Source organism: Schistocerca piceifrons, chromosome 1 (assembly GCF_021461385.2).
Source record: "Schistocerca piceifrons isolate TAMUIC-IGC-003096 chromosome 1, iqSchPice1.1, whole genome shotgun sequence".
Taxonomy (NCBI): Eukaryota; Metazoa; Arthropoda; class Insecta; order Orthoptera; family Acrididae; genus Schistocerca; species Schistocerca piceifrons.
Window position 1 is genome coordinate 357,146,992 of NC_060138.1, and position 72,089 is coordinate 357,219,080.

Genomic DNA, 72,089 nt, shown 5'->3' on the forward strand with positions numbered 1-72,089 from the left:
AATCCTCTAAACTTTGCATCAAATGTACAATATCGATTGATTATCGTGATGAACAACAACTTAGGTTTTGCGTACCCCAGAACTTACACATGTTCAGTGTGTGACAAATTTAGAGGCAACTGTTCAGATGGACACCGAGAAATATGCACCACAGATACAAATGTCGAATAAGCAGAAACTACGTAACAGGAAAGTAGACAAGTCTTACGAGATTAAACGTCCAAAAAATTGCGATTAACAAAAGCAATCTGTGTGAATTATCAGAAGAATCTTACACTTCCTAATATTTCAACTCATGAAGCATATTAAGGCAGACAGCTATCATTTTATTCCTTCAGTATTCGTGTGCTTTCTTATTTTGGTTGGTTGGTTGGTTTAAAAGAGGGAGGAAATGGACCAAACTACGAGGTCATTGGTCCTTTGTTCATAATAAAACAATGCCAAGAGTGTGAGAATAAAATAGATGAGATATACAATACAAAATGGAAAGACTACATGAACAAAGGAAAGGCAACGAACACTAAAAGGAACAAAAGAGGGCAAGAGAACAACAGAAAGATTAAAGAAACAGTTAAAAGAGAGTAAAACAAGGAAGCAGATTACAGTGGCTAGCCAACCACGAAAATAAAAAGGAAACACCAGCCACCCTGCAATACATCAAAACCTTCACCCTAAAAGCACTAGGGTGGAGGACACAGAGGGACAAAGGCCAGGCGCTAAAACTCAGATCGAATGATAAAACGCACCCTCACGGATGAAACGTAAAACCAAATCAGCCGATGAGGCGTTGTCTGCTAAAATAAATGATAACGAGTCTGGCAACCAAAGGTGAAGTCGCAGGGCACCCAAAGGAGGACATAGCAGAAGAATACGGGCCACTGTCAACCGCATCAACACTGAGGTGGGTCTTCACGGCGCAGGAGGTAGCCATGGGTCGCCCATGCATGGTCAACGTGGAGCTTGCAGAGAACCACAGAGTCCCTGTGAGATGCCCTCATCAAGGACTTCCACACAGTTGTGGTCCTGTTAAGGGCTCACAGTTTGTTATGGTACTGAGATTTTGCCATTCCATCTCCCAAAGCTGAAAAACCTTACAGTGTAATAACGAATGCAGGTCAATTTGGTGTGGGGATGCCCATCTCCAAAAGTGGTTTCCATGTAGTCTGTTTGGCCAGCCTGCCAGCAGGTTCATTTCCTGGGATTCCGACATGACCAGGGGTCCAGACGAACACCAATGAACGACTGGACCGTTCCAGGGCATCGATAGACGCTACCAAAGGATGACAAAGGTAGCATTGGTCGATAGTTTTCAGGCTGCTCAAGGAGTCAGTACATAAAAGAAAAGACTCCCCAGGGCGTTAAAGGAGATACTGAAGTGCACAAGAAATGGCCACCAGCTCTGCAGTGAATACACTGCAGCCGTTTGGTAAGGAATGCTGTTCAATACGCCGCCGTGAATGTAGGCAAAGCCAACGCGACCATCAGCCATTGAGCCGTCGGTGTAAACCACGTCAGAGCCCCAGACCACATCAAGAATCGAGAGGAAGTGACAGTGGAAAGCTGCAGTGTTAATGGAATCCATAGGGCCACGTGAAGGTCCAGACGGAGCTGTGGCCAAGGCGTACACCATGGACGCGTACGTGAATGGACCCCAAGGGAAGGACTCCAGTTCGGAGAGAAGGGACCACACGCGAACTGCAGTCGTTATCCCAGACCTGGGCCGCCAATGTGGGAGATGGACTGCCGCGGGTGGGAACAGGAGACAGTACTTCAGATGCTCAGGGGAACTACGAATGTGTGGTGTGTAACTGGCGAGCAGTTGTGCACATCTGATCTGCAATGGAGGGACACCAGTCTCCACCAGTATGCTGGTCACTGGACTCGTCCTAAAAGCTCCTGTCGCTTGTTGAACCCCACAGTGGTGCACAGGCTTGAGTAAATGCAATGCTGAATGCGCTGCCGAACCGTAAACCACACTCTCATAGTCAATTCGGGATTGGGCAAGGGCTCTGTAGAGCTGCAGCAGCGTAGAGCGATCTGGCCCCCAATTGGTGTTGCTCAAGCAACGGAGGGCATTGAGGTGCTGCCAGCACTTCTGCTTAAACTGACGAAGATGAGAGACCCAAGTCAATCGAGCATCGAAAATGAGTCCTAGGAGACGATATGTCGCCACTACAGTGAGTGGATCGTCATTAAGGTAAAGTGCATTACACACGACTTTGCAGCCGAAAAGCTTAAAGTTGTGGGCTAGAGCCATGACTCCGCCTTGTGGATTGCTCCCTGTAGGCGCCGCTCAGCAACACCAATACTGGAGCAGCAGTACGAAATGCAGAAGTCGTCTGCATTAGAGAAGGTGAAACGGAGGGCCCAACAGTTGCTGCTAGACCATTAATGGCCTCTAAAAATGGAGAGACACTTAATACAGAGCCCTGCGGGACTGTATTGTCCTGGATATGGATGGAACTATGGGAGGCACCAACTTGGACACGGAAAGTATGGTGCGGCAGGAACTTTTGGATAAAAATCGGGAGCAGGCCACTCATACAATGTGGCAAGGATATGATGTCGCCAGATAGTGTCATACGCTTTATGTAAGTGAAAAAAGACGGCAACAAGGTGTTGCTGTCTGGAAAAAGTTGTTTGGATGGCAGACTCGATGGACACAAAATCATCAGTGGTAGAGCGACCCTGGCGGAAGCAGCCCTGACATGGAGCCAGCAGGCCACGTGAATCCAGGACCCAACCCAACTGCCGACATACGATACATTCCAGCAGCTTACAAAGAACGTTGGTGAGGCTGATGGGCCGATAGCTATCCACATCAAGCAGATTTTTACCAGGTTTGAGCACCGGGTTGATGGTGCTCTCCTGCCATTGGGATGGAAAGACGCCATCGCACCAGATCCGGTTGAAGATGATGAGGAGATGTCGCTTGTAGTCAGATGAGAGATGTTTAATCATCTGGATGTGGATCCGATCAGGTCCAGGAGCTGTGTCGGAGCAATGTGCAAGGGCACTGAGGAGTTCCCACTCTGTAAATGGGGCGTTATAGGATTCACTGTGACGTACAGTGAATGAGAGGACATTCCCTTCCAGCCGTCGTTTGAGTGTGCGAAATGCTGGGAGGAGGGGGGGGGGGGGGGGGTAATACTCTGACACAGAGCCTTGAGCAAGGAGTTCAGCAAAGTGCTCGGCAATCGCGTTTGCAGTGGTAGATAACACACCATTTATGGTAACACTGGGGACACTTGTTGGGACTGGTACACGAAAATACGTTTGATCTTTGCCCAGACTTGGGAAGGTGACATATGGCACCGAATGGTTGAGACGTATCTCTCCCAACACCCCCTCTTCCATCATTCGATAAGGTAACGAACACGGGCACGTAACTGGTTAAAGGCTATGAGGTGCTCCAGGGAAGGGTGCTGCTTATGCCACTGTAGAGCTCGCTGACACTCCTTAATTGCTTCAGCGACTTCCAGTGACCACCAAGGGAGTGTCTTACACCTTGGGCACCCTAAAGAGCAGGGGATCGCGTTTTCTGCCGCAGAAACAATTGTTGTAGTCACCTGCTCAACCATCACATCGATGTTACCATGTGGGGGAGATTCAGCGGTGACAGCAGAGGTGAGTCTCCCAGCCCACCTTGTTTAAAGCCCATCTGGGTAGGTGTCTGTGGGCCTGACATATTAATCCCATGCTGCGACAGAGCAGAGTACAGCGAAGGTAGGTTGCAGGAATCCAAAATCATCAACAAAACACTTTAAGATTAATATAACACTTTATTTCTACAAAAAAGAGAACTATTATTTAACTTGTTGTGTCTCCTATGTGCAAGTAAGCTGACAATCTATTACTACTAACAGAATGCAGGCAAAGTATTGTCTTTCTAATACTCAGTACTGATGTTTTTTAAGTCTGCAACCAAACTGGGCTGACCAACAAGGGGTCACCGGTTAAATCAGCATTGATAGGAGGTGACAAACTCTGAGTTTCTGGAGGTGTGGTACTGCCTGCTTTTTCAATTGGCATATGAGACAGTACCTTCTCGATACTGTTTTCCGTGGGCCTGACGCTGGGGCAGTGAAGGAAGATGGGGAAGTGGTCACTACCACACAGATCGTCATGTGCTCTCCAGTGGATAGATAGGAGAGGTTCTTGTCTTCAAATTGATAAATCAGTGACCAAATAACTACCATGGGCCACAGTGAAATGTGTGGCAGACCCAGTATTTAAGAGGCAGAGGTCGAACTGACACAGTAAAGTTTAAACATCTCTGCCTTGGCCAGTAAGCATGGTACCACCCCACAAAAGGGTTATGGGCATTAAAATCTCCCAGAAGTAGGAAAGGTTTAAGGAGCTGGTCTATCAGCCCAGCTAATACATTCAGGGGTACTGCAGCATAATACATTCAGGAGTACTGCACCATCTGGAGGGAGATATACATTGCAGACAGTTATTTCCTGTGTCGTTCTTATTCTGATAGTCACAGCTTCAAGAGGGGTTTGAAGGGGCACATGTTCACTACAGACCGAGTTTAAGACATGAACACAAACCCCACCTAACACTCGATTATAGTCACTACGGTTCCTATAATATCCCTTATAGCCACGGAGGGCAGGGGTCCGCATTGCCGAGAACCAGGTTTCCTGGAGGGCAATGCAGATAGCAGGTGTGAAGCTTAACAGTTGCCATAGTTCAGCCAGGCAGTGGAAAAAACCACCGCAGTCCCACTGGAGAATGATATCATGACACTGGGAAGGCATGGAGCATTCAATGAGGCAGTTTACCCATCAGAGTCACCTGCTGCCACCAACTTTTTTCCTGAGCAGTTTATATCCATTTTGTCTGAGGGTCTGGCGAGATCTAAATCCTCAGCAGACACAAAAATCTCCATCCCATCCTCAGACACAAAGCATGTAGGTAGCGGTGGTGTGGGTGCCACCGCAATTTCCTTGGTCTTAGGGCTTTTCTTTTTGCATTTCTCTCGCTGCTCCTTGGGTTTCCCTGCCTGGGAGTACTTCACTGGCACAGTCTCTGGGACTGAGGATGAGCGTGAAGCCCTATGACCAGCTGCTTTTGGGCTCTATACCCACTGGTGGGTGTCATTTTTCACACTAGCAGAAACCTGGGAAGGGAGTGACCCAAGGGACCCCTTCCTAGCAAGAGAAGCTGAAGAAGGCTTACACTTCTCCGGCTTAGAAGAGGGGACAGACGTTCCCAATGGTTGGGGGGGTTGCTGCTCCCGAGGTGGGTGGTGCAGGAGCAACAGAGAGGGAAAAGCCCCCCAGCATCACGGGGGCAGGTGTAGTCTTCTGGCTTTGAGAGGTGACTTGGATTGGTGGAGCTGATGGTGCCAGAACTGTTGCAGCGGCGGCGTAAGATGATGTCATACGCACAGGATGCAGGCATTCAAACTTTCTCTTAGCCTCAGTGTAGGTCAGTCGGTCCAGGGTCTTGTACTCCATGATTTTCCTTTCTTTCTGCAGAATCTTGCAGTCAGGCGAGCAAGGCAAATGGTGCTCTCCGCAGTTGACACAGATGGGAGGCAGAACACGTTCTTCCCACGGTGTGGCCAGGGAGGGGAACAATTTGGGGTCATACTTCAGTTGCATTGAATTGAACTCATGATCATTTAGAGACTGCTGGTGGACCACGCTTCATCACGAGTCATCCACCCTGACGCCACCCACTCTGACCTCGGCCCTTCTCCACGGGTGTCACCCAGCCACAGCAAAGGTCACCTGGCAGGATGGCCATTGCCAGGAGTCCCGGTGCCCCAGGGGGATGGGCACCTACTCTTTGGCATGCATGAGGAGCTAACGGCACAGGCATCAGCGCAACGATCCCTATGTGGTCAGGGGACTACAACAAACAGGGTACATGGCGGCTCCACCACAACGGACTGGCTGCCGTGCTGGATATCAGGTGCAAAGAAGTGCATGGTCATCGTCGACGCAGAAAGCGACACTGCATAGTGCATGGCGGAAAACGCATCCAGGAAGGCGTCCATGCCCAAGAGATGGAGAATGGGCAGTACCGCAATGTGTCGACGATAAAGTGGGCTAAAGATCTCAAAGCAAGATGGACACGACGCACCATGTAAGGCGCACTTCCCCAACTGGCTTGCTCATCGGGAAAATTTTTGAAGAATGGAGATCAAACTCTACAGGGAACCATCACATAAAGGCCAAAATGTGTGAAACTCCTTTTAGGCGCCTCTTACAACAGGCAGGGGGGGGGGGGGGGGGTTCTTAATTTATTAATAGCACGAAACAACAATGGACAATCTGAACGATTAGTTCACCCACAAACAATGTAAGGTGGTATTTTTTATGTAACAACCTTCATGACTTGAAATAACAAAAACACCTGAAGGTAAGGGTTTCGGGCACCTAAGATGGCGAACATCAGCTACAAGTTTTTGACGTCATGACAGCTCCCTTATTCTTACAGCTAACACTAGTCTCAGAACACTCCCTGCAAACGTGACATCATTTCGACTTCAAGTGCAGTATTGACAATGGCAGGAACTGCTATCGCCGTTCGTAAGCGTTCAATGTGGACCTCTCTAACATGGGTAACACATGCCTTTACCGGCAGAAATATACCAACCGGAATTGTCACTGGTTTACACAAGGATGTGTGAAATGAAATATTACTGACAGAGAAGAATATAATGTTACTGTCCATCATTTCACTCGCAGGATTTTAAGTTGACCTCTTATGTTCCTGCCTAACCACATACTCTGAAGTCGGCCACATTTTCAGAAATAAACAATCAAATACACATTTCATCTTTCGTTTTCTGATCAGACACAGATGTTAAAATTACATTGAATATTGCAGAAATACTGGTATTACATTCAAAGTAAAAGCCAATAAGGTGTTGACAACAGTAATATAAAATAATACTATTTTGTGAGAGGTAAACTTACATTCTTCAACTCTATACACCACAACCTTATTTGTCCATTACACTAATGCCTAATCATGCGATAATTGTCTTTAAGTCTCTGTTATCATAGTACCTCTTCGAGGCTTGTATCATTGATGAGGTATTAACTGACATTTAATGATAAGGGTGACATGTTTACAATACATTTGCAATGAGTCATTGCCTTGAAACGGCATACTGCAAGTTATAATACAAAACAGTTGGATATGCCAAAATAAATATGGTGCCTCCCAAATCGGTTGGTGATAACGCAGTGAGCCTCGTGATACCGTAGTGCATGTGACATCAAGAGGACACCATGATTGCAGAAAGTACTGCGAGACAAGTGTTATCCTGTTTGCCTCTTTGAAGGTATTCTTGGCTGTTGATATTTGTCACTATTGACAACAGATATCAACAGCCATAAATCTCCATACTCATAACATCCACCAGCTTTCTTTAAAATTTTTGTGCTTCAACAATTTTATTTAGTCCTAGCCGTACATGTTCTAGTTGTTGTCAATGGGTGCCGCAAGTGGTATTCCACTAGTTCTTTACTGTGATATCGATTGGCGAAGTAACGTCTTGTTCACCTTACTATTTCAGTACACTCACCAACCTCTTCCAGTCCAACTTCGTTCCTCGAAGTGCTGCACTTACTGCTGGAAGTTAAGAGAACGAATCCAACATGCAAGTCTCAAAATAAATGAGAGGCTTCTCATTAAGTCTGGTATATTGTGTCAACTGAATGTATCCTTTTTTTCACAACCTCAACACCTTTTGTTTCTCCCACCCGCTTCAGCCGGTCCTCCTCAACACAGCATGCCACCTTCCTACTCATTGACCTACTACTATCTGATGGCTCCAACCACACCTCTGCCCATCAACCAGCAACAGTACCTGCACTTTGATAGCTTTCATACCAAGAACTACCTCCCATACAGCCTGGCTACCCAGGGATAGCATATCTGCAGTGACAAGAACCCACTTGCCCAGTATGCTGAGGATCTCGCCAAGGCCTTTTCAGATAGGCACTATCCCCCTGACCTAGTCCACAAACAGACTTCCTGTGCCATTTCCTCTCACCCCAAATCCTCCCACCACCCCCAAAAACCAGCCACAAAGAAGTGGCCCTGTCACCCATCAACAACCCGCACTTGACCTGAACCTGATCGTTTGCTAAGGATTTGATTACCTATCATCATGCCCTGAAATGAGGGTAATCCTACCCAAAATCCTTACCATCCCTCCTAAAATGGTGGTCAACAGCCCACCCAACCATCACAACATCCTAGTCTGTACCTATGGCACTCCCAATCCCTTGTCACAAGGATCCTACCCCTGCAGAAGACCCATGTGCAAGACATGCCCAATCCAGTAACCCTGCACTTCCTATTCCAGTGCTGTCACATGTTTATCCTACCCCATCAGGGGCCAGTCCACCTGCAAAAGCAGCCATGTTATTTACAAGCTCTGCAGCAATCATTGCACAATGTTTTATATTAGTGCAACTACCAACAAGTTGTCCACGAGGATGAGTGGCCACAGCTAAACTGTGGCCACGAGCAAAGTAGACCACCCTGTGGCACAACATGCAGCTGAACATAACACACTTGATTCAATGGCTGCTTCACTACCTGAGCCATCTGGATACTTCTCTCCACCACCAGTTTTCTGAACTGTACAGATGGGAGTTCTCCTTACAACACATTCTCTGCTCCCATAAATATCCTAGCCTCAACCTAAGGTAAGATACTGTCCCAACACCCTCCACCCACCAGTTTCCAACCACTGTCACATCAGCTGCTCCCCATTCCCATCTCTTACAGTCTGTTTGCCACTCTCTCCCAATGCACCCACCCATATTTCCCCAGTCCATTCTTTTTTCACCCTGTTTTCCCCATCCCCATGCCCCACAACCTCCTGCTTTCACTGTAGTCCCTGCAGACTCTGCCAGACAGCACCCCTCCACCCATACACTGCTATACCTTCCCTTCCCCTTCTTTGCCCCCTCTACATTGCTGCTATCATCCCATGTGATGGTTGCATTATGGCCAGAGCTACCAGAGATTGCACTCTTGTATGCATGAGGTGTGCTTTCTTGTGTGTGAGAATGTTGTGTGTTGTTCTTTTTACAATGAAGGCTATGGCCAAAAGCATTGGTGTGTAATTGTGCCTGTCTGCAACTTAGCGTGTTATCTTTACTGTAAGTAACTATCTTTTCCTACATTGCTTAATTGTAGCAAGTTCTCTCTCGTCCCTGTGATGTCATAAGCATTGTCACATCCAGTCTTCCTCTACGGCATGCACCGTTATTTCCAAGGCAGGACACAACAACATGGAATTAACTGCCCAACCAACAGGTACTGCAAACATGCAACACATCACTTCACCAGAGTAATATGTCACAAGATACACTTCACTGTAAACAACATTACATAAACTACGTATTTGAGTGACATTCCTGTCAATGGGTTGTAATCGCCCAGTCTTAACAAGTGTATGCATACATTTTCAGAAGTTTGGTAACATTTTTATTGTTTTCCTACAGCCTTCCATTGCTGTGTGTGTTTCAGTATTACATACATAGTTAATACTGCTAAATAAGCCATTCTCTATACATTCAGAAATTAAACAACAGGCAAAAGGAGGCACGATAATCGCACCTCATAAGATACTGAGAAATTCATACCCTATCTATCTTACTTGAACCAGAGAGTTTCTGTTATTCTGTCTGCTGCAGTGAAGTTCATTCTAATAAAGAATTATCCTCGTATTACACAGAGGTGAAACTACAAGTAGTAAAAGTTTTGGATGCTGGAATCTACTACAACTGGTGAAAATCAGTGTGATGAGGAAACTGAATAGGGATTTCTCATTGCACCATGAAACTCCATTTCACAATTATCCAAATGATTCTGAGATGGAAATTGAAAAATGTGATGGGCTCACCAGATCCTATACTGTGCACTGCTAAAAATCTTGAGGTGTTCTATGGATAGACCAAATAATTCTGCTTTTAATTTTTTTAAATACATTATGAAGATTGTTATGCACAATAAAGTGGTGCTACAAAATGGCCAAATACCTGCGTACTTCACTGCCTTCCCATCTCTGGATGGATGTAAGATCAGTCTGTGGATTTTGTATTCAGTAAAAGTATACCTAGAGATGAAGTGAAATATTTATATGTGAAATATTCTTCTGCCTGAAACGAATTTTGTATCATAAGTAGAGCAGAGGAAATTACACACTTGACAGGCTTCTATTGACTGATTTCTACATACAGTGCAGTACCCAGTGTCTGTTGCGCCACTAATATGCACAGGTTACTTTTTATAATACTTCATATATTTCAATGTAGATAGTGTGCCCTTTTCACCACACACATCAGCATGAGATGTGACATAGCTCTATGAATGTACTGGGTATTATTAGTCAAAGAGCAGTATTTACATTTGTGTGTTTTCTGTGTTATTTTACTCAAACTTGGAAAAGGATTACTCTGAAAGGTAACAAGTTTTCTTTCTTTGTGTACCTATTGACAACTCAACACCTCTGCTTTTCAATGAGTGGTCTCCTTTAATCTAACAATATATAGATTCATGATATGAATTAATAGAGGGAAACATTCCACGTGGGAAAAATATATCTAAAAACAAAGATGATGTGACTTACCAAACGAAAGCGCTGGTACGTCGATAGACACACAAACATACACACAAAATTCTGTGTGTATGTTTGTGTTTGTTTGTGTGTCTATTGACGTGCCAGCGCTTTCGTTTGGTAAGTCAATATATAGATTCAGTTATATATTCACAGCCAGAAAGAAACTGCCTACTTTTATACAAAAACTGAAATTTACGATCCTTCCCGATTTCATCAGATGGGTCAGACAATATTGCCTATTCTGCAAAGGCCATGTTTGTTGATAAGACACTGGCATAGTGGATCATTCTAACCTATTCACACCTAAACTGTCTTAAGTTCAAACATGGCCATTTGGCTGCACAATACGCATACATTGTAAGTTTTTTAATCAGAACTGTCTGATATACAGATTTATAAAAGCCATTTGTCAGTGGACAAGATAAATGACACATCACTAAATAACAAGCGTGACAAATTTTTTTTGTGGTTTTCTGTAATACACACAATGGTATAGTCGCCAACCACTGTTACTTTCTTGGGTGAAATGGTGATAGGAACAACCCGAATATCAATAATTAGGACAAAATGTAGGATTTCTCATGATGAAGACAAAAACTCATCTTAAAACTTTCTCATCGTTCTGAAAGATGAAAACTGTGTCTTGAAGAGACCCATTAACATTCAGTTCTTAAGTTCCCATATGCACACTGTAACACTCATTACCTACCAATGTAAAGCAGTGATTAGTTGGAAAATTTCACTGCTACACTGGAGTGAGTCTGGAATTCTGAGGACCCCAATGCATCACACATAGTTGACTCATCTCAGTAGCAACTGAAGTTGACTGTCTCCAAAGAGCCATAGTTGAAAAATTTAATGCCATTATTGGAAGCAGAAACAAAATAATAATAATAATAATAATAATAATAATAATAATAATAATAATAATAATAATAATAATAATAATAATAATAATAATAAGTAGTAGTAGTAGTAGTAGTAGTAGATGTTACTATAATGGAAGGTGGTATAAGAGTGCCACACATTTAGTGCTGATAAAATTATGCCTATATTTCAAACTGACTTGATGCTGTAGGTAAAAACTTTTGAACTCTCATATTTTACTACTGCAGACGGCGTCATATTTAGGTGAATTTTGATATTTCATTCCCTTATTACAGTTACAAACAGTAGTTCTGCTGATAGTGTCATATCTTAAAAGTATCTTTGTACATAGGGAACAATGTAGTTGTCTGCAAGGCAGAGCAAATTAACAGTGTAATGTAATAAAGCTTTGACTTAAATTTAATTATTATTTCCTTGTAATATTTCTCTTATTCTCATTTTCACTTTCTTTTGTTACGAAATACTGATTAATTTCAAGTTAATTTTTTATGTAAAATTTTAGGAAAATATAAATCACATGAGTATTTCTCAGCATAATGTACATTTTATTCAACAGTGTTGACACCTCTTTTGAGAACAATTAGTTTCATGTAATGAGTAAAATTTGTAAAATTACTGAAAATAGCAACATTAATTTTTTATGGATCATGCAAGAAATGAAACTGTTTCACACTTTTAATGTTGGTGTGTTAATATCAAGAGGAACACAGAAGCCTGCACTGCAACAAAGAACATCAGAACATGTAACCGAATAACAGCTTGAAAAAACTAAACGAACAACATAAATGAAGACACAGAAGACCAGAACAACAATGAATCCATCTCAAAAATACAAACTCCCTCTCCAACAAAAATAATATCAAATGGTGTACCTTGAAAAACCTTACACTTAAAAGGTTGGTTTCAACTTCACATGGATTTACTAGGCATGGTCCGGTCCTACTGGAAATGGTATGCTGTTGCCTTCCTCCAACCTTCAAACCGAGTTCCCCATCTAGTTACAAGGGAATCTAGAGTTTTGTGTGGACTTGAAACAACAATGCAACTTTATGTTTTTCACACTAACCCATACTGTCGGATGTGAAATAATTGTTACGTGACAGATAAAAATCTTAGTACTGACTAGGGGTTGAAGGCAAGACCTTTGGATCTGTTGTCTGGCACTTCATCAGTAAGCCAGACTTAAATGTGGAAAATTAATGGGAATGTTGTGCAGTATGGGACACTTCAGACATAATTCAGACAGATCAACTTTATTTTTTACATTTATACACCACAAGGTGTCTCACAGAAGGTGGATGACAATACACTGTGCAACTAAATAGTCTGCCTTCATGTTCAATTCACAAATGGTGCGCATGGAGCAAGACTATTGCTAATCCTTTGTATAAGATCAAATTTCTTCATTCTGCCAGCTGGTCATTTCATGAGATATGTATGGGAAAACATAGTGCGTAGCTTGATTTCCTGAAATGCAAATGGTTTTAACAGTAAATGCATAATGCCTCTTCTTCTTTAGTAATTTCTTCAGCCAAGGCACAATTCAAATATAGTAACCTGACATAATCTGCCACCCTACTTTTACATAAGCTGACTTACTTCTGATCTCTGACATCAAATGCATGTGCTCATTTTTTTACTAATCAGTCTCATTACTAAATGTCTCTTCAGCAAATCAATTACTGTACATGACTTATGCTCATACTACTGAGCATAAACCTCCAGGATGGAGAAAATCGAAATATCTTAAATAAATATTTTTTAATAATTTACAGCATGTTACAAACATTTTAAGAAAATGTGCATTGTAACAAATATTGTAAATTTCAGTTCTTTTGTACAAAACAGCTTTTAAGACAGCACAGATAATGAGGTTCACAAGTTCTGAAGAATGTTTTGTCAAATACAGTTACAGTCGAGTAAGTAACAACTTGTGACAATGCAATCATACAATTCATCCGCACAACACAGTGAAACGAAACAAACAATTAAAAGAAGTCACACAGTCCAATGTAATTCAACTCACATGGATGACGTGTCACATCAAATTCACAAACAACTCAAGTTCATGTGCTGCCAGAGTTCTTCACTTGCTGTAGTGAGAAACAGCAGACATGAGGATTGCAAAGCCACTATGGTTAATTTACACCAAATCACCAATGACGACAATTATTCAATAAGTTTCTTGGCTTTGAAAAATCTTCGTAGGTACAAAACCTGCCATGTCGCCAAACCCAAAAGACAGCACATACTGAAAATGCTGAAGTACAGGACTCGGCTATTTGTTGATTCTGCAAAAGAAAAGACGTGCTTCTCAATAATACTACCAACACATAAAAAGCAAAATATTCAGACATTCACAACAGCAGAGCAAAGTAACAAAAATCTACATCCAGTTACAATGTGTATGGCATACAGTAAACATGACAGCTGTTGGCTGTATTCCATTTATTGATCATATCAGGAAAATTTATTATTTTTTTTTCTTTCATACCCAATGTGCTTTCATTATGCAAATTGCAAGAATTTACAATGTAATTCTATTTGTAGGGAATTCTGTGGGTTCTGATGAAATAAATTAACTTATTGTTTTTTATTAAAACTGCTTTCTACGGGACTATCAAAACGATTTCTTACTCATATTCTTCAAATGAAGTCACACTTCACAACAGGTTAAATAAATATTTTCGGTTTATACAGCTGCCATATTAACAGACTGTGGCACAGTATTTGTAAGGAACTGAATTCTATACTGAGATGGGGGAAGGGAAGGAAGGGTAAGAGGAAGACAGAGTGAGTGAGTGTTGGGGTAGAGGGGGGAGGGGGAGAGGGGGAGGGGGAAGGGGGAAGGGGGAAGGGGGAAGGGGGAAGGGGGAAGGGGGAAGGGGGAAGGGGGAAGGGGGAAGGGGGAAGGGGGAAGGGGGAAGGGGGAAGGGGGAAGGGGGAAGGGGGAAGGGGGAAGGGGGAAGGGGGAAGGGGGAAGGGGGAAGGGGGAAGGGGGAAGGGGGAAGGGGGAAGGGGGAAGGGGGAAGGGGGAGAGGGTGAGGGTGAGGGTGAGGGTGAGGGTGAGGGTGAGGGTGAGGGTGAGGGTGAGGGTGAGGGTGAGGGAGAATTCAGCCCTCACGATTATGTTGTCAGAGCTTTTATTGGCCATAGTCTTGACAGTCTACTGCATGAACACTGAATGCTCAAATAATAGTCAGTGGAATCTCATTTATCAAGACTAGGTGGGGCCATAGATCATTCGGGTTACCAAAAATCCGAAAATTCTGACTAAATCACGACAACATTGTTTAGGTGCCATAAACACACCCACTGTCATGCAAACACACTAATTACATATAATTTTAACACACATTTCAAGCATATATTGAAGAAAAAACAGTTTTATACATTGAAATAATCAGCAACTTTCTTTTGAGCTACATTCATAGGTTTATGTTCAATAAGTTCAGTTGAATTTGTTTCCTATTAAATGTACAAATTGTATAGTGGACTTACAAAAGGATGGTCATAGATTAAACACTAAAGTTACAGTACCAAATTCGGCAGCAATGCTTTTAATGAATACTACTCCATCCTTCCTATGCAGAGTATCTTTTCATCCACAGGCACTACCAACTTTTCTCTCTTTGATGTTGTTTTACACTTGCAATGAACAAAGGCAATACAGTACCATACTGTACCAGGATCTGTGTATGGCAATAGGTTGAATTTAAACCTAATGATTGTCATCATTAGAGACCGGGTTACATGCATCATAAAAACTTTAAAATATGCATGAAATATGCTTAAAAATGCATGAAAAGTGTCGAAATATGCAAGACTAGAAAAACATGGCAGTTATCGCGTGCATTATATCTCAAAGTCGAACCTGTACATATCAATTATGATGAAGAGCGCTGGACATGCAAAAGATCGGTACATTTAGAATGCTGATATCATTTTCTGAATACTTTCTAGTAGAGTTTAGGAAAGGGACTTTCTGGGGTTATTTTTTAAAAATTTGCAAATCAGGGATGCACACTTCAAGAATTGTTCCTTCTTTGCTATTGTTGATAACAAGCAGATGCGATGCATGTGAGTTGCAGCTAAACAATTGATATGTAAAACATCAACTTTGAGATACATCGCATGCAGAAGGGGCATGTTCAAAAACTAATATTTTATTTAAAAAGCAACATACAATCATGACTTTTTTTGAACAGCATTAACTATTAATTTATACAATTGGACCAAAGCATTATTTACAATTTATTTTACATTTTTCTACTACTGTAAACATAAACGACCAAGTACTGTCCCAAATGTTCGGTAGTAAGATTGTGTCTTTGATCACTCAAAACATTTTTATAAGCAGGAAAGGACCATACTACATCAACTGAGGTAACTGGGCGGTATTTGAATTTGGGTGCTATGTTGTCATTCATTGTTTCTGGTAAAAGTTCACCCGTCCCATTAATACAACTATCAATTTGGCACAAGGCTTCAAAGCCTGGGTTATTGTTTAAAATGTTTTCAAACTTTTCTTTAAGTTTTCTTGGGACTATTTCTGGCAATGAGGAGTTCACTAGAATAGTTTTATTCATTAACTGAATAGATTCGTTCAATGCCAAACCCTGAGTTTCAAGCTTTTTAATACTTGCAGGTACATGGGAAAATGAGTGCTAACCACAGCAATGTCATTAAAAGCTTTCTTGCACTGGCAAACTGACAAGGTCTCTGCACTATCGAAGTCATTTACTACCGCTCTGATAGCCTTGAAATGTTCATTGTAAAACACAGCTTCGACCCAGGTACCCCAATGAGTTATCACTGGTTCGGGAGGTAACATTTGGTAGTTTTTCTTTGTAGGTTTTGATGTGGACAGGAGCCTTCAGAAACACTTTCTTTGTTGATGAAATCAGTTTATTTACATTCACAAATGTGGAACATACTTCTTCAGCTAGGTGATGTACTCCATGAGCAAAGTACATCACATCAATCAAATTGGGATAAAATACTCAAAGCGATTTTCCTGCTGTGATCATATACAGAGGTGCAACTGAAAAACACGAACACCCTATTAACTGCAGATGATTCTGGAAATATTTTTCTAATGCCCTCATTCACAAATCTGGCGATCACAGAATGATTTACTTTTTAAAGTTCTTTGCAGGCCGCTGAATATGAAGAAGGCTCTTCTTTTAATGCACCAACAAATACATTTGCAATGTAACAGCCACAAGTGTCTGAAGTTTCATCAACTGAAATCCATATAATGCTGTCCTTCAGTTCACTGCGTATTTCTTTCAGAACATTTACATAATTGTCGGTACGCTATTGAAATATCGTGCGAGAACGACGTGAACATACAGCTGGATTCCTGAATATCCAAGATGTGATCTTGGATACCAGCTTTATCTGCCACAAGGTGTTCTAGCAAAAGGGGAACCTATTTAGTGCTAACCAAGAAAAATAAAGTCATTTTATTTACTTGCAAATAATGTGTGTCCCACAATAGTGGGTGATTTAAGTTATCCCCTACTAAAAGACATCTCTTAAATTTGTTTTAATAACCTCTGCAGCTCCAAATTACCTTTAAACATAATTATTCCCAAATAAGTAATAATTCACTGTAGAATGAAACACACAAATACAAGGTGTACAACTTTGCTTCCGGCATTTGCCGATAGGTGGCAACAACGGTAAGTAGCGGCTGAAAGAAACAGATCGCAGATGTCACGCAGTTAGCTTGGATTTTTTGATTCAGAAAAAAGGAACTTTGGTCCCGTGTGAGCTGAAACCAAGAGACATTGAATGGCGCGTGTGTGTGTTTGTGAACAGTTGCTTCAGAGGCAAAAACAGAAGGGATCTCTGTATTGTGACCGGGGACGAAAAATGGGTTCATTACCATAACCCTAAACGCAAAATATCATGGGGCTATCCCAGCCATGCTTCCACGTCGACGGCCAAACTGAATATTCACAGCTCCAAAATCATGCTCTGCATTTGGCGGGACCAGCTCGCCGTCGTGTACTATGAGGTGTTAAAACCAAGTGAAACAACTACAGGTGCTCGTTATTGAACGCAATTAATGCATTTGAGCAGAGCATTAAAATACAAACGTGGCAATACAGCGAGAGGCATGATAAAGTTATTTTGCAGCATTACAATGCTCAACCTCATGTTGCAAAAGAGGTCAAAATGTACTTAGAAACGTTAAAATGGGAAGTCCTACCCCACCCGCGGTATTCTCCAGGCATTGCTCCCTCTGACTATAACCTGTTTAGATCAATGGCGCATGGCCTGGCTGACCAACACTTCCGATCTCATGAGGATGTCACAAATTGGATGGATTCGTGAATCGCTTCAAAAGACGAACAATTTTTTCGACAGTGGATTCATACACTGCCCAAAAGATGGGAGAAAGTAGTGGCCAGTGATGGAAAATACTTTGAATGATATATGTGTAACCAATTTGTTTCATTAAAGCCTCAAATGTTGGGGAAAAAATGGTGGAAGCAAAGTTGTACACCTTGTAAAAAGAAAAAGAATTTGAGAGTGACCTTCAGCCAGGACTGAAAAATACTTTCCAAATCAAAAATGCTTTAAATTATATTGATCCATACCATTTGTATCTCTCATTTCTTCTTCCCGCTTCCTCATAAGAGAGAAGTCTTTAACAATAGCATCAGATAAATCTTCAAGGCGCTTTAATTCTACCTCTAGAGGTTTGAGTTTAGCTGCTTCTCCAATCTGAAATGAAAGTTAATTGTTTGCTAAAATACTTGCAAAAGTATAGAGATCATGTAAATAACATGCCATACATGTTCTCTAGGAAGTTAAATAGTCCTCATACATAATGTATGAACTTGTGACACCCAAGAAAGGAATGTATATTCATTTCAATGGCACAGGCTCAAGACCAACAAAATGATTTACATACATTACATATAAATGGGTTACCAAATAAGCAGCAACCAGTTGCAAAATCATGTTTTCTTTATTTACTTTTGCAAATCAATTTCAACTGATTAACATCCATCATTGGTGCTACAAATACAAGAATAAAAATAAAAATAATTAATAACAGTGACCAAATGAATAAATGTACATAAAGCAACGTAAAACCAATTAAACGTATATGGACGCATTAAACCATTTAAAATCCACATACAAATTTACCTTTCAACGAATATGTGCCCTGAGTAGTAACACTGTCTTAAGCAGAAGTCAAACATAAAGTGATACATCGAGAATCGACTATGACAACGAGAAATCATAAGGGGGCGCTGCAAAGCAAACCTACCCTCTATGCGAAAAGATACAGCTAAAATAAAATAAAAATGAGAAGAACAAATGACATACAAAGTGAGGTAAAATATAATTATAAAATTCTGAAATATTTACAAAAAATTGATATACTGACAAAGATTTTGTCAACAACATAGTACAGTTATATATGCCAAAAAGCGATTGCACAAATTAGTAAAAAAGGAACAAACATAGGTGCGAAGCACACCATAGAAAAAATTTTAAAATACTTTTTAAAAAAAATTAAAATTATTTATCATATTAACGAAGAGCAAAAGTTAATCATAATGCCAAAAAGTAAAACGGTGTTGGCATCCATCTAACATACAGTTAATGATGTTCAAGAAGATCGGATATTTATTTTTTATTTATTTATTTTTTTGCATTGTGGCTCCATCTGCCGAAAAAAGAAAAAAAAAATCTGATCTTCCTGAATACCATTAACTGTACGCTAGATGGATGCCAACACTGTTTTACGCTTTGTCATTATGATTAACTTTTGCTCTTCCATAATATGATAAATAATTTTAAAAATTTTTAAAAAGTATTTTAAAAATTTTTAAAAAGTATTATAAAATTTTTTCTGTAGTGTACTTCTCACCTATGTTTGTTCCTTTTTACTAATTTGTACAATCGCTTTTTGGTGTATATAACTGTACTATGTGGTTGACAAAATCTTTGTCAATATATCCATTTTTTGTAAATATTTCAGTATTTTATCATCATATTTTACCTCACTTTGTATGTCATTTCTTCTTCTCATTTTTATTTTATTTTAGCGCCCCCTTATGATTTCTCGTTGTCACAGTCAATTCTCGATGTATCACTTTATATTTGACCTCTGCTTAAGACAGTGTTACTACTCAGGGCACATATTCGTTGAAAGGTAAATTTGTATGTGCATTTTAAATGGTTTAACGCATCCATATACATTTAATTAGTTTTACGTTGCTTTATGTACAGTTATTCATTTGGTCACTGTTATTAATTATTTTTATTTTTATTCTAGTATTTGTAGCACATGATGGCTGTTAACCAGTTGAAATCGATTTGCAAAAGTAAATAAAGAAAACATAATTTTGCGACTGGTTGCTGCTTATTTGGTAATTTTATGGTTTACGGTCACTGCACAACTTGGGAACCACGTGGAGCCCACCATTCATATAAATGGGTCATTCTTAGTGCTAGAAATGATTATCCTATGGAAAATACAGTGATATATTAATTTATTATTACTACTATTAATTTATAAGTACTGTTTACCACACTTTTGTTTATATTTCTGACATTTCATACACACTATCCTTTACATTTTTTTAACACCCTCCCATCAAATTTCATCCTTGAGTTAGTATATTTTTGTAGACATTATACACTTTTCCCCCATGTCTGATTACTTTAATCACAGTTTACACTTTTGGAAGTAATCTGATCTGTATAGCTTTCACCTCTGAAAGCTTAACTTTTATTTACTTTCTTATGTCATGCATGTCTTAAAACTGCAAAACTGCACTCCAACATCTTACTTCTGAAGGTTGCATTATTATTATTATTATTATTATTATTTAAATGGCCTCCCAGAGTATCAAATTCCCAGTTCACAAGTGCATACTATCATTCACCTCATCTAGTTTATCCTTTATCAATCAGCACATCCAGTTTCCTCATACCTTTAACTAAATTTTTTTCTCGTCACATACTCTTGATGCTATCTGCATCGTATTTACCAACCACAGACTACAGTGTTCTGCAGGTCATACCATTTAAGAGGTGTTTTAGTTTTACACCTTTGTGCACAACAATGCCTGGCAGAAGTTGAGCCAAATAATATATGAGCCAAATAATATGAAAGCACTGGAGTAAACATATTAATAGAAATTATAACTTTTCTTCCCCAGTGATACTGTGCCTTTCAACTTTCCTTTTACTGTTACAGCCGTGGAAGTGTGGAGAGTCGCCAGTACATCTGTGATCTGGTGTGTCATATCTATATGTATATAACACAACAAATAAAAACACTGGTACTGGAACTGCATACTTAAAACTTCCACAGTTGTACTGCTATTGCCAATCTCTTGTAAACTACATAATTGCAGAGACTCCAGTGGAACAAGAAGGACAAAATCTTGTTTATAAACCAGTGGAAATATGTAATGTGGCCCAACGAGTGCAGTGTTACGATGCTTTTTACCATCTTTATACATGATAGCAGCATATCATCCCAATGGTCTTGCAACTATGCTGAGTAGTACATCACACCAACTGGGATGTCTAAAGTACATCATCTCAGTCTACAACTCAAAACAGCATACGAGGATTATCGTCATATAAAGTAGTATACTATTTTAAAATGCCATCACCATTTGACATATTCAAAACGAAGAATGGAAAGACTGGAGAGTCTGTTAAGGAATTTGCCAGTGTAATTAAGGAAATTTGGAGTACAGTAGACAGGGAAAATACATGACTACTGAAGAAACAGGAAGATGCAGTGGGCTGTATGGCACTAATGCCACAGTATAAAGTTGGTCAATGAGTGATGCTACCAACTTCATATACGCTGAAGGGAAAACAAAGAACTTTTCTGCAAAGCATAAGAGGCCAGAAAATATCAAGATTCATTTGCCGACAAGAATGACAATTGTGCATGTAGGATGGCTGAAACCTTTTCAAGAGAGTCTGGAAGTTATTCTGCAGGTAGGAGATGCGGACCGCAAACGGAGAGTGAGAAGAAAGATATTGGAAGAAACAAGTGGTTGTGAATGAATTGGTGATGAGGAACCTGTGTGGAGAAGGCCTAGGAGATAGTAATTTAATTTTTTGTACGGTTAGATATAGGTTTAGTGCAATTAATATAAGCAGCTGTGGAGCAGTAATGAATTTAACGATGTGGAAAGTAATAGGTTTTCCAGCCTGCACATGAGGTGCAGAGAAGGAGAAATGCTGCGGTTCGTTGAGGGACAACTGATCTTTGTCAGGGTGGAAGTGTTATCAAACCAGCACCTGGAAGGGGGAGTGCTGTTTGCCAAGCATGAAGACTTAGTGATCACCTGTCATCACTGGGTGATGCAGTTGATATTCAATGTGTGGGAGATTGGTCACAAGATGAGAAGATTGTAAGAAGCACAAGGCAAATTCTGCAAGGGAACAGAAAGGCACAGTGCCGGGGTGTGTAATAGTGTACAATGTGCGTACGAGAAATTAAGGAGTGAGGTGACCCCGGTACTGGGGATTATTCCACATATGCGAAGAAAGCGGGGTTGGATCGACGCTGGAGGCTGGCTTATGAAGACCATATTTGGCACTGCTGATGAGGAAGACATTCGAAGGATGAACGACACTGCAGAAGAGTTTAAGCAGTGGGAAAAAGGGAACAAAACGGTAAATGATTGGCACACTAAACAGATTGCAACTTTAGAGGTGTACGTATTGCATAACACACAACTACTACGACAACTGACTGGCGAAGTAACACAGTATGCCAGAGCTACAGAAGAGGCATTTAATCAGAGTATCAGGGAACTACAAGTCTTAGATAAGGAAGGAGTAATGACAAAATGTTTGCAGTCCATAAAAGATAACGTTTGGGAAGCACAAGGGAAAGTAACGGAACTACAAGAGGCTATGCAGCAGGCTATAAGAGGTCAGCTAGGGGTGGACTTCTTGTCACTAGAGCAATATTAAGAAGGTCTATGGATAGTATAGAAGGAACTATTGACAGAGTTGGGGTTGGTTTTACAACCCGAGCACAAAAACTTGCCTTTTTATTTTGAGGTACCCACAGCATCAATGAGAACTGATGGAGTCAAAGTTTACATTTCCTTTTCTGTACCAGTAACAGGGAAACAAGTATGTTATGAGTGCTACATAGTCCATGCAATCCTGGCAAGTGGGAGATATTGAAAGCAATGATTGTTATTAATTACAAAAGACAAGAGAAAATACGTAGAAAGTCACAAAAATGTTACCAAGGGGAATCACAGTGTCTGAATATGATAATAGAGGGACAGGATCTCCGTACAGTAAAATTGCTAATGGGACAAAAGGAGATAAGAGAACGCAATAAAGAAGTGATCGAGCTGGAACTGTACTTTCAGCAGGCTGAGGCACATTGGTTGTACTCTACCTTTGACAAGATGATAGTAGCAGCTAGTTTTTTCGAGCAGAGGAAGCTTATGTCAGCACAGAGGCTAGAATTAAATTGGAGTGGTTTGTTACTTAACAGAACAGCTTGCGAGATAACTGGGCCTACTTTCAATCTGCCAGCTGCAATTTCAGGGATAATTCACCTGAATATTTCGCAGCCTTATTTGTATTGGCCAGAGGAGCCCATAGAGGTGCTATGTGCCACAATTTAACCAGCTTAAACTCTAGTTGGTTGGTTTAAGAAAAAGTAGAGGGGGCTGGAGGAGAGGGAAGGGACCAAACTGCTTGGTCATTGGTCTCTTGGTCTACAAAACAAGGCCACAAGGGAAAGAATGTAACAAACAAGACTTACCGCACAAAACCTGGAGAAAAGAAAAACCACAAGAACTACAGAAGGGTAGCCAACACTACTATGGACAAAATGAGATAAGACGACCACAGAGGAAGCAAGAAAAAGTAGAAGGGATTAAAACAATAGAGCAGAGAACTGTGGCTAGCTGGTTAAAAGAACAACAACGGATAAGCCAGCCACTCTGCAACACAATAAAACCTCCAACCTAAAAGCATTAGGGTAGAGAACACAGACTGACAAAGGACATGCACTAAAACTTATATGGAACAAAAAATGTATAAAATGTAAAACTAAATCAGTCGATGAGGCACTGTCACCTAAAACATTGGGAACGAGTCTGGTAACTGAAAAGTAGGACACTGCAACAGAATGTAGGCCACCGTCAACCAGCCATTGTACCTACACTGGGGTGGGTCTTCACAGTGGAGGAGATAGCCATGGGTCAGCCATGCGTCACCAATGCTAAGCTGGCAGAGGACCACAGAGTCCCTGCAAGAAGCCCGTATGGAGGACTTCCACACATTTGTAGTCTCCGTTATGGCATGCAGTTGATTGGGCATATCTAGATTATGACATTCCATATCCCAAATCCCAAAAAACTTGTGGCATAATACCGAACGCAAGTCAGTTTCAGTGATGCTGATCACCACCAATGGTTTCTGAGTAGCCGATTTGGCCCCACCATTTCATGGGATTCCGACACATCCCAGGGGCCAAACAAACACCACTGAACATCCGGTCCGTTCCAGGGCATAGATGGACTCCTGGATGGTCACTACTGAAGGATGGCAAGGGTGCACTGGCCAACAGCTTGTAAGCTGCTCAAGAAGTCACTACAGACAAGGAAGGACACACCAGCGCATGAACTGATATGCTCAAGAGAATGGGATATGGCCACCAGCTCTGCAGTGAAAACATTGCAGCCATCCAGCAAGTAGTGCTGTTCAGTTGTCCTGCTTGAGCATAAGCGAAGCCAACGTGACCATCAACCATCAGTGTCTTAAGTGTAGACTATGACAGAGCCCTGAGATGCTTCAAGAATCAAGAGGAAATGACAGCAGAGAGCCTCAGGAGGGACTGAGTCCTTAGGGCCATGCAAAAGTTCCAGCTGAAGCTGACGCTGCGGCCTACGGATACACCATGGAGGTGTATGTGTATGGACCCGGAGGGGAGGTGGTAAAGGAAAGGACTCTAGTTCACAGAGAAGGGATCGAATGCAAACAGGGATTGTAATCCCTGACCTGGGCTGCTGATGCAGGAGATGAACCACCATGGTTGGGAAAAGGAGATGGTAATTTGGATGCTCAGGAGAGCTACGAATGTGTGTGACGTAATCAACGAGCAGTTGGCGTCTGATCTGCAATGGATGGACCCCACCTCCACCAGTAGGCTGATCACAGAACTCATCCTAAAAGCTCCCATCACTAGTTGAACCCCGGTGGTGGACTGGGCCTAGTAACCACAACGCAGAGGGCGCCACCGAACCATAAACCAGATTCCCGTAGTCAAGGTGGGACTGAGCAAGGGCTTTGTACAGTTGCAGCAGTGTAGAGTGGTATGCACCCCAACTGGTATTGCTCAGGCAGCAGAGGGCATTCAGGCACTGCCAGCACTTCTGCTTAAGCTGACAAGTCCTAAGAAATGATGTCTCCACTATGGGGACTGGATCATAATCAAGGTAAAGTTCTGGTTCCTGATGAATGGTACGATGCCGACAGTAGTGCATGACACGGGAATTCGCGGCTGAAAACTGGAAGCCGTACGTTAGAGCCTATGACTGCACCTTATGGATGTCTCCCTATAGGACCCACTCAGCAACACAAATACTGGAGGAGCAGTAGGAAATACAAACATCATCTGCATGCAGAGAAGGTGAGACAGATGGCCTCACAGCTGCTGCTAGACTGTTAATGGCCACTAAAAATAAAGAGACACTCAATACTGGGCAGATCAACAGGAAGCAACTCGTGCACATGGGTAGTTTGGAATGGATAGCAAAGAAGGATGTTTCGTAGGATTTTATGCATAGTGCGCAACGGTATGTTCAATGTCCAGGCAATTCTCCGTGTACTACACATTTGCATATCACCACTCATCTCCTCTTGCATTGCTGTGGCCACCGTTTCCACTGATGTGGAACCAATTTCCTTCCCTTACCAGGTTGTACACCAAAAGAACAGTCTTTTCAAATTTCCGAATCATTTTCTCTGGACCCACAGCAGTTATCGGACCAGCTACCTTTTTTCAAACCCTTCAGTGTCCAGAACTTCTACAGAACTGTGTGTGCACAGTCATCATTCTTGTATTACAGCTTTACAAGCAGAGCATGATCCTGCATTGAGACAGTCATGGCGAACATCGCAAACATGAAAGGAGGAGAAGCCGTGTACCTGGCGTGTTTATACCAACTTCGATGGGTCATGCGCATGACAGGTGTTTTCATTTACATATCCTGAAACATACAGTGCCCTCTATTCATCAATTTTCAGATTATTTTTTTTCTTCTGCCATATGTTTGCCCCCTTCTCCGACAATATTCCATTGCGATTTGACATCATTCTGACCAGTGGTGTTATTTCTACAGCTTTTTGGAAGTTTAATTATAATCACCCTGTACATTACAGCTTCTGGCACCTGTCTGCAGCTTAATGTCTCCTCCATATGGTGAATAACAATCTATCATTTGCATAGTATTATTGTTATTCTGTTTATTTTATTGCATTAATATGAGCCAGAGTAAGCATACAGTTAATAGCAGTTTAACAATACATAATTATTAAAGGAGCTACTAACAGCTTGACTTATTCCACATACTTAGAATGGTGGAACTTGCAGCAGTGTGTCAATAAGTAAATAAAAAAGTTAAATGTTTGCAACTATGAACTTCACACACAGATGAGTTTTGCAATTTCTGCAAGTACAAGAAAAATTCCACACTGCAAAATGTGTACTGATAATGTCACAGAAGAAGCAGGTCACTTAGTCAACTGATGTACTACATATATAATTTTTGCATGAATGATCAGGATAATGCAATCTCTTGACTAGTTCTGCGGCTAAGGATGGATAATTCTGGGTTGTACTGCACCACTTGGCTCTTTGTACATCTGACTTGGTAAAACGTGGGAGCGAAGTGCACATAAAATAGTTGTAAAGCTGTTATATGCAGCTTGCAGCTATCAGTGAACAACATGTAAACAAAAGAAAGCACACACTACTATGAGAACATGAAACTTAAGTGTTGACTGTACAATGATTCGAACGTATATTAAATAAAAATCTAATTTAAAAATCAAACAAACAGTTCTCACTTTACAGTGTAAGACCTTGAATACTGTGTGTTTAAGAAATACTACTTAAACGGATATTACTGAGTGCAGCAAGGTAAAACTTAACTGAATTACAAATCAGCTTATCTACCTTCACCCTCTCACATGGCAGGACTAATACTTAAAATATTTTGCATTACTATAACTATTACAATGATTTCTGTAAGACATTTTTACTAACTATTCTTAACCTCATCTACATTTTCATACACCCATTTTTAAATTAAATTTAACTTTACACAAAATGGAAGATAATCTTTCCCTCTAACGTATTGGACATCTTTAATTACCATAAACCATAATTAGAGAAATTCCACAACACTCTCGTAAAACAGCTGATTCATGATGCATTTTAAATGGTTAATGGTGGTACACTGGTAGAAATTTAGAGGTGGGAAGAAAGAACTGTTACTGGAAAGCAGACACAACAAGGCATCTCTAAGGGTAAGCTAAAACCATACATTGAGATGGGCCATGTAACACACATAAGAAATTTTGTATCACTTATTAAAATTAAAAATAATTAATTTTTATAAGCATGCCAATTAAAGACTATCACTTGTTAACAGGGAGTGACTTGGATGTAAGACAGTTTTTAATATTTCCATATATAGGTTAATATTTGCAAGCCAAGAATAAAAAATTAATTTTCAGGTACAGTGCTCCTCAAATGTTCATGCAACACGACGACAGACAGGACGGATTTCTTATACAACAAAAATTTTGGTAATTTAAAATGGAAGGGGTTAAGTGGAAGACGTATCACTGATTTGCACTTTTGTAAGGTTCACACTGTCAAAAAATCACACCCACAAGCATAGTGACTAAAATAATCAAATTACCATCTTAGTTGAAGAACCGGAAGCCACGAACACGGATGATACAAAAATAAAATTAAAAATTAAGACCAATAAATATAATACAAATGAACAAATGTAAAAACATTGGCATGCAGTGGGCTTTATACTATTGCTAAAAAAAATCTGGTATATGCAACAAAGAATCAGAAAAAGCTGTCTACATTTACCAATGTAATTTCAGTTGCCGAAATCCAATTACATGTGACCAAACCATGAACTTAAATACTGAAACACTGTCGGTAATTAAAGAATATATCACTTTGGGAAGAAATGTCAAGATACACATACATCTAAAACAAAATTTACAGTTGAAACAGTGCAGTATGAAGTACAAGAAATATTTAATCTTATAACAGTATACGGATAACTACCAGAACCTTCTACGTGTGTTATTCCTTCTGGTACATGGGTATTGTTTTGAAAGTGAACGATGAGGAAAGTCCATGAAACACTTAGATTTATGCATCCACGTGGGCCATCATCCTTTTAAAGTCTGAAAATCACACTTGTAAGGTTCCATTCTCCCACATTTTGTCATGTAGAAATCAACACAATGACTGAACATACTTATACTCTAAGTCTAATCTCTTTTAAATTGGTGGAAGCAAAATGGTCCTATCTTCTCTTCTCCAGCTATCTGTATTATTTGAATATTTATTACTAAAAATGCAAGAAATTGCATTTTTACAAATTATTTACTAAAAACCCCAGCCAAAAACTTTTGAGAACCACACAAAATATTGTTTGGTTAATATGTTAGAAGTCAGTGCAAACACAGTGGGCAATCATGAGAAAATCAAAATATTGTAGATTTGGAGAGTATCAGGTGGAACTTCCAACATATAGTTTTTTCAGCAAACTTTGAAATAGTGATGTGACACATTCACTCATGGCCTATATGATTTGAGATAAAATTGCCCACTTGGAGCAAGATAGTGACAAGACATTTTTGACACATGTATGACTTTTTATCACAACTTACAATACACTCTCCTGAACAAATTTACATTTTGTGGCATGTCATTATCTTTCCCAAGTAATTCATATTATAATTTAATTTTTTTATTTTACCCAGATAAAAAAAACAAAATTTAGGTCAAGAAAAACTCTTCTGTTTGCTATTGTACACCCTCCTCCTTTCTCCATAAAATTACCTTTCTGCAATTTCTTCTATGCACATTTAGCAAATTTTATGAATATAATAGAGGGAAACATTCCACGTGGGAAAAATATATCTAAAAACACAGATGTTGTGACTTACCGAACGAAAGTGCTGGCAGGTCGATAGACACACAAACAAACACAAACATACACATGAAATTCAAACTTTCGCAACAAACTGTTGCCTCATCAGGAAAGAGGGAAGGAGAGGGAAAGATGAAAGGATGTGGGTTTTAAGGGAGAGGGTAAGGAGTCATTCCAATCACGGGAGCGGAAAGACTTACCTCAGGGGGAAAAAAGGACAGGTATACACTCGCGCACACACACACACACACATATCCATCCGCACATACACAGACGTCTGCTTGTGTCTGTGTATGTGCGGATGGATATGTGTGTGTGTGTGTGTGTGTGTGTGTGTGTGTGTGTGTGTGTGTGTGTGTGTGCGCGAGTGTATACCTGTCCTTTTTTCCCCCTGAGGTAAGTCTTTCCGCTCCCGGGATTGGAATGACTCCTTACCCTCTCCCTTAAAACCCACATCCTTTCGTCTTTCCCTCTCCTTCCCTCTTTCCTGATGAGGCAACAGTTTGTTGCGAAAGCTTGAATTTCGTGTGTATGTTTGTTTGTGTTTGTTTGTGTGTCTATCGACCTGCCAGCACTTTCGTTCGGTAAGTCACAACATCTGTGTTTTTAGATATATTTAGCAAATTTTATATATTTTGAGTAGGTTTAACAGAAATGAAGCGCAACTGAGAAAATGTCACTTGACTGTACTATACCACTGGCAAATATTGCGCAAAAAATGAATGTATCATTAGAGTAAAAAATTTGTGAATTGTGTAAACTTCATAGAAACATTGAAAATAAAATTTATATCTTACTGTTTACAACACCTACTGTATGCTGTTTCTTATTGGCACAACTGGCAGATGCAATGAAACCAATTGTCCAGTGAGATTTTATAAATTACCTACAAGGATTAAACATTCAGCACTGAATAGCAAAGAAACTTAGGACTTTCAATGCTTTAATGTGTGTAGGAGTTTCATTTGCACTAGAATAACAAAATTCCTACCACATAAGTAAGGTCTATTTCCAGTAGTGTTACACCAGATGTTTTGAGCACTGCAGCTGATGACCAAAGGCAGAGCAAATATTTCTCTACACAAGAGCCTTAATTGCAAATTGCAGGGAAGTCAAGTAGGTGAAGGGTTCAAGTTACATGAACAGAGTGTAGCTGTCTACAGGTGCAATGACTAACAATATTAATAATCAGTCACAGAAGGCTTATTATCTCTTCCACATTTTTTGCTTTCTTCCTCAACCATTACTTCTCGCTTCAGTCCTCAGATATCAGAAATTGGTAAAAATCAAAAGCTTTTGGTCAAATAGTGTTATCTGCTTCAGCACCCTTTCAAAAACCTTTGAGGTCCTGCAATACCATAGTGAAGTAGTAGTAGTGAGAGTTCTGTTGTTGAACATGAGTGAGCTGTGTTGGCTGCAGCTGTGTGAACCAAGCATGCTATTATCACAAAAACCATGTTAGCAATGGATGCCTCTTGAGTAGTAGCAGCAGCAGCAGTATAGTAGTAGTAGTAGTAGTAGCAGCAGCTTCTTTATGAACTACTTGGACAAAATGACGTCAATACAGCAAGTGTCTACAGTCTTGGGCTGAGGGAACTGCTTCTTTTCATAGGCAAAAAGACAGAAACAAGAGTTAAGAGCACTGTCCTACATGACTTCGTTAATTCTTAATCCTCCCCTTCCTGGACCCATGGGCGGGCCAATCTCACCACTCTCTCTTTATAACCCTGATGTTGCCAATCTGCAACTTCTTGAACATGCTCTGTAAGCTGACCTGCTTTTTATGTATATACAAACTTTTACTGAAGGCACAAACGTGGCAAACCAGCTTACAGAGTATGTTGGATAAGAGCAATACATTGGCAACATATAATGCTAACTTCTCTTCGTGGTTTTCATATATAATTAAGATAGAACTACTCATGACAAAGTCACTATCAATACCATTTAATATTTTTCTAATAATAAATATATGCAAGTCATTTGCACACAGCTGCTAATTTTGTCAAAATGTTTATGCTTTTCGACATCTCTTCTATGCATTCCCTTTGTAATATTTCTTCCATCCTGACACAAAAAAGATCGACTAATGTTGACAAGGGTGGTGCCAACAAGTGGGCTTTGCCTCTAACATCACCACCTGGCAGCACATATGTAGGGAGAACAGTTTCAGGTACACAATGAGACACGAAAAGAATGGCAAATTCTGAGTATCAAATGTAAGAATGCATAGTCTCATGGCAGTTACACTGAATAAAAAGTTACAAATATGCCTATCAAAGACTGCTATCAAAGACTGTTTGAACCTAGTACCCCAGCTCTTTGTAAGTGAAATGGTCAAGCTATTAAGGCACGCACTTACATCATCTTATTTTCTGTACAACAGTCAGTGTTACGATCAGACAGACAGCATTGCAGCAGTGGGTAGCCTATTAGCTCCAACCATTGCAAACCTCTTCATGGAGAATTCTGAGGATATTGCCTTAGACATGGCACCATAAAGCCTAGTTGTTTCTTTCAATATGATGAAACGTTCATCATAATGGACTTGAAGTTTACTAGTTCTTGGAACACCTCAACGACATTACAGTAACATTCAGTTTACTATGGAGGTAGAAGAAGATGATGCATCGTCCTTACTCAACATTCTCAACCAGCACATCTGTACTTGCATGCTATCAGCCATCATCACCCAGACAGAGGTGCACTGTTTTACAACCATTGGCTCATTGTGCAAGAATGATATCAGATGCTGATAACCTGCCCCATGAGCTGAACCACCTACGGAAGGTCTTTAATTAACAACAGCTATAACATCTATCAAATAAATGAAGTGACATCAAGCAAGACTCACAACAAGACCGACGAGAAGCAGGAAAAGAATCTTGCTTTCTTGCCATTCTGTCACTCCGTGTTGGGCAAGATAAGCCTCCTGCTTAAGTGACACAAGATCAAATCGATTTCAGGCCTCCAACGAAAATGCCTCAACTACTCAGACCTGTTAAAGACGTAACAGGTGTCAGAACACCTGAGGTCTACAAGATATTTGTAAGTATGGCCAGTCTTCTGTCAGACAAACAGTAAGCACTGTGAAACGATGCAGGGAGGAGATGAGATGTTTCATCACTTATGCTAGCCCTAGAAAATGGACACTGGGTAAAATTTGACGATACGTCTGCCATGGCTCGTACAAATGGCTTCTGTAATTGTGTAATTAAAGCAGCCATTGAAATAAAAATCACCAATAACACCTTAAACAAAGATGGTGGCCTGCAGCTCAGTACGGGATCCAGTGATCGTGTGATTGAAGCGGGCACATCAGACGCCAAGACAACATATGCCTGTATACGGTGATGCTGTGGGCACAAGTGACATCACAACTTGCAGATAGTGTTTATAAGGAGTGCACCAGCAGCCCACTGGCAGTCTTATCACTTGACAATGGCCGAAAGCTCATGTAATTTTAATTACTTGACGCAGTTGGAAACCCAAGAACTTTTTATTCACTTGAGCGTATAAACCTGTAAGTGTCTGCAGTTACATATGGTCATATCACATAAAAGTTGCCTTGAATTGTTGCTGCCACAGCTTCAAATTTTTTTCCTATGCTTTTTGGGAATGAAAGTTGTAGGGACAGACTGATCTGTAGTTTAGCCTGATGACTGTGACCTGGTGACACAATGAATGTGACGTCATGAGAAAAAATTGGTTCTAGTCATACGACAAAGTTGCTGGTTATGGAAGAGCCTATGTTGAGATTTCAGTTGTACATCGTGTGCTTCAAAATTATTTTTATGGAAAATATCGTATGAACCTTTAATATCAAGAGCACTCCTTTTGCAAATACATTGTACATTCAGTGGTTTTGTACACTGAATTGTTTGTCACAATTACCAACACAATTACACAAAACATTTAAGTAACATCATTGTCCTTTATGGATACTTAACCAGATGATGTTCTACTATTAAATAACCACAGAACAATACAAATCAATACACACAAAAATAAGGATCACCATTTGGTTCTGGTGCTGTGTGTCACATGTCTGTTAGTCTCCTTGAAATTTCCACAGTTTAAGCTCTTGACTATTTTACACATGATACATACAGCAGTACGTGCCAGAATTGAGCAGTTATCTTATAAAAGTACACCAGAATCTTCTGCTTAGGTTATTAAACTATGAACTATGTAAGGACTCCAGCACAGAATTTTCTTTTCATCCTAATTCTTTGTATGGGATGTGACTGTAGCATTTAAATAAAAACATCAAGCTTCTCAACAGACTAAAATTCAATGGGAGCTATTAGTCATTTATCTCTTTTTACTTTTAACCTGATATGCCAGCAAGTGGGTCATCTGAGAATGGTTCATCCCAGCACACGTCTTCAATCGATTACCAGTTTTCATTACAGTGACCTTTCAGTCACCAAAGAGTGCGTCATTCTAACAGGGAGATGTCCCCATGGATGGGATCAACTTTTTTAAAGCATCTACACAGTGGTACAAGTTAGGGTCCCATTTAATACACCCTGCAATCATTTATGAAATTGGGTCCTTGCTTGTGAGTAATCCATGAAAAAGAATTTCCTGTGATCCTCTACAGTTTGAACAAATACAATTAAGCAGAGTGGCAGCACAGCACAGAGGTTAAGATACTTTCATGGCGTGCAGAAAATTCTAAGTTCAAATCTCATCTGGTGCTCTGAAATTTTTTATTTTTAAATCTTTGTCTTAATAAGCAATCATTTTTATTAATTGTTCAAAATGCAATTTTTCTTCATTTCTTATCCTTTGCCACACCATTTTCATCAATGTATTGCCTTTTTTTTATTTGCTCTCATTCTTTCTTCATTTTATGCCATTTCATTTCGAATCATTGTGTTTATGGTTTTACTTATTTATATTTATCTATCATGACATTTAAAGATTTTAAAATGTCAATCTATCAGTTGAGAATAAAAGATGGAATAATATATTCTGGATGTGAAATGACAGTGAAAACATCTTTTTTTTACAAGACACAATTGTTTTGGACAGTGATAGTTGTACAAAGAATTAAAACACACATTCATATTGCACTATGGAAAAAATAACACGGATGAAGATTTAAACAGAGAAATGAAAGAAAATTCAAGAATAATGAGGAATAGAAATAAATGCCAAAACATGGATGAAAATATAAAATTCCAAAATGAAATAAATCAACATAATAAATAAATAAATTCAAAATCACACGGACAATTTGATATGAAATAGTACAACAATAAGAAGAAATGAGAGCAAATAAAGTCTGTAAGTTGTTGAAAATGATGTGGCAAAGGATTAGAAATAAAAAATAGAACCAAAGAACTGTATAAAAAATATTCTATGCCAATTCTGTCATCAGCTTATCCTACCATGGGGGTGTGACCACCATTTAGAATACTACGCAAATGAATGGCCATAGCCAAACTGCCACCAGCAAAGTTGACCACCTAGTGGTAGAATATGCTGCTGAACTACACTTCAGAATCAGTGTCACCTAAGTTTCTCCTGTACAATACCAGCTTCTCTGAATTACACTGACAGGATCATGCAATTCTTCGAAGAATATTTATCTACCGATTCAGCGATCTCTCACTTCTGTTTCATTCTCCTACTCCCAAACCACTCCATTCCGCTGTGTGCAACCCACCCCCACATTGCTTACACCATGGCGAGTTCAAGCTAAGTTTTCAATCATGTTTTATGTGCCTGCAAACTGCTCAACTACATGATGAGTGGTCACCTGTACTCCTTCCATTATTTATATTAACATCATGAGTACAGATACAAAAAGAACAGAATTTAAATAAAGAAATTAAACAGATGACATTTTATCCCAACCCAAGAAATTAGTGAGTAACATAAGGGGAAAATTTGATTAATTAGAGTAAAATAATCACAATAAACAAATAGTTCATTATGAGACAGCACCCAGAACCACTAACATTTATACAGCATAAGCTGGTACCACTATCCAAAGAGTTCTGCATTAGTCTTAACTAAACTTACAGTACCAAATGTAAATTGCTGTTCAACACAGAAATCAAATACATTTGTGTGTGAAGAAATTATTAATGTGAATACAGAGATTGTACATTCTATGAAGGAGCTATTATATTATGGTACAGTACAGATAGTCCTACCAGCCATTTTTTCCATTTTTTTCCAATCTAGATAAACATGTACATAGCAGTTTCAAAAGTGACAAATCAGCTCCTACAAAGTAAAGGCAATATCTTAGATGACATAAGCAGTAACTCTCATCCAAAAAGAATTACTTCCCAAAACATATTGAACACATATTTAAACAAACAAAAATTGTAAAAGAAACTGACTATGACTTTTGGGGTTTAAAACAAAACAAATATTTTTGCAAGATCACTTGGCAGAATTTCAGTCCTCCCTTTAGAACAGTATAGCGGCCACTTCAGAGAGCTGTGAATGGTATAGAACTGGCACCAGACACTCATCTGACCATCCACTCCTGTCTCATGTCATAGATGTGCATGTCTTTGGCTGAATTGAATCAGCACAGTAAGATTAGTTGATTTAGAGACACTGCAGAAAAGAGTGTGTTTTGATGTGGACATAACCATAAAGTGAATGAAACTGCCTGGTTATTTCGTATATCAATGCAGATTATCCTGTATGTCTGCAAGAGATGGGGTACCACTCACAGGCATGTAACATGGCAGATCTGTCACCACAGAAAGATCATAACCAACAAGGACCAAAGATGATTGTCACAAACAACTACGAAACTGGTCAGCAACTGTCTGAAGGTATGCAGTGTGGTCCAATTTTGCCTCTTTTTATATGATTTAAAGCAAGGCCGGTCATGGTGTGCCAGACTAGATGCAAGCAGGGCCTGGTATATTTCAGCATTGCTCAGTCCTCTGAAGTACCCAGAAATGTACAACATTTCATTAAGTATTGCATGTGTCGGTCAGCACAACTCTCTACAGTTCCGCAGAATAGTGGTGTCAGAAATGTTCCCTGTACCCTTCACTCGTCATTCGTAGCACGAAGGACATTCACGTGTCCAGTAGCTGTCTACACAAAAAGAGGCCGTTTAGTGATCTATCATCACAAGACTTTAAAAAAGGATGGGAATGACACAAGAGAAGAGTGAGAAGTCTCAGTACGTATTATGCAATTGCACAAGTGACGGGTACTGCAAATTCACTATGAAACGACATTACAAAGTGATGCAGAAAGCATTCCAAGACTTAGCTGAGAACAAAAGAGCTGAAAATGCAATCAACAGACCGGATTCATTGTTCTATACATCAAAAAGCACTATGCTAAATTTGCAGGCATGGAACATGTGAAGAAATTGGTGGCACGAATAGTAAAATTTCTGAATTCACACACATTATTCCACTGTCAGTTGCAGGAGCTTTCAAATGGATATGAAAGAAGAGTATGGAGACTTTATATATTACTGTAAAGTTCGCTGGTTAAGTCAATGGGCATGCCTGGAACGATTTTTTTATTTAAAACTTGCTAGGAAAAAGGGCGTGCAGAATTGAAAATGAGAACATCCAGAATGGATTGCAGACCTCGCATTTTAAGCAGACTTTACTGCAAATTGCCCATAGTAAGGCACTGCAAGGTGAGAAACCACTTATTATTTAATGGGAACATATTTAAAAAGAAAATTGTATTGAAGGGACATAGTCCAACAAATGCAGTCCAGTTCCCTAAACTCACTAGGGTTAAAGAAAATTTAAGGTTCGAACAATACAGTGTGGCCTTGAAAGAATTGCATGGCAGGTCTCCTGAACGTTATACGGATACTGCCAACCACACTTACATCTGTTTTCGAGACTGTTTGCCATTTCAGTTGACAGTGACCCTGTGCATGTGCAGATGTAGCTGATTAATCTGCAAGGTAAGTCCCATTTTAAACACTAATCCTTCTAATGCTAAAGTCCATAATGAGATTGCAAAAGTGCTACAACATTTTGACAAACAAGTGTGACAGACTTTTTTTAAATTATGATCCTAAATAAATCACAACTATGTAGCAACCTGAGTGTGAAAATCTGTGAAATTATGTCTGTCTGTGTGTTGGCAGTTTGTAGCAGATGAAAACTATATTATGCCTTCAGTGCACCAAAAATAACTTAATAATACTTAAAACATTTGGTTTTGAACTATGTTGTTAAGAAATGTGAAACATAAAACCAAGTCGTATGCAGTGCAACTGCATTGCCCTTTAAACGTGTCGTGTTCACAGTTTCACCCATTTCTCCCTCTTTGCACTCCGATAGCATGGTGTGGCATTGGCAGAAATGTGCCAGCCAGTCTTAGCACTTAGGCACTCATATCAGGTCACGGTTGGCGAGCCGAATTCTTGGCAACCTCGAGTGCTGAATGCTCCAATTGAAGCATTTAACTCATGGAGTATGGAGGATGCCGATCAGTCCAGAACTGGTTATGTCATGTTTTGAGAGTGTTTTCCACATCATGACTTGTGTCCCCTTATACAGGTTACCATCAACATGAAATGAGATGTTTATTTCAACATTATTAGCGAACAAGTGTTCCTCTTTCTTATACATGTTCACAACAAGTGTGCGGCAGATACTCTAGTTGGTTGGTTGGTTGTTTGAGGTTAAAGGGACCAAACAGCAAGGTCATCAGTCCCTTGTTTCAAATAGACTCCATGCTGCTAACGGGACATCTCAGTATAGTCAGAAAAATAAAACGGATAAAGGGGAAACGTAAAAGGGCAGTCACGTTGTCATTAGTAAAAACAAATGAGGGAAGTTGGCAAGAGAACGAACCCAACACTATGCTGAAACAGCATAGGCAAGACCACCTGTGACTTAAAAGGTACAACTGCTATAATGCAGAAAGTACGTATGGGAATAGAAAAACTAACCAAGCCTTAAAAAGAAGGGGTAAAAACAGAGTAAAAGGGAAAGAAAAGAGGATTCCGGTCAGGGAGGTGAATCGGGAATCTCTGAACACTGCCTACAGTGGGAGACACCCAAACACTCACCGCCCTGCCCCAACACCAGAGGGAGATTAAAAACTTTAAAACTGAGAATAAAAACCACTCTCCCGGAGGAAACCTAGAACCAGAGAGACCATCCGGGAATCGTCAGCCAACATCAAAGGTAAAGTGTGGGGGAGTACTTAGCACGCAGAGCCAAAAGAAGGGGGCATTCAACCAAAATGTGGGCCACTGACTGGAAAGCTCCACAACCACATAGCGGGGGTGGCTCATCACGCAAAAGGAAACCATGGGTCAGCCTGGTATGGCCAATGCGGAGACGACACAGTGTGGTCGAGTCCTTGCGGGAGAGGCTAAAGGAAGAACGCCATGGGCCTGTATTCACCTTAATGGCACGAAGTTTATTAGACAGTGGAGTAGCCTCCCAAGAATTGGCCCATGACTGTGCAAAGTGGGATTTGATGTGAAGCCGTAAATCCGCTGCAGGAGGGGTTACAGAAAACGGGGGGTAAGTAACTGCTCCCCCAGCCAAACGATAGCGAGCTCATTACCCGGGATACCCACATGGCCCGGGACCCATAAGAAGTCAATGGAACAAGCAGCACGGTGAAGATCAGCGAGATGGTCATGGATGGCAGAGACCAAGGGATGGCGCGAAAAACACCGGTCAATAGCAAGAAGGCCACTCATCGAGTCCGTACATAACAAAACGCGGTTGTGTTGGGATTGTTTAATAAAGGTAAGGGCCCGGGAAATTGCCATCAATTCCGCAGTAAACACCCCACATGAGGGTGGCAGTAGATGATTTTCCGTTCCAACGAAGGACGTGAAGGCATACCCAACATGATCAGCAGATTTAGAGCCATCAGTGTAAAAAACAACAGCATCCCGAAACTCCCATAAAATTTGGCAGATACTCTAGTATTCACAGATGAAAACTGTTCACAGGGCTGCACACCTGTTGTTCTGGTTGGAGGTACGCTTCAGCAACCTACTGTATTTCAATTGACCCATTAAGTCCCAATGTTAACTCTGTAGGAAATATCTACTTATGTGGAACAACAGGTGAAAGACGGCAAACATTGTCCCCATCATTTGATAGCTCTACAGGATCTAATCATCAATGAATTGTTTCAGTTGGATATTACATATCTAAAGGAACGACTTGTGGACACACTTTGCAAACAAGCCGTTATCAAGGCTGGAGGCGATGTTACACAGTATTAGCATCTTGCTCCCAGGAGATGACTAACTGTTTGTCCAGTGTGCTTAGTTTTGAATTCATTATGGTCTTTTCCTTTACGAGTGGATGGTCCTTCAAGATTTTGAATCAAGGAGTGCGACAATCATAAACATATTTTTTTATAAAAAAAATTCCAAAATCTTTCAAAATGGTTCAGAGATGCTGGAAAAGTACACAAGATGTTATGTAAACATTGTTTGGTCTTCTACGAGATGCGGCTAGAAAAAAACCGGACTGATGCTGGAAAAAACATTTATTTACAATTATTTACAATTTCATGTTATCTCCTTCAATGTACTCTCCTCCTCGGTCTCTACACCGCTCCATACATATTTTCCACTGTTCATAGCAATGCTGCAGATCATTTTCGGTAAGTCCATACATTACTTCCGTCGCTTTTTCTTTTACTGCTTCAACAGTCTCAAATCTAGTTCCTTTCAAAGCTGACTTGACTTTCGGGAAAAGAAAAGAGTCACAGGGGGCCAAATCAGGTGAGTAGGGTGGATGATCTAAGATGGGAATGTTGTGTTTTGCCAAAAACGTCTTCACTGACAATGCACTGTGAGCTGGGGCATTGTCTTGGTGAAGGATCCACGACTTTTTTCTCCACAAATCGTTCCGTTTTCTCCGTACTCGCTCACGTAGGGTAGCCAGGACGCTAATGTAGTAATGCTGATTCACTGTTTGTCCCTCTGGTACCCAATCAATGTGCACAATCCCTTTGATGTAAAAAAAAAAAAACAATCATCATTGCCTTGAATTTCGATTTTGACATTCGTGCTTTTTTTTGTCGTGGAGAACCAGGAGTTTTCCAATGCATCGATTGGCGTTTAGTTTCGGGATCGTAAGTAAAAAACCACGATTCATCGCAAGTAATAACATTTTGTAAGAAGGTGGGATCACTTTCAATGTTTTCCAGGATGTCAGAACAAATCATTCTTCGGCGTTCCTTCTGTTCAATTGTGAGACACTTTGGAACCATTTTTGAACACACTTTGTTCATGTTGAAACTTTCATGAAGAATCTCCCTAACACTTTCCTTGTCAACTCCTGTTAACTCAGACACTGCTCTGATTGTTAAACGGCGATCTTGTAGAACAAGTTTACCGATTTTTTCAATGTTTGCATCAGTTTTTGCTGACAATGGTCTGCCAGTGCGAGTGTCATCACTGGTGTCTTCGCGGCCATCTTTAAATCGTTTAAACCACTCAAACACTTGTGTTCGCGATAAACAATCATCGCCGTACACTTGTTGTAACATTACAAACGTTTCACTTGCAGATTTTCCTAGTTTGAAACAAAATTTGATGTTAACACGCTGTTCTTTCTGTACACTCAACATTTTCCGACGCACAGACAAAACGTCAACTACTTAAAACAGACGCCACGGGCAGACTGAGTGTAGGAGGCAGATGAAACTCGAGCAGTAGGCGGAGCAAGAGTCACGTGACAGGCCACGCGACTTTCAGCCTTATTGCATTCGTTTTATTGTTTCACCAGTACTAGTCCGGTTTTTTTCTAGCCACACCTCGTACATCGGCATGACTACCACCAAATTATCAATCAGGATGAATGGGCACAGGCTGAGGATGTATACTGGCAACTCGCAATATCCTGTAGCAGAGCATGCTCCAGAACATGACATTCATGACCTCGGCGCCTGTTTCACCACACATGCCATCTGGAGTCTTCCCCCAGACATCAGCTTCTCAGAATTCTACAGGTGGGAACTAGCACAACAACATGTTCTTGGTTCTCGCTACCCACCTGCCCTTTGTTTACATTAATTTCTTCTGTCTCGGCATTTCTGCACTAACTACAGTTTGCTTCACTCCATTTCAGTGTTCTATATCTTTCAATGTCTTTCTCAGCCATTTTTCACTGCCTCCCCCCCCCCCCCCTCTGTTCTGTACAGTGCACTTTGCATTTAACTCTTATTAAATCATGCATGATGAGTAAGCAGTAATCTCTGTCAGCTTATTACCCCGTCTTCCACCTTTAAGCTCTCAGGTTATCAAATCTTATCTGATGCAGTCCCCAACAATTGGTCTTTCCTTCTCATCCTGTATGGTAAGTCTCTCCTTACCTGCAGCTCTGGGGGACTTTCCCGAAATCTACTCCTTTTCCTAGACCTCTCCAGTCCTTTTCCTTCACCCCTCTTCCTTCCCCTTGAAACCCTGTAGGAGCCACTGTCTCTGAAAGCTTGTCAATTACAACCACTTTTTATGCGTGTGTTCTGCCACTGCTTGGTGAATAGATTTTTATTGTCTATCCCATTAAATAATTTTCTAACTAAAGATAGGTGTGATTAGTCAAAATCAAACCAACATGTTATCAAAAATACTTCTGACATTCAAGAACTTGTTCTTCATACTACAGAACATTCATACTGCTTCCCTTTACTGCAGTGTAGAGATGAAAATGTTGAAACCAGATAAGAAAACTATTTACTACTTCCCATAAAAGTCAAGAATGAGAATGAAGGCAATGTGATCCATGTAGTCTCCCTAACTGATGACAGTTTGTGGGTATTATACTACACATAATTAGGAAATAATTGACGGCTGGATACACGAAGTATTTTCTAACAGCTAGTTCAATCTTCCCCCACACATAAGAACTTCAGGAAATTACTTTAATTAACACCAGGTACAACAGACAACACTGATAGAGTTACGAAGATCCACAAACTTACACGAGTCAAGTCCAATTATTTCCATTAAGCTGATTGTTGAAACTTAGAAAATCATATCTCAACAATTACATTAGCCATCTTTGTGTATTCTGTAGTTACATTTTTGACCCTGATGCAAATGCAAATTTTCCTCACTGTTGTCTGATATTTTCAAGTTTTTAACAGGTTTGGTTCAATATCAAGAATGTCACAGCCTGAAACCCCCATATTCCTGTAGGGTACTAAGGATGGTCCAATAACTTGTATTTTAAAACACACACAACTGTTCAGCATAATAGTCTCTGCAGTGGTAAAATAGTGCTGATTAGTAGTTGCCTTGTTGACAGCATTACTTGTCAAAACTGGTGTGTTGTACTGCATTCCCACATCCATCCTAGTAAATCCCCGTGTCAATCCTGCACATTGTGTGTGAATTCCCTGCGAGTTGCCCAGGTAGAAGACCTGTCTCTCACATATTGCTACTACATCCTACTGTATGTCTTTACAACAATATCCATGTGCACAAGCTGCAAATTCATAATCAACTGTGATGCAACAGCAATGTTTTACAGATGCATAACAAACTCGTTGACTACCAATATGAATGGCCACCAGCAAATTGTGGCTACTTGCAAACAATTTTTTTGTGCATCCTGCATATCACAACATCAATTGCTTTGACAGCTTGTTTAGGTATACATGCGGGTCGACCGAAGCGTCCAATCCCACCCGTCGGCTTTGACCCGTTACATAAGGCTGTTGTTGTGTGTGACATCACGACGGCGCGGAATTTAGGTTGTGAGAGTGGTGTGTTTGTAGGTGTCGTTTTGATGTAATCGGTGGTGCTCTCTAGTGGTGGGTTAGGTGATGTTTTTGGTTTAATTTGCGTGTGTGGCGTGTTTATAGGTGGCGTATTGTTGCGGTCGGTGGTTCTCTCTGGTGGTGTGTTTATTGGGTAGCATGCTACGTGGCGTATGGGGTTCATTTGCATGATAGCATTGCACGTGTGTGGTATCAGGACTGTGCTTTCAGCAAAATATTTTTCAGAGAGTTAACGATTTTAGTTTTGTTATTTCGGAGTTATTTTAGTTTTTTTCTGTTCGTCGTGTGTGAATTTTGGTAAATTGCTTTTTTTTAAGTTTAAGTCTTTGGTAGGTATGGATATTACTGACAAAGTCAACAGTTTTCGGTTGTCAGCGATGATAGGGGACAGTGCTTTGTCTCTAATAAAATTTCTTCAAGTATTCGGATTTTTGGATGAAGTCGTGAAGTGTTCAGTATGTCGTGAAGAAATGAGGCTTACTAAAATTCCGGCGACTCGGACCAGGGACGGCTGTATGTGGAGATGTAAGGTTAACAGGTCAAGGGAAGTGTTCGATTCAAATTTTGTTGGTTTGTTGTGTTTTTTGAGGTAGTGATGATTGTGGACATGGTTGTAGTTTTGGGTTTTATGATTTGGTATTGGTAGTTTCTGTTGACCTATATAGGTCAAGGGAAGTGTTCGATTCCAATGTGTGGTTTGTGGCTGTGGGTGTTCTGGTATCGGGAGTTGCTGTTGAGCTATATAGGTCAAGGGAAGTGTTCAATTCTAATTTGTGGGATCGGGAGCTGCTGCTGAGCTATATAGGTCAAGGGAAGTGTCCGATTCCAGAGGATATTGTGTGAAATTTGGGGAGTTTTGTGTTGTTGTTTTGTGTGGTTTGGTATGGTGGTGTGTGTCTAAATTTGTTTATATTTACTTTTTCCCCACCCAAAAACCCCAAATTTCCGTGTGTGTGTTGGTTTTTCAATGTATTTTTGTGTTTGTGTTCATGTTTCCGTAATGACATCATAGGCGCCATATTGGAGTCATAGTGTATGATCGTTTCTGCCATATTTGTGACGTCACAGGTCAAAGCAGACAGGTGGAATCGGACACTTCTGTATTTCCATACATGCCATTTGGATTCCTCCTCAACCAAAACAACAGCTTCTCCGAGCAGTACAGACACAAACTGATGCTTAAGCATATTTTCCATTTCTGCGATATATCCCTCCTCTAAATATCTGCTAGGCTACTTCTTCGACTGCCTTCTTTCTCCAGCTCTCCCACCTTTGTTTGTGCTTGAAATAGAAAAAATATCAGTAGCTCAAAAGCTCGTAAAATTTTCCCTACTTTTTCACGTGTGTATGTGCCATGTAATAACTATTCCTCAGTCCCATGCTCAGACTTCCATTACAGACACTACATTAGCATCAAATCTCTTACACTTCAAGAAAACTAAATGTAATGTACTAACACCTAATTATAAATAACTAGGAACTATTACCTAAAGAGCAGTGAATTATTTTTTACAGAACACTTTTAAAAGCAGTAGTATTCTGAATGAGTACAGCACAATACAAACATCTGTGCAACTGTACTGATTTAAGTAGTATATTTGCTAACACTGAAAATATAGGATTACATGTTTTCTCCATTCTTGCTAGTACCTAATACCAGATGTTCTTATCTAAGCAAAAACACAATGTCCAAATATCACGAAAAAAATTGGCCATTTTTACATGAAAGAAAATATTTTAGTAATTAATAGAAGAAAATTAAGGTGTGATAGCTAGACACGTAATTAAATCATAGCCATACTGCTGCTTCATGTAATGCACAAGTACATTTTGTCTTATTACATACTGATTTTTCAATTTGTTTCTATGCATATAATTCCCCAGAACTAGCAATATACACAAGCCATTGAAATAATTTTAAGAGTGACATCACGGGACAGAAAGATAGTGTCTTCTTTTCTGTTTGCATATTTAACTTGTAGACAGCATTCATGTGTTCCATTAACAATATGTTCTTTAGTTCTTGTGGGTGATGCCTTACATTGTGTTCTTTACTATGATACTGCTGTTCTGCTTTCACCAGTGACCACATTGCCAAACGTCATCATGGTAAAGTGAACCATAGTGTAGCCGAATGTCTAGGTATCATTGGGAGTGGAGAGACTGGTTGCAAATTGGTGAAACCACTGAATGTGTCATGATCATATTTCTATATTTATATTGCAAATTCCAGAGTTACGTTTGTGTCCCTGAGAAAAACTACTACCTTCCTACTGTGGTCTGCTATTTTCAAATTTTTAACAAGTTTGAAGAGGTTGACTAAAACACGCCACTCAAATCTCCTATTTCTGTGGTGGCACTATTTGTTTGTTGTTTGTCATTTGCTAAAGTTTGTATTAGTGATGATCTCCACTGGTCACTTGTTGAGACTTTGATCTCTGCCATGACACTGACATGCAACCACAGAATTGAATTTTTTACTAAGCTCAGTTCCCCACGCCAAAACTGAAGGACAGTGTGTTTATAATAAATCAATAAGTACAAAAGATTATTTTGCAAAAACGTTTTTATATATTTCTGAACAAATTAAATTGATGAAATGTTTGTTTAATATCTAACTTACTTAAAATTACCTCATTCTCTACATATGTAAACTTATTGACATTATTCAGGGTCAGCAGACTGGGATGGATATATTTTAGAGATGACATTCTTACTCCATAACTGTTTTGTTATTACAAATAGCTAGCACTTTTTACATTTTTGAAACATATCTAATGTAAAATACTTACACCTTCATAATTTCTGGCCTCAACACCTCTTTTGGTAATAAGAGAAACTTCTTGGACTACACCCCTCTGATCTAGAGCAAAAGAGAAACAAATGACAAACACTCCACACAAAAAAAATCAACATGGCCATATTAATCTTCAAGGGTAATAACAGAAACAACACTACTATACAAAAATGCAATATCTTTGAAAATAAATATTTGTAGCATCTCTTTCTGAAAATAAGAGTGTCACAATAACCACATAGGCCTAACTAAAGCTGACTTTTCACATGTTCTGGTTTAAATGTCAAAATCTGTTTATATATTGAATTTCATACCATGGCAGTTATTATGTAAGTGCAATGTGGATGATAAACTGTTCAGCCATGAAAAATAATGTAAACTTTTGAAATGTGATGCATCAGTACAATGCTGCAGATTAGATGGGTACACATATACTAATGAGGTGGAACTGTAATAGGGAGAAAAGAAATTAATAGCGAAACTTGGACGAATATAAGGGCGCAGTTAGGACAAGGAACCATTAATTTCTTAGAGGGAAGCTTCAGGATAATAAAATTGTAGGGAGTGACCAAAGCTTGCCTATGTACTGTATGGTGAGCAGGTTCAGATGGCTATATGTTGCAGGTTGAAGGGGTCAATTCTAGTGTCCGATACCACCCGTCGGCTTTGACCAATGACGTAATGTGTGCTGTTATTTTAGCCTAGTGTGGAGAAATCCATCAAGCCAGTCTTTAGACTGAAGGCAACATCAGCACAACAGTTGTTAGTGCATCAAACATTAAGTTGAATTCATTCTGCAGTAGGCCTACAATTACACAACTTTCAAAAGTCATTCAAGAAGCTATCCCGGACTCCTATAATTTTCCATTTGTAAATCCTTCACACGAATATTGATATATTCGTTTTCTGTATAGGAAACTACTGTAACACAATAGGAATAGATATATGTTCAAGAACAAAAAATTAATTATCAGCATCATTTACAAATAGTAACGATGTGACAAGCAGTAGTTGCAGAATTTTACTAAACTGAGGGAACAACGTGAGTTTTCCTGTTCCAACTTCCCATGTGAGGTACATCGACGAAATTTGAAATATACGGCTTAGTCGTGCGCCTTTTGCGAAAGTAGTGCATTCTTTACCTGTATTACAACAGTTGTATGCATGTGCAAATAGCGTATTTTGAAAGAAAAAGAAAAAAAAAGCCTGGCGAACACACACACACACACACACACACACACACACACACACACAACATATGGTTTTCATAATTTACAATTTTCATATGGAGTTTCCAATACTTACTGGGTGGCACACGTGATGTGAAACATATTTCAAATTTATCGTACGTTTCAGTCACAAACGAAAATTTTCCTTTCGATATATCCTCCTTCTGTGACAGAATATGACCTTTTGAATCTCTAACCTAAATTAGAAAACATTTTATGAGTGAGTGACTCCACAAATTAATAGTAAATTCTATGATTACTGTCAAGAACCCACTATATAATCCACTTTCTGCCCTGGAGCTGGAGATACTTCATAATCCCCCGTCACAAGAACGTCAGACTGGATTTCTTCTCTCAAACATTTTTGTGTATTTGGTTCCATTTTCCACATTATTCCTTCTACATTTCTTATAACGGCTATAATGCCCAATAATAAATAAACTAAATCCATTTCGGTAACAAAAAGAGCTAACTACCATGTATATAGCACAACACACTGTCAAATATTGTTAACTTCCACTCGCATTGCATCAAATCCAAACACAGATGAGTTGGCTTTACTCAAAGATTTTCACACGTGAACGTCATTTCCTGATGTAAAACATCTTTGCAACTATATCGATACAGACGAGGTTACACACGCAACTAACCTGTCGCCACAGCTAGTGGACTACTGCAGTTGCATGTCATGCGACAAGAAGTTCAACTTGTTTGTGCTTTGTGGGTTACTTTCCTATCACCACTGCTCCCTGGTGGCAGTATTTCGATACACAAGTATCCTTTCGCTGTTATCGAGGAGTAATTGCAGCTTTATTCCATTCGCTTTCAATGTGTTTTCATTTTATCACTGAAAAACAGTGAAATCAGTGGTCGGCAGGTAATTTTCGCAACTTTTGGAACTACATGGACAGCAACATATGTTTGTTTTTCCGGATAAGTATGTGTGTGTGTAAGAGAGAGAGAGAGAGAGAGAGAGAGAGAGAGAGAGAGAGAGAGAGACCAAGCATTGTATAAGTTATGGATTATATGCAGAAAATAGCTCCCGAGTGTGATATGGCAACTGTTAAACTCAAAACTAGTTACTCGAAATGGCTATGTCAGCGAATGCAATAAAATTACAAACTCTTGAAATAGTGACGTGTCTGCAGATGATATAACACGCCAGCTGTTGGTTAGTTTATCTTTATACATAGCATTTTCGTCTCTGAGTGTTATTTCTTTCATAAAGTGTAAGAGGTCCGTGATTTATCCCAGTGCCAAATCCATTTTCGTATCCAGAATTTGGGTTTCGTCTTCATTGTATTTAACTCTTGTCACATTTCTAATGCCATAACTTGCACTGTCCTCATTCATACACGTCCATGTGATTTCAGGTGACGCCATATTGAAAGCTGTGTAACCACGTAGAATTTGTGGCGCCCTGGGTGAACGGTAGCTCATGATGCCTCTACAGAAAGTCACAAGCTGTGGCGCCACGTTCTCAGCTGTTCTGCGCTTCTCGCACCATTAACTGCTAGCAGCCAATAACGTAAATTCTCTCCCCGAGCGGCTAGCCGCGAGTTATAAACTAGACTGTGAGCATCTCTCTCTCGCATGTTGCGCTTTGCCGTATTTCGCGACCATGCAGTTTCGTTCACAGATAGCCCGAATTATTCACTCAGATGTCGATGTTACTTTCTTGTAGCAGTATAGCTATGGATGTGTATCTGTAAACGTTTTAGTATGATATCATAATGAAAATGTCATGTGACGGCAATAAACGTGAAATTCCTCACAAGAAACCATAATTACATTGCGTGCCTATGGAGCATCGTCCTCGTCGTGCGACTGGTTTCGTGATTTCCTGTCAGAAAGAGCTCATATGTAGTAAGCGACGGAAAATCGTCGAGTAAAACAGAACTGATATCTGACGTTTACAAGGAAGTATTATAGACGCTCCTCTGTTCCTGATCTAATAAACGATTTAGGAGACAGTCTGAGCAGCCATCTTAAACTCTTTGCACAGTCTTAAACTGTTTCCAGATGATGCTGGGATTTACCGTCTTATAAAGTCATCAGAAATTAAAACAAATTTGAAAAGACTTAGACAAGATATCTGTATGGTGAGAAAAGTGGTATTTGACTCCAAATAATGAAAAGTTTGAATTCATCCATATGGCCACTAAAAGGAATCCGCTAAATTCGGTTTACAGGATAAAACGCAAGATTCTAAAGGCTGTAAATTCAACTAAATACTTAGGGATTACAATTAAAAATAACTTAAAATGCAACTATCACGTGGATAACGTTGTGTGGAAAACAAACCAAAGACTATAATTTATTGGTAGACCATACAGCATTCTACTAAAGAGTCTACTTACACTTTCCTTTTCCACCCTCTGCTGTCAGGTGTGGGATCCATAGCTGATAGAATTGATCGAAAAAGTTCAAAGAAGGACAGCTCGTTTTGTATTTTCGCGAAATAGGGGAGAGACTACCATGGATATGATATACGAATTGGGGTGGCAATTATCAAAACAAAGGCGTTTTTCGTTGTGGCAGGATTTTCTCATGAAATTTCAGTCACCAACTTTCTCCACAGAGTGCGAAAATACTTTGTTGGCGCCCGCCTACACAGGGAGAAGTGTTCATCACAATAAAATAAAAGAAATCAGAGCTCGCAAGGAAAGATAAAAGCGTTAGTGTTTCCTGGATGCTGCTCGAGAGGGGAATGATAGAGAAATAGCTCGAAGGTGGTTCTATGAACGCTCTGACACGCCCTTAATTGTGAATTGCAGGGTAATCATGTAGCTGTTTCACAAGCAGTCGATGAGGCGTATGTCCCGCATTTATAACTTCTTCAAATGTGAATCTGAAAGCGATACTTCTGTTTTTGACATTTTGAAGACTCAAGAACGAACTGCAGAAACACTTTTTGGCAAGAGAATTGTACAGAGAATAATAAATAAAAGTGTTGGAGCTGTAAAAAGGTCAGAAAAATTTGTTTTCTTATTGCCTGAAAATCACTGAAATCGCAAGAAACCTGTAACACAAATAGATGGTTTTGACATCGATGTTTCAAAGCGCTCTGTGTTTGAATGTATGTAAGAAGGGAATATCCAACATCACAAAAAACATGTTACAATTATCCCTGAGCAAATTAGCTTCAAAGGTGGCGATTCGTCAATGTAAATAATTTAAAAATACATTGGTTTTAAATATGTTAAGAAGAGGGCTTTTAGATTGAATGAGCAGAATGAAGCATGTCCGTTATAAAGATGCACAATACAGAAAGAGGATGTAGTTCTACAGTGTATTTACCTTGATTAAACAAGAGTGAATCGAAATCATTCCATTAAAACCTGCTTGGAAATGAGTGATAGTAATGGCGGTTTTAAAGGATCCTTAGGAAAAGATTCTTGGATATTTACTCTGTGTGCTGCCTCTTCTTCTGATTTGGTTCCTGAGAGTAAACTTGTATTTATATGTAAGAGAAATAGTAGTGACTACCATTCCGAAATGATCCCTGTCACTTTCAAAAAGTGATTGTCTGAACCATTCTTGCAATACCTAGCTTCAAAGTCGGTCATTGAAATTACCGTGCCAGTTATCATTTAGCTGTTAAAGAGCAATGACCAAGTATGAGCACCAGGAAAGGGGATATTGTGCTCTGGCTGAAAAATAAAAGTATTCCAGACAATATATGCCAGGCTCGTGCTGAACTCCTGCAGCTCGTTAGTGTATAAAATTCACATGACAGAATATATAAATCTGACTCCCTTGCACGTGAATGTGGTCACACAGCTTTGTGTGTACTCACATATAACTGTCAGTATAAACCTATATAATTAATTTGTGCACATGTTACAAGCTATTTGGGGAAAAAACAAAACATTCAAGATAACAGACACTGGAAGGCTTATGCATGAAGCAATAGACAGCAGCCTCCATCAGTATGTGCACAATGTGTGTCACGCTGAAAAATTTCAAAAATGCACAGGGAGGTGAAGATGGATAAAAGCCTTGAACATATCATCCTAAATTTAAATCAAACGGTTTGGACATGGACTCAGATAGCAGATGGTATTATGATGTAGACTGAAACAAAGTAAAGTAATGATCTTTCTTGGTTTTAAAGACTTATGGCTTAAAAATGTTTTTGTCAACGTATCAGTTCCATACATTGGATAAATTCATCAAAAATCCAGTATTTCGATCCGTAAATCCCTGCCATTGTCATGGCAAGAATTAGAAAATGCCTTAAAACGAAAGGGAGGGCTACCTGTCGAGATATCGGTGGTGTTTGACGTTATCGGTCAGCATTCTGTCGAGTAATTTAGAAAAGATGGTTAATTGTTAGCCGGCCCAGTGGATCAGAAATGAGTTCTTCCACTGTAGTGTGGAAGAAGTTAATTTAAACTCATAATGCCTGTCGACACAGGATAATATGATAATGTACTAACAATTTTTACGATATTCTTTTGCACTAGTGTTTGCTACCAGCAATTCGTTTTTACACATACTGTTTTACATTGAACAGCAGTAATCACACCCACATACTCACACTGTACACATTTAAAAAATTATATGAAGTAGAAGCAGTTGTCAAACAAATGTAAAGGTGTCATCCCATAAATCAGTCACATATATGGAATAAGCCAACTGTACTATAACAAGAGAGAACATACATTGCTATTTGTAGAATAAAGAAACAGTGTAGCATATCCATTTACAAAACATTGCTAGTCATCTGGAAATAAAACATATGTATCCTTAGTAGTTACAGAACAGGTTAGAATATAATAGAATCTTTATTTCCCTTTGGGGGAGGGGGTTTCATACAATTGGCTTCATCAGCACTTTCAATAGACAAAACGATACAATATTACTTACAAAAATACGTATGTGCAATATGTCTATAGGTCTATGCTAAAATAACAGTGATAATACAATAATCACACATACAATGGAATATAATAATAATAATAAATTATATTAATCACAAATACAATAGTACCATATATAATTATATGTTAAATTAAGTACCAGGTAGAAAAAGTGTAAATGCTTATACATTAGAGTCTCACACATATACAGGCATAGTTCATGATATAATATTGACTGCCTAATGCATATACCTGTGTGTTGCTATTTAGAAACCCATCAAGTGAGTAGTACAGCGTACATTTGAGCCACACTTCTATGGTATGCTTAAGGCTATTCATGGATTGATCGCTCTGTGTATTTGGGAGTTTGTTACAGAGTTTAAAACGTGGATACTTACATCTCTTATGTTTTTATGGCAGTCTTGAGTACAGAAGATCTAGAATGAAGTACTATGGACATGCACTTGGGACCTTAAGTTAAAATTCCCTTTCATTTCTTTAGCATATATTAAAGAAGTCTAGACAGACATACTATATAGTGTCATTATCTTGAGTCCTTTAAAGTGATTTTTGCAGCTTTCCCAGTTCAGTATCCCATACTGTGATTGCAAGAAAATAAAGTATGTAGAAATTAATAAATATTTGCTAATTATGTGTCTGACCTTGTGCAGTAGGAAGAGAGCATGAGCAAGTTTTCTGCCTACATAATTTTTATGCTTACCCCATGTAAGTTTTTGATCTTCATGCAGTCCCAGCAATATGACATTTTTTTTGTATCTAGTTTGAATGCCTTCAGGGTAAAACATATGAGTTTGCTTTTTATTTTATTCGTAGATGAAAGATTGGCCGTGCACCAGTTACTGCTCATTTCAGTTACTACTCTGCTGTATTCTAAGACACATTGTAGATTGTTCCCATCTGTAATTAGTGTCCTGTCATCGGCGCATGGTATACTGTCAAATGGCATGTACTTTGGGAAATTATTGACATACACAATGATCAAGAAATACCAAAGTGTTGAGCCTTGTGGGATTCCTCTCTTTGTTTTCTTAGGTGTCGAATTTTCATTGTTGGCCTTTTCTAATTGTGCTCTGTTACTTAAGTATGACTGAAATAGTTGTAATGGCTTATCTACAACAGCATAATTTTCTAGGTTTTTTTATCATTATATAATGTGACAGAGCCAAAGGCTTTGCATAAATCTAGCAGTGTTGCACAAGTGAGTCTCTTGTTCTCATATCCTTCATGTATGTTACTAAAGAGACAATCTACTGCTTTTGTTGTTGATAGCTGAGATCGAAAGCCAAAGTTCTGGCTGGTAGACGACATAGAAGGAAGACTGGTCCCAAAAAATGGCCCCAATTATCCCGGCCCACACATTTCGACTACACAGATGCTGATGGTTTGCTGTCACCATACCACTGGTGTTCTGCACACTATCGCACAGATGACTGTTATGAAACTTGAAGATACCACTCTGCATAAAGATGGCCTCATCTGTAGATAGGATGGATGGCACAAATCTCGCAGTCATGGTTACCTGGTGAAAAAAACAGTGACAAAACTGCCCCTGATGTGGAAAATCTGTCGCTAGCAGGCCCTGCACACGCTGTAAGTGATAAGTGTAGTAACAATTGACATGGAGAATGTTACACAGGGTCGCCTAGCTTACCCTGCACTCACAGGCCAAATGTGTAGTACTGAAACAGGAGTCACCTTCCACGGTGTTAATCACATTTCCCTCCAAGTCTGGTGTCCAAAAATTTTGGGTATGTCATTCACGATTTCCAGCTTCCTGAAACGACCCTGTCTTATACAACTGGTGAAACGCTGTTGCAAACATTGAATGCTGTGGTTGTTGACAGCAGCGATACAACTGATACAACTTTTCTGCCCGCCACCTGTTACCATGTGCCTTTCTGTAAGCAAACACCATGTCAGCAAGCTCTCAATTTGAATACGGAACCATTGTGTACAATGCTGCATGACATCCACTTCAAGGTGAGTAAGCAAGAGAAGTGAATTACTATGGCAGGAGAGGGCGCTAGGGCATGACATATGAGTAACAGTACCACCCTCTAGGAGAAAACCATGCATACTGTAACTGATTGGTACAGTGCATTACACCACAGTCTCTGTAACAAAATATGACTAGATAACTGGCCTCTAGCTGAGAAACCAAGTGTTTCCGAATGTAAGTTGAGTAGACCTCTTTTGTTCCATATCCTCTCATCGATTAGTTCCTAGATTTGGTGAATGGTGAAAAAAATCACTCTATATATACATCTAAATATAGATTTTTTCTTGTTTTTTATGTTTTTTGCCACACAGGTTGTAAATAAATACTTACAACATATGCACACACACAAAATCACTTACACTACGATAAAAGGGTCATACTACTACTGTGCAGATACTCTCTCTCTCTCTCTCTCACTCATTCTCTTCCTCTCATTCAATCACAGTACCCCACCCACCCTCTCACTACAAGTGAGCAGTGTGAGAATGGGAGAGTCCAATCCCGTGATCACAAATGACCCTTTTATCATCATGAGGCGACAGGCCGATTTTAGACAGCAGTACAGTATAAACCGCATGTCCTCTCGATTGAATACCTGTTTGGCGTACCATGTGCGGAGCTGTAGTGCAGAAAAGCGAACACCCCTGCAGAAACACCGCAAATAGTCTTTGATAGAGAGGGCTCTCAACGCCATATGATGCACTCACTTATCCCACCTATGGGTGGTACCTTCCAATGTGCAATATGCATACATTGTTGATCCCAGACTTACAGACTCCACAATCGGCAATCCATTCGCCTTATACCTCCAAGGCTAACAAGGTTCTTGCTTTGTGGAATAATACCATAAGGATTATCGACTGTCTATGATGATGTGTCGAATTCATTAACATGGTACTTCATCACTTCATATGAATCACAGTTCTTCACCCAACAGATGAAGTTATCTGTATAAAGAACTGTAGAATCTATGAAATGGTTTTCGCAAACGCATAACGAAAGCTGTACATGTGGAGTTTGGATAGTCTAGTATGCACATCCCCTCATAATAGTGGCTGATACAGGAAGACCTCAAGGAAGGGGCGCTAAAGATATCTTGAGCTACCTTTACTTTCATTGTAATAAAAAATAATCTCTTCACATGCAAAGTTTACACATATACAATACAATGCCATCTTATGACATAAAAAAGTTACAATTCTCTTCCTTAAATGATGAATTCTGTGCACCTATTCTTCGCAGCAAATTGGCTAATTACATCGTCAATAGGACAATCAATGTCAGGCTGAGTCTTCAACAGAGCTAAGCCGTTAAGTAGATCCTCCTTCATAATGTATCGAGATCACTAGAATGGCTGCCACTTTTCTCTTAGGTGTGTGTTAGCTGTCTGGGTGCCAGAAAAAACGTATAAAATACGACGACGCAGACACTTGTGCTACATGGGAAAGTACAACTACTCGATAACTCGATTCGGTCGACTCGACTGACGAAAGAAACGAATGAATAGCGTGCGGGCTGAGTGGTGGGGGCTGTGCGGACGGTAATGCGGGCGGCCCCGCAAGGGGGAGGGGGGGGGGCGCCACTGCCTCATAAATAGGTTTCATAAACTCTACTGCAGTCTTCGCCGTCTCCACCGCAACAACAACGCGTGATTCTAGCCAGCTCCATCCCCAGTTTGAGACACTGCTGGAGAATACGATAATGAAAAATGTGTCTTTGCTTTTTCACCGGTTTTGTCATCAATTTTGGAGTGGAGCCTCCTTGCGAAACTAGTTGCTCTGGACCCAACGGGAAATCGGCGTGTGCACCATGCAAACCAATAGGGTATGTGACTTCTGCCTTCATCATATACCCTACATAAGAATCAGGCGCTATACCCGCATGATTTTTCCACCCAATCCCTTACATTCGTCTTCAGGTACCCATCAAAACTCAACAATCAGCAGTGATTGTTACATAGTGTGCCCTTGTAAGCTATTTACATCCAACTACATAATGTAACTCAAGTCAAGGGATGCACTGAACCTGTCACCCCATTTGTGGGTTATTTGCCTTTGCATGTCTATGGACACAGTGGCGAAGTCCCACATGTATCCCTCGCTCAAAGGAATGAAGCATGTCAGCATCGGTCAATAATTTGATGCTACACTCCATTTTCTCACCCCAAGACAACCCAGGTGCCGTGTAATAAAAGGTGGGCTGCAGAGAATATGTTATCATGCATGGACTACCGACTTTCTCGAAAATCTCCACAAGCAAGATCACGAATGTGTCCATGTAAAGCTGTGCATACTCTCCTAAAGCAGAGATACTGAATTCCTACCAGACATTCACTGCAGGCCCATACTCTGCATCTGTAAGGTTGCTGGAGAATGCAGTTATGTCTGGTAGCCTGCTGTCGTTGACTTTTGCCATACTATCCTTATACTTGTACAAGAAAACCCTGTCCTTCGTCTCAAGTTGAAACTTTTCCTTGTTGGAAAGTGCATCTCGAGTGATATGCATATCCTCCTGAGGCAGAGTTTCAATGAGCTTCTGGAACTGTGCCTGTATAAAACGTAGCGTGTCAATGAAGCGGAGCACAATTCTTGGCGTCATTAATTTGGAATATTAAATGTATTTCTTGATGCCCTCAGGTAGGACTCTGAACTGATCTTTCTCTATGCCGAAATCAGAAAAGTGCTCAACTAGAAAATGAGTGTCATACCCACTTAAACTATGGAAGAAAACGGGTATGTGCGTTGGTAGCTGGTACTTCAAACTGCACAAATTGTGATCTGTGCCACAGAGCATCTCTCTAAGATGACAGTGGTTCCTAAGAGGAGTTTCTGCTCTTGTATCTAGTGGCAGCCCAGAAATATGACTGGCAACCACTTTATTGCACAGATCTTGATTCTCTTTCGATTTAGTCCTGGGAACGTTGTCACTGTAAAGCTTATCAACCTCTCATGAAAGTTTTTCCAGCTCAGTGAACATCCAAACTGCAGGATTATACCCAACGTAAGATTTGTAGCGGTTAAGACTCAACTCATAGAACGACACAATTTGGTACACTGTTGCACATGGTACATGTTTTTCTGTAAAGCTGGTGTATGAGATCAGAGGGTCACTTGCACAGTGGGTCAAAGGTGTGAGGAGGCATTCAGTGTCGTTATACACTACAAATGGGCATCGCTCCTGATGATAAGCATTTTTAAACTTTATGAATTTGTTTTACTCAGTGGGAATAGCAACACATACTGGGCCCATGGAAACGCAATCTGCTAGATGCACTGCTAATAACTTGTCTGACGAAAAAGCAAAATTTCCATTTACTTTGATACTTACTCACTTGGGTGGAAAGGAGTTGGGACATGTCATTGATCCAAACATAATGATAATTATTACCATCAGAGAAGAGCAGCATGTTTACATGAATATTATGCTCACCAGCAAATTTTGAGAACTGGAGGGGCCAACGACAATATGCTTGTCCTGCTCATCTCACTTGCTTTTCTTCTCCAGATCATAAACATGAACTGATATTCTGGTATTCTGATCCTTAAATTTAGATATGTCCTCGATGTTGATGGGGAACTAGATACCATTCAAGTCATAATATCCACGAATATTATCACCTATACAGTGTGTACCAAGATGATCAGTATTTCTCTCTCAAGCCAGGATTGACCATGCAAAAGAAGCCTGATCCTTTTTCTTTTCGACATTAATGCATACCATCTTATTAGCTATATCCTCAGAGTGCTTGATATAGCTGGAACTTCCATTTACCAGATCATAGACATGTGGACTCCAGATGTAGTATTTGGCTGTGCTTCAGCTGAATCTCTCACTTCCATCTCAGGAAACCGGTCCATTATAGCACGCAAGGTGGATTCAAGAAACCACTCAGCGATTGCTGTGCCCTGCGTAATTTCCCCCAAAAGATAATGAAGACTGGTCCCTTCAGCGCCAGAGCAACTTTGGGGCAGGTGCAATAGTTTGAGGAGGGCAATTCACTGCATTTAATTGTAAGATACTGTGGATCATTGACTACTTTGAGGAGCTCCGTTTCCATGGCAGGAAAGCACGCTCTTAGAAACCAGCAAACCTGCAGTATGGTGTCACTGACCTGATGTCCTCTAAAAGGACCGGAGACGGATCTGCTGCTATCAACGGGATCATCCCTATTACTAACAATACTACTATTAGAGGGTTATGATGTTCATCCTGTTGATAATGGAGTCAGCGAGGTGCACAGGGGTATGTGCTGAGGCACAAATAACTTTCATTGCCGGCAGTGATTCTGACGAGGCTGAGAAAGAGGATGAGGTGGTGCTTCCAGGTCAGGCCAGTGGGAATAGCCTGGCTATCGCGACAGCTCTCGATGCTGCTGCTGCTGTAGGCCTAACATGCTAGCCTGAGGGCTGGTAGCTCGATGCTTGATTCAGAGACGCAGTGCTGAGGTGACTTTGGCGGTCCAATGTGGCTGCAGCCTCTCATGTGGCGACTAGTGTTGCTTTTGCTGTGCAGCATTTCAAGGAGCCAAAAGGAGTGCTGCATACCATCCCACCAGCTGATAAATGCTGGTCTGAGCAAGCAGGACAAGTTGGTGCTGGTCTGCTGGTAAAAGGTAAAACCAGGTAATACAATGGTATAACAAGGTATAATTCACTGATGTTTTGTTTTGATGATGTTCACAGGAAGGAGATGGCTGCACCAGAAAGAAATCGCCAAAAAGCGGACAGTCTCATGCAAGGTATGGAGGGTAAGGTAGGAATAACAGGATGGTTGATGGAATGAAAATAGGAAAGAAGGCAGCGTGGAGATCCACAGATAGGAGAAGGAGGCCAAATGTGCCATTAAAGAGTAACTTGTATTGGATGACAATATTTTATTCCAATCTATGAATTTAACATTAACAAAAAAACGATGTATGAAAAAGTAACCATAGGTAACATATGTCATAAAACAGTTATATAAAACTTAATAGAAATCACAAGGTATGTAAAGCAAACATTAAAATTATATAATGATGAGTTATAGATCAATACTTGTAACGAAAAGTGTATAAACCAAACATGGAGACTACCTAAAGGGGATTTACATAGTAATAAATGTAACAGGATGCAAAGTTCTGCGACCAGGAAATCTGTATAGAACTAAGGAATAGTAGAATAGTACCAATGTGCAAATGAGATAGTAAATTTGTGTCAATACTGAAAGCTGCTTTCCTAAAAAATTATCGAGAAGATACATAAAAAAAGACAAGTAAGCCATGGATGACTAAAGGAATTAAAATCTCATGTAAGAGAAAGAGGAAAATTGATATGAAAACCAGAGTAACTCAAGATCCAATATTACTTCCATACCACAAAAATACTGTAGTATTTTAAGGAAAGTCATTAAAATGTCCAGAAGTGTGCATATAAGAAGATTAAACTGTATGGGACATTGTGAAATGAGAGGCAGGACACCCAGTCAGAGTAAAAGATTCCACAACAGTTAAACTAAATGACAATGATGTGACTGATAATTCACAAGTTGCAAATACTTTTAACAACCACTTTCTAAACGTAGCAGCAAATATAACATCAAACTGTTCAGCTGAAAAAGCAGGAGAACATATTAAAAAGTCATTCCACAATACTTTAAGGAGCTAGAAGTACCACCAACATCCTTCACTGAAATAATACAATTATAAAAATTCTAAAAAACAAAAGCTCATGTGGGGTTGACGGAATTTCAAACATAATTCTGAAATATTGATACAACTTAATAAGTAATGTCCTTAGCGACATATGCAAATGCATCACTGTCACAGGGAATTTTTCCAGATATGGTTAAATATGCAATAATTAAACCACTTCATAAGAAAGGTGATAAGTCATACTTTAATAATTACCATCTAGTTTATTTACTGACATCTTTCTCCAAAATATTTGAAAATGTAATGTACTCAAGAATAGTTGCTCACTAATGTCCAAACAATTTACTTAGCCTATCACAGTTTGGATTCCAGAAGGGTTGCTTAACTGAGAATTTTATTTATACATTCACACATCAAATAGTACAAACTGTAAATAATAGTATATCTCTATTTGGTATTTTTTGTGATCTTTCCAAGGCATTTGATTGTATAGATCATGATAATCTCTTAGAAAAATTTTCACGTTTTTTTGGAACTGATGACTTTACACACAGCTGGTTTGAACTATACTTTAAAAAAAGTACAGAATACAAATGTTGTGCTCAATATTTCAGACAGTCTCGAAAAGGTAGAAAACCTTAGTGACTGGCGAAAAAAATTACAAACGAGTCCTACAGGATTCTATTTTTGATTCACTCCTATTGCTTATATATATGAACGAGGTTCCACTTCACATTAAACAAGCAAAAAAAGGTACTTTTTGCAGATGATACTAGTGTTATAACAAATTCCATTAGATAGAAAGCAACTCAAGAGTTGGTAAATGCTATTTTCCAAAGAATTATTAATTGATAAATTTGAAAAAAAGCATTACACTCAGTTATGTACAACAACTAGAATCACACCAACAATTGATGTAGCACAGGACTAGGAGTCAGTAAGTAGGAGAGAATGGTCCAAATACATATTGATGAAAAACTGAACTGTGTTCCTCAAACAGTTAAGTCCAGCTACTTTTGCTCTTCACATAATTGCTAATCTTGGAAACAAACGAATCAGCCTCCTGACATATTTCACATATTTCTACTCATTACTATCACATGGAATAATTTTCTGGGATAACTTGTCACTTAGAAAAAAAGTATTTATTGTACAAAAGCGTGCAGTAAGAATAATATGTGGTGTTCAACCATGGGTGACATGTAGGGACCTCTTTATGCAGCTAGGCATTTTAACTGCACCAATACAACATATACATCACTAATGAAATTCGTCCTAAATATTCCATCACAATTTGAGAAGAACAGTGATTTACACATCTATAATACTTGAGGTCAAAAAGACCTTTATTACTCATTGTTAAAGCTGTGAGTGGATCAAAAGGAGTTAAATATGCAACTTCATAAATTTCTCATCATCTCCTGTCTGACAGGTAGCAAAGCAGGTTTTAAATCTAATTTGAAATCATTTCTCCTGGACATCTTTTTCTATTCCATTGATGAATTTTTACTTAAAAACTGGTAGTGTAGCTGTGTGAGTACAACTAAAAACAATAATGTGTTCATTAATGTTAACACTAAACATATACACACCCTGTAAAAGCACTCTTTTCAAATCGTTTCGAAAAAAAATGTTTCGCATGATCTATGGAAAATCTAACTAAGTGGAGTGTACAGGACAGCACTGCAGTCATTGGTACACATGAGAGAGGCAAGAGCGGACACACAGAGGTGAAATCCGAGCCAGCTGACAGCCTAACTGCAGGGCACCTACCTCCAGGATGGGTTCAATGACTAACAAAATGAGGCCAGTTAGCTGTTCCATTGTCTGGCAACCACCACAAGGACGTCAGCTATGTTCAGCCACAACACAGAGACAGAGTGACTAGCAGTATGCCAACATTCATTATATGTCACTCTGTTAATGCGGGTTGCATACAGTCAGGGACAAGCATACATTCAGAGGCAAACTTGATTTATTTATGACCCCCTCCCCCTCCCCTTAACCTATTGTTATGCTAAGTGATTTTTGGCTCATCCTTATGAGAAACACCACCCCTCTCCTCCTCCCCCCCTCTAGGAAATCCCCAACCTTCCCCATCCCCCTCGCCAATACAAGCACACTTCTGATATCAAATTAATTGACAAACTAATTAAATTGATCAATTAATAACCCTCTTTTCCCTCCAGGGGACCCCCCAGTCCACCCCTTCCCCACTTCCCCTCCTCTCCTTCACTTGGAAATTGGTGAGAAAAGGACTCGTTCTGTGCTGGAATGGAAGGACCCCTCAATAGGAAATTCAACTACATTGCAGAGCGTATAATAATACTGGGTGAGTCACTAACTATTGCCACCTAAAACAGCTCTGGAAGTATGATAGTTGCTGAAAAATTTGCGGGACAATTGTTGCATGGGTCGATGTAGGCCATAATATGATGTTGGTTTTTTGTTGCTAGGTGGGGTCGCTTCAGAGACATGAAGGTTAATTTTGTTTTTTAAATAGGATGCTGTAGTTTGGTACTTATTTTCTGATAGCAGCTATGGAGACGAATCCATTGATGTGTACCAGTGAGGTCTTTGAAGGTCAACGAAAGTCACAAAGGTGGTATGAACGTCCATTTAGAGAAGGTGTACGAAGGATGACTTTTGGTATCAATGCAGTGCTGCAATACTCTTATCATAGATTGAGCGGTATTCCTTATCACTTCGGCACTTATTGAAGCACACGCTCTGACAGTTGTATATCATGCATGTATATCATGCATGTATATCATGCATGTATATCATGTATATCATGCAAATAGTAAAATTCGCCGAATATGGCGTATCCATTCCTGCAAGAAACATTAGGTCTGTTATTGGAAGAAATACCTTTAGAAACAAGGAACAGAATGTGGTATCAACACGATGGGCCTCCAGCATATTTTTCGCTGATGGCTAGAAATGAGTTGCAGAGATAATTGCCAAATCGTTGGATTGGACGTGGAGGAGATGTGTCGTGGCAGGCTCTTTCGCCAGACTTGACACCTCTGGATTTTTTCTTGTTGTGATTCGTAAAAGACATTGTTTATAAAGATGTTCCAACTACACCTGAAGATATGTGGGAGAGAACTGTCAAAGCGTATGCTTCGATAAGTGCCAATGTGATGAGGAATACCACTCAATCCACGATGAGAAGATTGCAGCACTGCATTGATACCAAAGTTCATCACTTCGAACTCCTTCTGTAAATGGACGTACATGCCACTTTTGTGAGCTTCATTGACCTTCAAAGACCTTACTGTTACACATCATAGAATTCGTCTCGATAGCCACTATCAGAAAATAAGTACCAAACTACAGCATCCCATTTTAAAAAACAAAGTTGACCTTCATGTCTCTGAAGCGACCCCACCTAGCAACAAAAAACTAACATCATATTATGCTCCCCATTATCTCATGCAACTTTTGTCCCACAAATTTTTCAGCTCCTGCCATACTTTGAGAGTTATTCTTGGTCGCAATAGTTAGTGACTCACCCTTTATATTGTTTGTTTATAAATTTCAGTTTGCAGGGGTTGGATCTCTTTTACTCGCCAGGAAAAGCTCTCCATTCTCTGCAGTTTTTGACGATACAGATCTTGTAAAATACATCAAAAAGAAGTAATTAAATAGGTCGCTTTTTCCAATCGCGCAAGGAATACCGTCACGAAATCGACATAACTCACCGCACGTAATTACTTTGTTAAAAAAGTCTGCTGAACCCGTCTTCTCACCAAACGCAGTGCAGATGGACCAGGACATTGCGTGCCCAAGCGCTATCCACCTAGCATATTGTCGCAAATGCAGGTCAGGTGAGAGTCTGCACACAGTGTGGGCGACAGCTTCATCCTATTCCACTGTCCCAGACAGAATGAACCAGATGCACTCACTGCACAGACTCCTGCTTCCCCTGTAAAAGATGTCCTGTGACTCTCATGGAACTTCCTGTGAATGGAGCATTCTGATTGGTTCTTAATGAATTTACCAGCCAAATTGCTGCTGTTAGTGTGGGAGCACTGTCCGCCACTAACTACTAATTACGAGAATTTCAGCGGAAAACTATTTTGAACAGATGGAAAAATATACAGCAGTCATATTGCACCTAAAATAAAGACCTGCGAAATTGGTCTACAGACCGTGGAAATGAAAACTATCGTCAAAGACACTGCGTCAATGACACTGCTCTGCTACTGTCGAGGAAAGCTACAACTTTTCGGCGTGAAACCGATCTCCAACCAGGCTATATCACCACAAACGAATGTACCACCATACTATATCGTTGTGGTAAAACACAATTCGTATCCTGCATCACTTCTGCATCCTGAATATGGCTATTGACCACCTCACACTCGTACATATACCATGAAGACTGACAGATCACAGTAAACATAAGCACTTGCACAACATATAGTACTCACAGCAGATGGGGACCACTCTCCGAACTGGTGTACAAAGGCTGGGCTGGTTCACCCAGCAGAAAGACGTCCGCTAATGGTACTGTTACTGGTCTGGCCTGCTTGCTGCTGTGGTCTCTGCAACGAGCTACGACCATCTCCAGACTCTGGGATTACAAGAACTCGCGAATTAATTTCGATTTCAGCTGCAATATCCGATTTTAAAAGCCAGAAAACGATATATTGATGACATTTTTCTGCTGAAATCATAAAGGAGCATAATTATGAAAATTTAATGTATTTTCTCATAGTCTGCCAGAATATAATACCACTTTCATGACTATTCTCGGTGTCAACCACACAGCAGTATACTACCAATCGGTTGCAAAGTAAAATTCCGAAGATAAAGAGCGGAAATTATATCTCTAGAAAGCCAAAACTTTAGCGAGGTTATTATGTGGGACATGCTGCAAGCCAATGAGTAACTAGATACTTATATTGTCTGTGAAGTTTTTGCATGAAAACTCGAAAATAGAGGGAACTGGTAGTTCCACTCGCATTTTTTAACGAATACCGCTGCCAATGACATAACAGATCATCCTTGTACTTTACGAAGTCAACTAAACCTTTAATACTCATACCCGCATGTGTTCCTCATGTCTAGAGAATCATCAAATGTCTCTTCCACCTGTGTTTCACCATGCTGATGCAAACAACACATCGCAATCGATGTCCCTTCCAACAATTATGGTAAATGTGTAGAATAGTAGCACAAGTAGTCAAAAGATCAATTTATATCGGTCGGAAATAAATGTCCAGTGCAAACACTCACCACTAAATCTTCTCAAATTTCCACATAAAAATCAGAAATACTCGCAACACACGTCATCATGAAGGCTCAGTATTAGTTTCGAATTTACCTGCCCAGAGGGCGACGAAGTTAGGTTAACTGCATCCCTGTTCCTTTACTGTCTGGTTTGGGAATCTCAGCGGCGGTCCGCACTTAAGCGGGATGCATTCATTCATTCTGGGCACTGGCTATCTCCCCATGCGCCCCACACGCCAAGCAGTGTCATCCCAGGAAACCAGTCACATATTTATCTGTTTAAATACAATTAAATATTACAATTGCAGCACCGATCTGGTGACATTCGACACTGTGTGTAGTATCAAATATAGCTCCTTCTAAAGACTGTGGCTGTGGAAATATCAATTTCCCACATAAATATATTTCCTCCTTATGATGGGACATAAATTTCCACTTAAATTCATTCATACCCCTTATGGCCATCGACGCATTGAAATATTAATTTCCCAATGCACATCTGTACCTCCCCTATAAACGGACATAATCGTTTTCCCTGCACATGCCGGAACACTGACCACAGAGACGTTACGTTCCAACAGTACAACATTCCTGACAAGTAGCGTGATTATCATTTACAAGTGTATATGTCCAAAAAATTATGGTATGTCCAAACTCACACCAGCTGGGTGCCTTTTGCTTAGCCTACCATAGCTTCCCAGAAGCAAATCCCTCCTGATACATTGTTGTTATCATGTATTTGTCGAGGAATAAAGGGCTTAATTACAGTTAAAGAACCCTCGCATCTTTTATGTACAAGTATGTAATGTAAGTTCTTGCATGATAGCCAGTATTTGTCAGGGTAGGTAGAACTGATATCCCTAGCCAAGTCACAGACTCCTCTTGCTAATTCGCTCGAAATCCCTCCATGTTCCAACAGCACCGTTCCATAGTTAGAAGGCTGTCTAGTGCTCCACTAATTACTGACCAGGTAGAGAGCTATTGCATTGATAAAAATAGCATACTAACTTACAAGAGGAAATTCACAACCATGCAGAGTGTATGCAGACTACACAAAGAAATTTAGAAGCAATACACCTATAATTCATTGATAGAAAATTGCAGTCTATAAATATCACCCAGTACATGTTCTTATCTCCTTTATCGTATACCAATGAGTAACGCGCTAGATATACAACTGTGTAATGGTGTTGTCGTTGGCTGCACACACTCTCTCTCTCTCCACATTATTATTGTAACATCTGATGGAGTAAAACTACAAACTACAAAAGCTTCGGTAACGTTACCTTGTAGAGAACTCAATAAGATTTTACTGTGTCTCTCTCTTCTAATATATCGGAAGCAAATACCGTCTGCACGTTGACATCGACCATATGTGGAGATCCCATTAAATATACATATCTTGACCCACAGGAGCAGGCAGTCAGTTATGTAAGTTGCCTCAATGGACCTGTGTAAAGTTTATTCGCCTGTATTGGGGGAAATCCGTATCCCAAAGACTATCAATCACAATAGAGGGCTCATGTGTTGTTGTTTCATAAGAAGTTTGATTCCCTGTTCTGTTTTTTGCTGTAATACATCTAAGCAGTGTATGACTACAGCTGTATATAAATCCACACACTTTTCTTTTTTGCGGTCTTTGTCAGTCACTAAAGCGAAATTAATACGTTTCGGTCCACTAACTCTCACAGGCTGTTGTGTAGCTGTTAGTGTTAACTAAGCTGCTCTCACACCACACAGAATGGTTGAAATAAAAGACAGAGGCGGTGTTTTTTATCTACAAAAACATGGAAGACATCTCAATATATGGAAACTGGAAGAGTCTGCTGCACTGTGGAGCGTTTTCAATTGTATTGTAGACTGGAAATGCAAAAAAGGCTAAATAAATATTTTCTTTTGTGTGAAAGGACACGAGGTGGCAGAAGTACAAAATCCAATAAGCTAAGATAATAATCGTGTCTGCGATGTAAAACCAAAGAAAATACAATGTTCAATGTTAACACCAGTTGTGTAAAGACTGTCATACGATTAAAAATTCTTCGTTAGGAGTCCTTGGAAGAATTAGACGCTAACATTTTGTTACATGGATGGAAAGGTCTGTGCTGTGATAAATTCTGTTTGTTACCTCAGAATATAACGATTGTTTGTCAACATAGTATAACGGATTTTATTTAATGTTCACTAGTGTGTGAAGCACCTTTCCTTCGAGTCACTGCCATTTTCAGCGATGCATCTGCGACGCTGAAAATGGCGATAGCGTCAGTTGTTGACCACGTTTGCTGGAACATTCTCTAAATTCACCTAAAGTGAGCACAGCTCCCACATAGTAAAGAACTTTACCTTTCATTAAGTTCAGCGAAATTAAAGTGCAACTTTTTTTCTATTTTATTCATCAAATACATCACTTTTTTTTTTTAGCTAAGATAAATTACAGTTTTCAAACTGCTATCCAAAGATGATGATCTCAACATTTAATCTAATCTCCCACAGTGACAGGGAAGCAGATGTCCAGTGTTCTCTTTTCGAAGAGACACACAGCACTGATTCTTCATATTGGTAGTGCATATTGCATCCAGGTATGTGATCGCTGTTTCGGTGTCCTAGATGGTAGTCACCCTGACACCCAAATCTTTGGACACTGCGTCTTCCTTTTTTATGACTTCCAATTCATAATCATATGTGGATCAAGGGGGTATTCTGCAGGACTTAAACCTATGGATAGCATGCACCACCAGTTGTCAATCCCACTGGTGGAGAAGTGGAATGGTTTTCACACACTCAGGCGAACATGTAAGTACCCTCATTCCTCCACATTTTTTGTCGTGTTTTTATCAATTTGACGTATTTTTCGACAATTTTTCGTAATTCTACCATGGTTTTCCAGGTTATCCGTAATTTCAAGGCATTTTACTCAGTTACTCGAGATGCAGACCATTACTTTCGATGAGTTCTCATGTCAACAAAACGCCTCATCGTGCCGAACTCGTAATGCAGTACGGTTCTCAATTTCTGTATCATTGCTAAACTACCCCCTCCATTACTTTGCGAGCGTCATATACATATGGACATGTTGCAAACCCTGTTACCCTGCCTACATTGCAAGACGCAAATATTGTTTCTTAATGAAGCAAATAGCCATCAGTAGAGAGGAGGTGGAAAACCGTCGTTCCTTAGCCGAAACAGTTTATAAATTTGGTAAAATTTTATTACGATTTGCCATTTCCCCCGATGTGGATGGGGTCACAAAGTATTCTCACATTCCTAGGATACAGTCGGAGATTCGAACATCTATGCACATAAATCACATTATTTCGAAACGAGCTACCACTTCATTGAACCTATTGGCTAAGGAACCTCAGAAAAATCTAGATGGCCCCTCTCTATGGATTTCATAACCCTTCTTCTGTCTTTAACCAACGCTTCCTGCAACACTGTGTCCAGTTTAAATTGGAACTGACCACAAGCAGGAGGGTACTATAACCATTCGATGTCTCATGAAAAAACAGAACGAGCTGAGATCAGCATAATCAATATGCATCATTATTTTGCTTATACAAAGAGTGTAACATGTGTTCCAAACTTGTACCGACTGACACTAGTGATATACACAGGTATCCTCATACCAGTACTGTAACTGCCGTCCAATTACACACAATCTCTCTGGATGCTTGTATGCTCAGGACTTTAGCACTCCTTATTGGTGTATAACAGATATGGGCCTGATACATTTGAGAGTATTGTGATGATAAAACAGACGATTAAGAAGAAGAAACGTATGATTTATGCATAATGGGGCTCCCGATGGAAGGAGTTTGAAACACTTTACATAAATCATTTGCACTATCAGTTCTGTAGAACAGTTATAGTGTTTGGATTCTGTAACAAGTAGGTACTGGGAAGTGAGAAATGATCACAGAACATAAACACACACTCCTAACGCTACATGGTTCTGCATTCAAGCTTGCTATAATGTTATAGCGGTGTGGTTTCCGATATATTAATCACAGGGAATAAAGCACTGTTAATACTCCATTGTAGGAAACATTGACAACACATGACTTACATTCACCCTGCATGTTTCCTTCCCTCTCACTATGGTGAGCTACTTTATGATGATATAACCATGAATTTGTACACGAAAGAAAAATATATAAAACATACATTCTTGGTGATCCACACACAATATAGCTTTGTGAAGGTACATAGTGTCGTCCACTGTTCGACCTGCCAGTTTAGCTGAGAGCACTAATGTGCTGCGTCCTGGACTCAGGTAGGTGCCAGCCCCAGATCGAATCTGCCTGGCGGATTAACGACGAGGGCCGGTGTGCCAGGCAGCCTGGATGTGATTTTTAGGCGTTTTTCCACATCCCACTAGGTGAATACTGGGGTGGTCCCCATGTCCCGCCTCAGTTACATGACTCGCAAACATCTGCAAGACATTTGCACTATTTCATGATCATGATTTACAGTAGATGCAGACAGCTGGGGTTCACTGATTCCGTCCGTGGGGGGTGGGGGGGTGGGGGGGGGGGTGGTACTGGGTGGCGGCAGGAAGGGTATTTGGCCACCCTTTCGAACTAACCATGCCAAATCCGATTGTAATAGCGCCGACCCTGCGCAATCTATGGGACAAAGGCTCAAGCAATAGAATAGCGTTCACTGTTCATATCCAACAATTAAGGTTCAGAAATTATGCTATGCTCACGTCAGTCCTATAAAATGATCGTCACCAATGGAAAATGCATGAATCAATGACATCTTATAAGTGTTTGACATGTGAAATTACACACCACGTTGCTCTAACTCCATGAGCAGAACACAGTCTCTTCTATATATGCCTTCTGTCAAGTAAATGTATACAAAGGGACTGCAGTACCCCACAAACCCCGTCATTAACTTAGAATCACTGCAGTTATGATTTACGTCCAAGATGTGGCAGCGGGTTGGACCACTTTGTGTACATCTTTGTTCATTTAGAGAAGGGTGTTTTTCATTGGTATGGTTGACATATTTCATCACACATGCGTTGGAAGTCCTCTGGTGACTGCAGTATGGAGAGGTTTCCTGTTAACGACTGCACGTAGATAGCACTGTAACTGACACACAGAACACACAGTTGTATACAAGTCAAAAGCAACTTATACCACATGACTAATACACCCCAAGAGGGAAATGGAAGAAAATCGTTAAATGAGTGATAAATGAACTGCTGTAACATCCCTCTGTCTCTAGAATGCATCATCAGTCTACTATTAAATCATACCTCGTTACAACCACTCCCGACTCTTCACTCCATCTACTTTCTATCATCCTTTAACTCAGATCCATGTCAGTTTAGAGCCAGGTGGTTATCTTTTCCAGGAAAGCATCAAAAACAGCAGTCAACTTTCATGTATCCCTATTATGTAAATGGGCATGTAGCAGAATGTTGTTAAAAACCATGTAGCAACTATTCTGTAAGATATTTGTTAGCTGACACGTCACGGTTGTGACTGGTAAAGAGTAGAGAGAATCAAATTGTAAATACTGTCTGTTAGAATTTAAAAAAGTAACCATCCTTACACAGGGTCAAACATGCGACTCATTCTGTAGTTGTATATTGCAGCCCCCAAGCTGGTAATAGAACACTCTTTGGCTGAGGACACTTTATAAAAATCTGTAAGGTGGTCATCAATAACTTTCGGGTAAAGCACTCGTATGAGTACATTCGAAAAGCAATTTACACGCAGGAAGTTTTCTTGAGCTTATAATACTTACAGAGAGGTTTTTCAACAAGAGAAAATTTATGAAAAAATTTGGTGGGCAGTTTAAGACTGTTGTTCAAAATAGTGTGTAGCCTATCACATTTACTCATTGCTGGACGAGTTATAAGCTCCAACCTTCCCAATGCATACTTGTTAGTGAGCCATTGGCACCTAAGCTATAAAGGCATTTCCAGTGCTGCTGCTAGCAGTGCATTGATAGGAGTTGATCTCATCCATCCTAAACACGTCTGGATGCGGCTATACTGAAATGTCTCTAATTTATAGAGATACTTGACACTAGCATTACCATAGACTGTGTAACCATACTCAGTTCTACTCCTAATTAAAGCTCAGTATGAGGTTAACAGAACACTAGGGCTTACACACCACCACATTCTAGTTAAAGATATGATGATGTTCATAACTGGAAGGGAAGTATCAGTAATGGGCCTGATGTGAGTAATCCAACTGAGTCTGGAATCAAACCACTTTTCCACGAATTTAGTTGCAAATTTAACATGAAATGTATAGCTTCTTCTGTGAATTTCATTATGGTGCACTTGGCACCTTGAAAATATAATAACTAGGACTTTGAAGAATAGATTTCAAGGCCATTAATGTGTAACCAGTCATCCATTTCTAAAGTTGCCTCTGTCAGATTATTGACAATAGAATAGTCTGAAGATCCAAATGAATATAGATGTATATCATCTGCAGGCTGCAGAACATAAACGTTAGGAGGAATAATGTTTTCTAAGTCCCCAGAGGAAAGAATGTATAACAAGGGGATAAGGATAGCTCACTGGGGTATACCTCTGGAAAGAATCATAGTTCCCAGAAAGAGGTTCTGGTATTTTACATAGATTGATCCCTTCTTGAGAAAAGTGTTAATGCCATATTCCAGCTGACAGAAAGACCGGTTCACTTCAACTTTTCCAACAGCTTGGAGATCGGGACATTATCATAAGCTTATGTCACATCTAAGAATGATCATATTAAAAACTTATTTTCGTGAAAATCAGATAGAATGTCACTGCACAATATTGTTAAGTCGTATAATGTCCTCTCCCCTTGATGAATCCAAATTTGGATCAAGATAAATATCCATTAATTTCCAGACAAAACTGAAGACGCTTTTTGACAAGTCTTTTAATAATTTTCCCCACACTAGAAGACAATGTAACTGACTTGTAAGAGTTCTGATTTTTGAGATCTTTCCCAGGTTTCAATGTAGGCATAACCATCTGTGTAGTCCATTCCTCCATAAGCTGCCCTCTCCCTCATTTCATTGCAAACCCAAAGAAGAAGAACTAAAGCTGCCATTGGAAGATTTGTTATCATCGCATAATGAACATAGTCAATTCCTGGAGCAGTATTTGTCGAATTTTTCAAAGCCACATCCAACTAATGTATGGAGCATGTAGCTAATAGAGGATGACTGAGCTCCATTTCTTATGGAGCAGCCACAGGGGCATCAAGACTAGGAGGAGCTAATTTTGACACAAAGCCTTCTAACAATACAGGGTCCACCACTGAAGATCTAACTGCCTGAACATGTTTTAGAGAGCGAAGTGTCTTCCACACTTCTGATATGTTAGAGTCCTTGTTCAGTGCATTACACTAGTTGATCGAAGCCACCTTTTTCTTTTCCTCCAAGGATCTCCTGGTATTTGCATCTACTCTTTTTAACTCCAGGAATCTATGCAGTGTTTGTTCACTACAATATTTAGTTACTGCTAACCTTCTTTCAGTCACAGCTTTGGAACATTCGGTATCTCACCAAAATGTGCATGTTTTATCAGAGAAAACTTCTGTTTTCCACTGGGAAATTGCATTGCAATCTGTTTGATCAATGGTTGCCATAAGAGCTGTGTAGGCTTCCTGTGATATCCATGCTGGATGCAGTTTCCTGATTAATTCCTGTATAGTTTGTGGAAATGTTTTCCAGCAAACATCCTTTATTTTCCAGGACTGTTTGAGCAAAATCTCTATTTCAATGTTTTAATGTTTTGTAGGGCCCCATACTAATGAATGTTTAACAGTGGGATAAGGATAGCTGCTAGGGGTAAGCCTCTGAAAAGAATCATAGGTCCCAGAAAGTGGTTCTGGTG

At 39.8% G+C, this 72,089-nt stretch overlaps 1 protein-coding gene across 2 annotated transcripts; it reads right to left on the minus strand.

The window, feature by feature from the left end:
- Positions 1-12,731: 12,731 nt before the first annotated feature.
- On the minus strand, positions 12,732-47,046 carry LOC124789630 (transmembrane emp24 domain-containing protein bai). Of its 2 annotated transcripts, XM_047257056.1 has the most exons (6): positions 46,754-47,046; positions 46,556-46,676; positions 45,246-45,316; positions 27,460-27,462; positions 18,106-18,232; positions 12,732-13,785 (listed from the first exon to the last, which is right to left on the minus strand). In XM_047257056.1, exons 1-6 carry the CDS (start codon positions 46,928-46,930, stop codon positions 13,664-13,666), a joined length of 621 nt encoding a protein of 206 aa, XP_047113012.1. In that variant the 5' UTR covers positions 46,931-47,046; the 3' UTR covers positions 12,732-13,663. The 2 variants fall into 2 exon arrangements, with proteins under 2 accessions (XP_047113012.1, XP_047113020.1); XM_047257064.1 differs by lacking the exon at positions 27,460-27,462 and having other exon boundaries at positions 46,754-47,043.
- Positions 47,047-72,089: the final 25,043 nt, after the last annotated feature.

Bases quoted from the DNA above. Each gene is read 5' to 3' on its own strand.
- LOC124789630 (XM_047257056.1), bottom strand. From the start codon at position 46,930: ATGGATTTAGTTTATTTATTATTGGGCATTATAGCCGTTATAAGAAAT. The intron at 46,677-46,753 runs GTGGGTTCTTGA...TTTCTAATTTAG, and splicing joins GGCAGAAAGTGGATTATATA to GTTAGAGATTCAAAAGGTCA. The intron at 13,786-18,105 runs GTATGGATCAAT...TTTCTTTTGCAG, and splicing joins AGAAATGAGAGATACAAATG to AATCAACAAATAGCCGAGTC.